Source organism: Gastrolobium bilobum, unplaced genomic scaffold (assembly GCF_033153095.1).
Source record: "Gastrolobium bilobum isolate Gb01-03AN ecotype WA unplaced genomic scaffold, APGP_CSIRO_Gbil_v1 utg897, whole genome shotgun sequence".
NCBI classification, from domain to species: Eukaryota; Viridiplantae; Streptophyta; class Magnoliopsida; order Fabales; family Fabaceae; genus Gastrolobium; species Gastrolobium bilobum.
The window spans coordinates 83,673-154,560 of record NW_026896199.1 but is presented as its reverse complement, the minus strand read 5'-3'; the positions used below and the strand labels follow the sequence as shown (position 1 = coordinate 154,560).

Below are 70,888 nucleotides of genomic sequence, written 5' to 3'. Positions count from 1 at the left end.
TCAAACCTTGTAACACAAATAATGTGAATATTACAAGAAAATATTCAAATTATGAAAAAATTATATGAATTTGAATTTTAAAAAATGTCACTTTCAAGATTGGTGAATGTTAACTTAATAAAGACAGAAAATTTGAATTATTTAACAAAAGAAAAACAATCTGACTTTGTTATTAACTATATAATAATTAATTTTTAATTATTAAATTATATATTAAAACGTGAAAAAATATTTAATACATTAATATATCCATTAAACAAAAATCAAAGGAAAATATATATAGCATATAAAAAAATAACTTTTAAATTAAAAAAAAAATATGAAATGTTCAATAAAAATCAGCTTTCATTTCTAACAAAAAGAATCACTTTATGTCTAACAAAATAATTTTACAAATAATAAATTTATATATTTAAATAATAAATAAAAATAATAAAATCAGTTTATGTCTAGCACATTCAATTCTTTTTAATTTGAAAGTTATTTACTAATTATTTTATTTGCAGTATTTTTATCTTTTTTACTTATTTAATAAATAAATTCATATATTAAATATTTTAATACATAATTTAATGAGACTAGTTATATTTGCCACCAGTTTATACTTAACACCTCTTACTACCATCTCAATTACCGTTAGATTAATATAAGAGGTGCGTTAGGAGGTGAGTGAGAGGTTTTAGGTCTTGGATCTAAATTTAATCAAGTTTTAATTTTCTTCATTAAATGAATTCAAGTTTTCTTTTTCTTCATTAAAGTTAGCTTCCAGCATTCTCATTCTTCATTGAATTGCATAATACTAAGTTTCTAAAATACTCTCAAGACTAAGTTAAGTTATTTGACCTAACGAATGTTTTTGGTTGGTTTGTCCAAAACAAAATGTGAAGGTTAGTAACCTCCAAACCTTCACATGAAGGAGCAGAGGGTAGCAATTATATTATATATATATATATATATATATATATATATATCAAGTGAGAGGAGTTGAATCTTGACCCATGAATGATTAAGATTAGAGCATACAAGCCATATGGCATTTATAAGAGAACTGTTAGAGAAATTATATATAAAATCCATTAAAGTGGCCTTCACCTAACAACTTGAGCTTTTAGGTGAGATGGTTGTTTATCATGGTATCAAAGCCTCAATGATCACGGGGTCACGAGTTTCATCATCACTGTAAGAACCCGCACTGTTAATTAAGGAAATTTAATTAGTTAATTATGAGAAAATAGGAAATAATTTCATAATTGAACCTAATAATTATTATGAGGCTCTAATAATTATAGTAAGTGAGTGAGAATGCTGAAAGGCGCTTTTCGGAAGAAAAGTGCATATACCGGTTCTGCTAGTCGGTATAAATGCGTACCGAAAAAGTATCCCGGAAAATTAAAGTAAGTGCATGATAATTACTAGAATAATATGTAGGACTTGTAAAACGAGTTTCAAGTTAAAATAATGAGAACTGGTGCCAGAAACTGATACTGGCTATGAAAAGCGCGTACCGGAAAGGTGCTCCGAAAAATAAAATAAGAATATGATAATTCTTGTAAAATTGAGTAGGTTAAGAATCCTAAATTTGGGATTAAAATGCTAAGCGTAGCTATTTATGTTAATACTGTGTGGTTAGTGTTAAGTGGACTATATATAGTCACTTGCACACAACCCTAGGCTGATACTCAGCCATTCTATGTGTGGGTTGTGTGTGTGGCTGCTGCCTCCTCTCCCTTTTCACTGTTCCATTGAGTTTTCTTCACAAAAATCCTTCAAGACACCATTTTTATGAGAGACTTTACACCTTGAACACTTGTAGCTTGTGAGTGTTGGCCTTGGGAGGGTGTGGAGTGTGTCATTCTGAGTTTGTGGCCTCTGTGGTGAGGTGAAGTTGCTGACTTTGGGGCTGTCTTCTTGGGTTTGGGGTTGTGTGACCTTGTTCTTGGCTTCTTGAGCTTCAAGAAGCCACCTTTTGGCATAAAGGGTCAAGCTTGAAGTGTATTTTCGTAGCCTTGTGAAGTCAGAACCTTTGTGCTGTGTAGAGGACCCTTTGTGTGCCTCATTTTCGGATTTTTGGAGCTTGAAAGGTATACCATGATCACCCTTGTGTGTTTTGATGTTTTAAGCTTGTTTAAGCGATTAAAAATCGTAACTTGAACCATTTGATAAAAGGAATGTGTTTCTAAGTTCATAACATGTTAATAAACATCTGTTTAAGGAGTTCTTGGACTCCAGATCGAGTTTGGATCATTGGAGGTCGATTTTACCTTTAAAACTCAGTTTTGTGCATTCTGTCGAAGAAGTATTCGAATACTTTTCGGGCAGTATTCGAATACTTTTCTGGGAAATGCAGTAATCGAATACTTCGCGAGACAGCAGCGACCTAGTTTAGTAAAATTGCGATATCTTGAGCTACAGAGCTCTAAATTGAGTGAGGTTTGGACCTATGTGAAGCTAACACATAGGGCTACAACCCTATAAATTTTCAGATCCATTGGATAAGTGGATTTCTCTCAGTGTATGTTTGAAGTCGAGACCCTATTGCTGGAAATTCAGCTTGTTGTAGGAACTTTGCAAAATTCATAACCGGAGTTATACAACTCCGATTGAGGCATAAGATATGTCGTTGGAAAGCTTGAGATGTCTAGTTTAACATAGTAAAATCTTAGAGTATTTGGTAAAGATTTGCAATGGTAGTTTCTATCTGGAAGTCGAATACTCATGGCAGGAGTATTGGAATACTTTTCTGGGGAGAAAAGTATTCGGATACCTTTGAAGAAGTATTCGAATACTAGAGAGTATTCGAATACAGTAAGGTTTAGTATTCGGATACTGGGGGAAAAGTATTCGGATACTTGGTAGTATTCGAATACTTTAATGAAAGTAATCGAATACTTTCTGGAGAGCTGGAGTATTCGAATACTACTCGTGAAGTATTCGAATACTTCCTGCAGAAACAGCATGTAATGAGTTAAAATGAGTAGGAAAGACTTAATCACTTAATGTAATCTGAGCTATGATTATTGATGAGTAATTATGGTATGGGCAGATTGTGATTGTGTTGTTTGTAGGCCTTGAGTTGTGTGGACTCTTGGTTTGGATAGCTAGCTTACAAGGTAAGCTTTTGTGTCCTCGGTTTAGCCATGTTGTGGTTCCACCATGTCCCAATGGGGGTATGGTTATATGCATGCTGTGTTACATGCTTTGGATATTTGAAATGCTGTTGAGCTTTATGTGTAATGGCTTTTAATATGCATGTGTTGTTCCATCTTGACGGAAAGCCTGAGTATGTAGCGTCATACAAGACGGTGATCCGGGGTGGATGCAAGTAGCGTCTTGCACTATTTGTGGGTATTAGACGTATATAAATCCTGCATTTCTCTGGCCAGTAGAATAGAATTGACACACATGACATGATTATCTGCTGCATTGCACTACTTTAGAACTGATGATGATAAACTGCTTTTGAACTTATATTGCACATGTAAGTGAGCTTGGGGTGGAAGATCCTTGAGGACCCCTTCCCTTACTGAGATTTCTTGTTAGAGATCTCACCCCACGTTTGGGGAATGCTTATTTCAGGTTCAGGTAGTATGCGGACTGATGCCTCTGACGGCAGGAGGCCAGAGCTTAGCTGATTATGATATTTATGTTGTATGGCTGACATGACTGGATTTGGATGCTGTTTATGTTTTCCGCTATTTATGATTATGTTGTTGTTGAGACTGATGTTGGGCTTGTTGCCTTATTTGAGTGAGCATGGGGATTGTCCATGACACTTTCTGTTAGTACTTTTAGATTGGAGTTGTATAACCTGCTAGTTGGTCCGGCCTACTTGTGGTAGTCCCGTGATTTCTAGAGACACACTTATATTATCTATGTTATGAGGTATTTCAGTTAGCTGTTTTATTGCAATTACATACAGGCGATGTTTTATTAATTGATTAATAAGTAAGTTGGTAATGATAATGACATCACAATTGGAAAGAAAAAGATATTCCGCATTTTTTTATTAAGCGCAGCTTAATACGATAGTATGATAACATTACCGGATATATACGGGGTGTTAGAATCACCATCCCCACTTTCTAGTAGAATTAAGTTAGCACAGGGTACAACAAAAAAAATAGGCTTGTGCAATATCCACGTTTCAAGCCCAAAGGTCTCTTGCGTGAGAGAGTGTGTTAAAGAAATTATATATAAAACTCATTAAAGTGGCATTCACCTAACAGATTGAGCTTTTAGGTGAGATGGTTGTTTATCATAATCAATAGCCATTAAGCAATTTATAAATCCTTGTGAAGTCAGTTAACCAGTCTGGTTAAGCCCAAAACTAAATACAAGCCAGTTATGATATTCTTTTTGCTTTTAACACTAATGTCGAAACACTCTCTTAGTGGTTTTCTTTTCTTTTTAGAAGGGCCAAAACCTACAAGGTTCTTGCGTGAATGCATGCATTAGTGATAATGTTGTGACATAAAACCATCCTTGGTTCTTGACCCAACAACTTAAATTTTTAGGAGAATTAGTCCCTGACAAACCTTTATGCTAACATTCTATTTGATAGCAGTTAGAATTGTTTGATTGCTCTGTAATCTAGCATGTCAGAGGAGTTGTTGAATGGTTAATTAAAATCCTGATTAGATTAGAATGGTGCTCTAGAAGAGTTTAAATACCAATGCGGTTTCTCCAACAGCTCAAATGTATTTGGTGCAAGCTTTAAGGCATAATAATAGGTTCAAACTTATGGTTTTATATTAGCATAAAAAAATGATTAATGTTTTTTTGTAGTATCCATATTGGTAACTTCCAGCTTTGGAAAATTTTACAGAAGTCAACAAGAATGAAACATTCACCCATAATGCACACCTGGCCAGAATTTCGAGAGTCAGGATCAATCCTAAGACATTGATCATAAGCATTAATTGCTAGAGCGATATCACCAGCATCCCTATAAAGAACTCCTGCACAAGAAGAATACAGAAGATTAAGTGTATAACAAAAGATGTGCCAAGAGTTTCACATGCTTGTACAGCTCAAAATATATCATATTTTGTAACTAAATACAAAGAGAAAGGAAAGAAAAATCCATAAAACCTTATGCAGAAGGGGAAACAACATAACGAAGTCTCCATGTGAAGAATGTAAACACAAATCAGTTACAACTTTTCAAAATTCCTTAAGCATGGAATATTTATGGCTCAATTCAATTTCACAAAAATTTTAGATATCCATGCTTCAGCAGTAGTAATTTTATTTTAACTTAAGTTTTGTAGTCAGCTTTTTGGTCAATCTTTTGGAATATATCTATTTACAAAACTATACAATAGACTTCTATCAAAAACGGCCTAATCAATGAGAAACCAGACAGGATTCACTAGAAACTATTTGTTCACCTTTTATGACCATCCTAATAAGTCTATAATGTTACTCAATCACAGTTTCATTAGCGAGATATCTGATGTTTAAGATGACTCTTTGCAATCAAGAAGATCATTTCACATATTAATCACACAATCCATATTCATCAAATTCACATAACCCAATCTACAACTATGCAGGTAACATGTCAAACGGGAAGCAGCACAACCTTGACTATGACAAGCACATTTAAGTCATGGCAAGACCACAATGACCAAACAAATAATTAATTAGGTAAAGGATAAACAGACCTAGATTATTGTATGCTTCTGCATATGTTGGATTTGCAATGATAGCTTTCTCAATCATATTTGCAGCAGCATCTATTTTACCCTGGAGAAAGAAGAGAATAAATTAGAAATTGAAGACATTTTATTAATTCCAAAATTCACGAAATGCACAATACTTAACCTGGACAGTGTATACAACCCCAAGGTTATTTAATGACTGCGAAAAGTTAGGTTTGATCGACAAAGCATGCTACAACACCAAAGAAAAAAGGTTGTGAAAAAAAATCTAAGCAATCCAGCAATGGTGAAATCAATTGACATGATTGTCATTACCTGGTAACATTCTACAGCTTTATCAAGGTTGTCATGATCTTTATATATAACGCCAAGATTGTTACAAGCTTCCACACAATGTGGATTGAAGTGGAAGGCAAGTTCATAGAACACAATAGCCTAAGTAGTATAAATAGGTTTCCCTAAAGGCAATTAGTAATACAACAACGATTTATTTTAATATAATACATGCAGATGCATAGTTTGAAATATAGACAGACATGTGTGCAAGACATACCATATCAAACTTAAGCATCTCACCATAAGCAACCCCGAGATTATACATAGCATCAGCATAATGCCAATTATAATACAATGCTTTCTTATAAAAAGCCACACCCCGATGTCACCCTCCAACTTAACCTATAAACCAAAACAGTGATCTCCGTAAGACTCAATGATCCAAAGTTGTCAAAGTATCTCATTACACATGGGAAACGGAAAGAAAGAAAGGTGCTCCAATAAAATACACTCACTTTAGATAAGAAAAAAATTAAAAACATTGTTATCAAAAAAAAAAAAAAAAATTAAAAACATTAGCTGGCAAGCTGTAACCATAGGTCTCAAGTCAGAAGAGTTTTCCTATTAATCGTTCCTAATTCACAAGGAACAAGGAAAACTATTTTGTATTTCCTACACACCCCATTAAAATTAAGCTAAAACACATTAAAAGTCAGTCCTTTAGCAAAAAACCATAGATTCCACCCCTATCAAGCAAACAGATTTACAGTACTTCAGATTTTCTTTAAAAAAAAAAAACTCCATGGTGTAATGTTTGCATTGCTTGGCAAGTCATTTCAATTTTATTACCAATGCATTATTATTCATGTTGATAATTGAAGTATTTTACCTTTTATAGAAAATGAAAGAGGACATCATATAAAAAAGAAAATATCAATAAAGTTGATATTTAGCAATTGGCTATATGTGAGATGTCGTGTGCATCACCTTTGTTCCCAAATCTGTCAAAGCTATAGCCATATTATTCTTTGCAATCTCAAAGTTAGGTGAAACAGCTAAACACCTGCCATAAAACATCAACTGATTATAAAATCTAACAGCACAAGTCAAGTCATTACGTTCAAGTTAGGGTTAGAATAATTTTAGGGAAAAATCACTTTTACTTCAAAAGAACTCCAAGTAAGATTTTGATTATAAGCTGTTTTAAACAAAATAAGCTAATCCCAACACACTCTGCAACAAAAAATTAAATTACAAGCAAAATTTAGCTCAGGAAAAGAAGTGCAAGCTTTAGATATATATAGAGTACCTCTCATAACAAGTAATAGCCGATTCCAAATCACCACGATTTTTATAAATCACACCCATGTTGCAATATGCTTCAGCATACATAGGCCTCTCAGATGCAGCCTTTTCATAGAAAATGAGGGCCATGTCATATTGCCTCATTTCACAATAGACCACACCAAGGTTATAATATGCTGGCTACAAGCACCGAAAAAATAAATAAATAAATATTCATATCATTCAGACAGAAAGCTAAATAAATTTAAAAGGATTTAATAATAAAGGCTAAATGTAGGGAATGAGAGAGAATTACCGCATAGTGCGGATCTATTTTGAGAGCTTCAAAATATTTTTGACCCGCCTCGTGAGTGTTTCCTGCAAGCTTTATGTTGGTACCAATATCCGTTAATACAATGGCTAGGCATTCAGCAGCTGTTTTATATGAATGATCCACCTGTAAAGCCTTTTGATATGACTGTTCCAAGTAAATTATTTGATTATCAGTGATGACTTCTGTTAGAAACATGTATCATTATGTCTAGGTTCAGTTTAAATGTCTAGATTCGGTATATCATCTAAACATAGCAATTACGAAAATTGTATGTTTTTATTTTAATATATTCATTATATAAAATAAAGTCTGTGGTGTAGATGAAACATGATTTTCAACATATGCCTCTCGTCTCTCTCTCTCTCTCTCTCTCTCTCTCTCTACAACTACAATGGAATTTTGTCAACTAACTTACTAAAACATTAGCATGGGAAATACATAAAACAATGAGGTAAACTGACAAAACTTTGATATGGGCAGGGACAAAAGTAACACCAATGATATCTAGATTTAGATATGAATACCTCATTATACCCTAACCAAACAAAGCTCTAAAATATTAACCAATTGAAGCCTTATGCCTCATCTATAAGGTAATGTTTAGGCTCAAAGTTAATGTACCAAAGCCATAAACCGGAACAGAGACATGAATAATTAGAGGAAAATATATCCCTAAATGTTCCAAAACTATTTATTTAACATATCCTGGCAGTCTTAGTATCTCAATTCTGCAATAAAAAACTTTATGGATTAAATGTATAATTCTAAAAGAAAAACCAGTAAGCAGATCTATTACCCAGTATCTAATTATGCTGCATATACATAAGAAAGGGCAAATCCCCAAACAAAATTCTTTGCTCAACAGTCAGGCATTAAGGGACTGAATGGAGGTGGGTAGGAACAGATTCTCTACACATGTTCGCGGCTATTTCATGTTCTTGATTTCAGAGTCAACAAAGTTAATCAACAAACTTTAATAATAATCACATATGCAAGGCATAATCAGACTTATCATAATCAGTAGAGTAAAGAGTTGTATTATGTGAGATGGAATGTAATGAACAGATAAATCAATTAACACCATTAGTTTAGTTAAATACGCGCTTCATACAAGAACAGGAAAATTTCATTAAGCGGCTACAGCACTTTGCATCATCAACAAATGGAATTAGAAAAACAAAAAATGCCATGCTATTTCATCATAAATTGTATTTAACTGGCATGGACATACCTCAGCCGCCTCCACCAAGCGACCTTCTTCTTTGTACAGAAGACCGCAATGCGTGATAGCACAAGCATTTTGAGGATCCAACCTGATAGCCTCAGCAAAAGTTTCAAAAGCAAGCCTACTCATTTTCTGCATCTGCAAGCACATCCCTTTTCCAATGAGAGCCTCCACATTTCCACTATCATTCTCCAGGACATGCTCATACAGAGCAAGCGATTCGACAAACTTGTTCCTCGAACGCAGGATGTTGGCATAAGCAAGATCATTTTTCCCTTCACATCTCTCATTCCCCGAATCAACATCCCCAACAGAACCACCACTACTAGTAGAACCCTGTGACACTTTCAAAAATCCATTCTCTCCCGCCAATTCCTTTTCTCTACCATTCCCATCATTATCTTCAATCAACGCCATCTGGACACAACTAAACTAACCATATTACACACAATGATAATTTTTCACTCTGATAAAACACAATGCCAATAACACAAATCCCCAACTTTCACAGTAACTACATTCAAATGACCACAAAAAACTGAAATAAAATTCAACCACCCAGAATAGGAAAACTGAAGCTGTGAGCCAAAAGTTATAAACTTTAAGTTCATCAAAACAAAACTAACAAAAAAAAAAACCCTAGCAAGTAACTACAACTAACATAGGGGATGTCAGGGAGAAGGAGAAGACTCAATGACCCAGAATATAAAAAATATAAAAAAATGAAATTTTAAGCAACAAATTAGGGATTGGAGATTTACAGAGTGCTTCTGGAAGCTTCTTCAAGTGGTGCATGGGAAGTGAGAGTGAATTAAAAGCCTTGATGACTCCACCATTTCGCTGTTGAAGAGAGAAAAGGAAATAACAGAGAAGGGAGGAGGAGGGTTCAAATCAAAATTTTGATTTGGGAGGGGCGTCCAGGTGGTGTTCGTGGCCACTCTACCCCTCCGACACAGTACTTCGATGTCTCCCAAAAACCAGTGTCACATCTGACAGTGGTTCATTCGTTGATTACAAAATTAGGCGCAAAGGGACAAGACAGGCTTTTGTTTCTTTAACCACCAGAGAGGCAGAGACTCCTCTTTTTATCCCTACCATTATTAAATATTAATAATAAATATAATATGAAAAAATGAATATCATTTATATGTAAAATTGCATAATTTTAAGTGAGAGAAAGAGATGGATAAAAAAGAAAAGAGAGTGGACAAAAAAATATAAAGGTGTGAGTCCCACCTCTTTGTGAGAGTGAAATGACATAAGTTGTATCATTTAAAAGGACAAATATATTTCTCATATAATATACCATTTTTTTTTTCATTTTAAAAAACGTTATATATTATAGAAGGTTAAGAAACCATATTAATGTTATGAAATTGATGTTGTTCAGGTTATACAATCTCGGTTCATGTAGAAAAAAAATAGAGAAAAATAAATAAATATAGATCTCACGTATTTTTACCTATAATATTATCTCTTATAATATAAGAGATATTAAATCCCAAGGGGATATTTGATAAGAGGATTATTTTTTAGATACTTGAAAAAGTGAGGGTGAATTTCTTAGAATCTCATATTTTGTAACATATTGGAGAAAAAATTTCTGAGAAAGTTATTTTTCTGAAATTTCGTTTTGTGTGTATATTCTAAATCATATTTCAAACCAAAATAATACCAAAAAATACCATTAAGAGGATGGTATTTAAGGATCCCAGAAAATAGAAAAATATTGATTAATTTTTTAGATAAAATTAACCAATCATAGTATCAGAAAAATTAACTCAATATTTTAGTAACATTCTCATAAAACTCATTTTCTCATTATATTTCCGAAATCGTGATTTTCGGATAAAAAAAAATTCCTCTACCACATATCCCTAATATTACATTGTGTCACTTAAAATAACACATTCACTTTAGAATAAATAAATTTACAAGAGTATTATGTTCTTGAATCTAACGGTTTCATTTGATACGAACTGAACCAATTCTAAAATTTGGTTCAAATCTAACGGGTTGACTCTGAATTTTTAATGATGGGGCAAGTATAAAATATTTATAACAAAGTTATAAGTCTTATTAAGACCAAATAAGAATGATTAAGTATTACAAGTGTTTTTTAGGGAAAAACTAACTATTAATATTAATAATCTATTATTATTATTATAAAAAATTATTATTATTATTATTATCAATAAAAAATTAAAATTTAAAGATATCCTCGTCCCCACACATAGATTGGATAAACCACGAACAAGTGGTTACAAGTGGTTTTGTTGTTACTTAAGGACTTATCAAAGTAGAGTGAAATTATTTTATTTATTTTTTATTTGTAATGAAGTGGATGTTTGCTTGAGGATGGAATTTTTTATTATTGAGTAAAGTCCAATGATTTTAATCTTTAATAAGTAAAGGGGAAGGATATGTTTACAAAATTTTTTTTTACAAATTACACTAAGTATAACCGGTCATATACTATTGATTGAAGTATGACCGGTCATACTCAGTGTAATTTATAAGAGTTTATAAAAAAAATTGTAAATATAACCTTCCAAATAAGTAAATGCCTAAAAATATCATAATTAAATATCATTATATGAAAGATTTTGCCTTAATGAATTCTAAAAGGACAATTAATTAATGAGGAAAGAAAAATATTGGTGAAAAGGTTGAATGCATTAAAAGTTCATTTATTTTCCAATAAAAGTTCGTTCATTTTGGCCTATTCATTTATAAGGAAATTGAATCTATAGATAAGATTTTACCTCAAACAATGCGTTCTTTATTTCAATTGAACTCCACATTTGACCCTTCCTTTATTTCATTTACAGATTTATGATCTCCACCCCACAAGCCAGCATATTCTTTAGTATTCACATTTATGTGTATCATTCAAAAAATAATACAATTATAAAGTATATAAATGACCTCTTTCTATTAAAAAAAAGGGTTTAGTGTTAGTCATTTTAAATGATATAAGTTATGTCATTTTAGGAGAGAGACATATACAAGAAAATGGAAATCATGGGAGAGAGAAAGTGTGTGATTTTTTTTAATTTAAAATTTAAATAAATTATTTTCTGTGTTTGTCTCTCTCTTAAAAGAACAGAGTGTAATGTCATTTAAAATGACAAACACTTTTCTCTAAAAAAACATAGAACTTGAATTGACTTTGTACTTTGCTTGAAGTATTGCTTAAAGGTTCAGAATAATTAATAATGATAATTTCATTTATGAGATTAATGTTTGTCATTTTAAAAAATATAAAGTTATATCATTTTAAATTAGAAAAAAAAATAGACAATGAAAATCATGGGAGAGAGAGTGAGAGATTTTTTTAAAATTTAAAATTTAAATAAAAAACACTACTTTTGATTAAAAGGATCATTCTTTAAAAGGATAAATATTTTTCACTTTATTTATATATTCATATTTTATTAACTGAATCATTCTTTATTACAAAAGAGATAAAACAAAATCACAAATGAAAAAGCGAACTCATTAAGAATAAAAAAAATTACTTTCACATCAAAAAGGTCAATCATCATTAATGCTCGTAAATATCACTTTAACTATCACCTGATTATTCCTATGCAAAAATATATTAATCAACACAAAAACATATCAAGAATAATAAGAACCAATGGGTAAAATCACAAGACTTTTATCAAAATCTACTCAAATCTTTCATTATCACCAAACATAATATTGGGCACATAATACTTTGTATTTTTTCTTTAGACAGCATAAGGGGGCATTTGGTTGGTGGATTTTGTGGAGAAAGATGGGTAAATTGGAAGTGGGATTGTTGGTCAACCATGTTTGGTTGGACACCTTTCAAAGTTGGCTATGTAAATCACTTCCCTAGTTCTCCCGTTTGCATGTCTATCTGAAATGAAAAACCCAGCCAAATAATCCCACTTCATGTGTGGTATTTTGACTTATCTAGCTATTTGCTGACATAGTGAAAGCGTGCGATGACCACGATACCCTCATCAAGCGAGCGAAAGTGAGATTGTTGTACCTCTTGTGAGTTGTGTTACTTGTCACTTTCCATTAACCATAGACTTGCAGAGACGCAGAGGGAAACATGTTGGGTACTCCGATGTGGAAAATAGTCTTCACCATGTTCCTTTTTCTGGTCTGAAACCCAAACGAAATCATCACTGTGGGAGGTAACTCGGTGGAAAAAAAAAATTTATGATTTTGTGTTTCTGGGTTTTTTCCAACACAAAGATTGTGTTTTTCCTTTTGCATGTTTCTGACCATGACCACAATCACATGCTTAAAGTGTTGACCCAAATCCAGATTGCTAGCCTTTGTTAATCATGGCAGCAAACCCTCACCATTGTCAATCCTTGCATCCTAAAATGACAGATAAAAAACAAAAAAATCAGAAGCCTCATATGGCTGGGTTATTGCAAAAAAGTCATCTCTTCGTTCCTTTATAATTTCAAGATGAGTATGGTAAGTATCAACCAAATTTAAGATAATACAGCAACAAAACGTGTCATGTTGTTTCCAAATATTTGTTGGGAAAGTGTAGCGGTAAAGCAATCATAGCTAGTTTCATGAGATTATGTTATCTGGTGTTATTGAATCATAGACTCTGTCCATAGCCTTCTTTGCCTGAATAAGAAACATAATTAGTTCATATATGCAAGCAAACCAGCATCATAAAATGAAAAGGCAAAATTTGAAGACAGGGTTATTTTCGTAACTTCCAACCTTCTTTCCCATCTATATTTTACTTACATCCAAACATAGACATTATAAATTCACTTAATTTTCCTGGTAAAATTTTTTCCAACCAAACAAATTTTTTTACATTTTCCTACCTAACTCACTTTCTAACCATTTCCCTATCAATTACATTTCCCTAGTATTCAAAAAATTTCTCCTCAACCAAACGCCCCCTAAGAGAAATCCCAAAATATCATCAAAATGACGGAAATCAAGATAAATAAAAGGAAGGAAGTCACCTAAAAATATACCTGAATTGGAAATTTGATCGATCACTCTAGAGAGCTCCAAATTATAAAGTGATCGTTGGATATGGAGTAAAACGGATAGATTATTCGGGGCGTTTTGTCATTATCGTGGGTCCATCACTTTCATTACATCGATGTGGATTGCCTACTAGATGTCAGAAACACTCCCTTAATCTTTCTTTTTGGTTTATCTCACAAAAATCTACGGCACTCATCTCCTTTTGTTTTTTACTGCTACTCGCACATTTATATTAACAAAATAGCGCAGCAATTGAAATAGACTTGAGTCATGCGCTACAGCCCCAATATTAACAACAATTAATGACACCAACTCAAGTTTTATACGTAAATGTCTAAATTGGTCCTATAAAAATTCACAAACCATTGAAATGGTTGTCAAAAGATTTGTGACATCAATTTTGTCTTCAAAAGATTAAATTATGTCATTTTTTGTTCACAATATGGTCTACGCGATGACATCTTTTTCAACAAATCTAAGTTGATTTAACCAAACCAACATATAAGAACACTAATTCCTTAAATATACTAAACCCCAAACCACCGAATTCCTAAATCCCAAATGCAATAAACACTCAACCGTCAGCAACCCCAAAATGACGTTGTTTTAGGGTTTAAGAAAAAAATAAAGGGTATTTTAAAAATTTTACTCTCCTTTTAAATCATGAATTTTACAAAAACATCTTGTATTTTTTTTTCTCAAACCCCAAAACTATTTCGTTTTGGGGTTTCAGTAGATAATTTTATCTCATATTGTAGCCTATATATATATATATATATAAAGCAAAATTATTATTTTTCGCTCTTTCCAAGAAACATCATTTGACCAGCATTTTAAGTTCCAACAATGAATATAGGTTAGGCACATGTCTTCATTAAAATAACTCTCTCCTCAAATGTTGTCCTTTTATTTTGATTATAGCTGGTTTGTTGTAGGCAAAAGCTCTTATTTCACGGCTAACAAAGGAAAAGAAGAATGTCAAGATTTAATGGGTAACTTCTCTTATAAAATAAGACAAGAATGTGTTTTGATTATTATCACTATTTCGATTATTAGTGAAAATTGCATATTTTAATGATGCACACTATTTTGATATAGAAATGTGTATATAGTTGGTTTTTATATGCAAGTATCAAGAAATTTTGGAGCAAGAAAAAAACTACAAGTGATGGTTAAGAAAAGTCAACAACTTAAGATGAAGTAGAGATTGAGCAACTAACAATGGACATAAAAATGTTCTGCAATTTCGCAATCAAATAATAATAATCACACAAATATGCATGTGCACGTGTCAACAAGTAATATAGGATGTGTGAGTTTAGATATCGTTCTCACAGAGATTATATAAAGTTACAGCTCTAAGTGAAGCAATGATAGTGAAATAATGAATAAGGACTAAACTAAGATCTAAATTAACTAAACTAATGGCTAATAAGACTATTGATTTAGTATGAGAACACACTAAAAAGATTAAGTTTCGAGTATCAAAAGATAAATTGGGATTAGTTTTCCCAATATTGTAACTTCACCATAACGCAATAACAATGTTATAGTTATCCTCCATTAGTAACCAGAACACAATTGTATGTGGAGGTTGTCACATTCTACACATGTATACCAAATAACTAATTCCAATATATATATATACATATATATATATATATATCTATATATATATATATATATATGGTTCAACTAATCATAAGGGTTTGTACCCTAAATCAGAGGAAGAGGAACGAAATAAGGAACAAGAAAACAATTCTGTTTTATTTTTCTGAATGAATGGTATCAGTTACAACAGCTGTACTTTTATTACCATGACAGCAAGTAATGAAATGTAGTAACTCATTGCCACGTCACGTGTGCAATTTACAATGATTATATCAGTAATACAATGACTATATCAGTAACTTATATCAGTCCATTAGCCTTCTATTCCTTTTCTAATACACTCACTATAACTACTCCTATACAATTGTATTATCTCTATCAATTATGTCCCTAATGAATATTAACAACAAAGTCCTTTGCCCAGCTTGGAGCTTCATTCCTTCTCTTCGTAACATTGCCCCCATCTTGCAAAGCAACCTTGTCCTCAAGGTTCAAGTGAGGGTAATACAGTTTAAGGTCAGCCTCATTCTCCCAAGTGGCATCCTCTGGTAGGGAATGAGACCACTGCATCAACCATTGAGTACCAAATGAATCCTTGCCTGCACTTTTTCGAGACATGAGAACAGCCACTGGCTCTTGAACAGGAAAATTACCATGATTTAAAACAGGTAAGGTAGGAACCAAATCATGATGATTACCCTTAAACGGTTTCAGAACTGATACATGAAAATATGAATGAATTTTACTCTCATTTGGCAGCTGCAATTGGTAAGCCACTGGACTCAAAATTCTGCTAACATGGAAGGGGCCAAAATACCTCTTTGCAATCGAAATCTGCCTGTAGGGCTGAAGCTTCATAAGGACTAAATCTCCCACAACAAAAGAGATGTCCTTCTTGTGTTTATCTGCTTGCACCCTCATTCTATTTTGGGCTCCTTGCAAATGATTCTTAAGCTGACTCAATAACTCATTGCGATGAGTTAAAGTTGAAAAACGATCCTTAACAGTGATAGCATTTAAAGCCCTGTAGTCTATGCACATCCTCCAAGAATTATCCTGTTTTTTGACTAACAAAACAGGTGAGGAAAATGGGCTATGACTTGTTTTAATTAAGCCAGATTGTAATAACTCAGCCACTTGCTTTTCAATCTCTGTTTTCTGGTTGCGACCATATCTGTATGGCTTCACATTCACGGGATTAGAGCCTGAAATTAAGTGGATGACATGATCACAATCTCTTCGAGGAGGTAGGCCCTGTGGTAACTGTAAAACTGCTTGATGGTTTACCAAAATATTCCACACTTCTAAAGGAATTTTTCCCTTCAGAGCTGCTAAATCAGGAAACAGTGTCTTTGACTCAACCAATGTTGCATCCTCCACAGCCAAGGACATAGATTTACCCATAGGTTGTAATATCACCTCCTTACTTACTTTGCCACACAGTAAGACCCTTTTTCCATTCCAATTAAACTCCATTGACATCTCACTGTAATCGTGAATTACCCTTCCCAAAGAACTTAACTACATTATGCCCAGAATGACTCCCAAACTCTTCAATTCAATTACCCACAAATCAATCATAAATTCACATCCTTGAATATTCAATACCATAGCAGGACATTTTCTTTCACAGGTAAGAAATTCCCATCTGCTCTGCTAAATCTTTTTGTACGAAATTATGAGAGCTACCCGAATCAATTAAAATTGAAACTAACCTTTCTCCCATTGAAACCGTGAATTGTAAAGCTCTGAGATTTTGATCTCACTCAAGAGAATGAAGAGTTGCATCATGACATTCTTGTGGCCCTTGCTCAGGTTTCCATACTATCTACTCGTCTAAATCTTCTTCGTCATTATCCAACTCACCTACCATCATCAGCAACTTAGCCTTGCATCCATGCTTGGATGTCCACTTCTCATCACACGTATAACAAAGTCCTGCCTCCCTACGTTTCTATAAGTACTCATTGGAGAATTTTTTGATTGGTACATTCGAAGGTAATGCTGGTAGAAATGGCTTCACTGGTTGCACTACTTCAGTTGGTGGATTATGTTCCACAACCGAAATTGGCTTGGGAAAAAACCTCCTGGTAGAGGGGGTAAGAGATGAACGTAACTCTGTAAAATGAGCTTCGTAGGTAATGGCTAATTGCATAGCCTGATGCAGTATTGTAGGCCTATGTAATTGTATAGCTCTTCTGAATTCAGGTTGTAATCCAGAAACAAAAAAACACATCAACACTTCATCTGAAAAATCAGTCACCTGGTTAATCAGTGCCTCAAAATTCCGAATGTACTAAGTGATGGCTCCTTCCTGAGTCAACTTGGATAAGACACCCCTTAAATTCGTGTAGGCTGTACCCCCAAAACGTTGTTTCACCGCATGTTTAAGTTCCTCCCAAGATTGGATTGTTCCTCCGCTAAATAGCCATTGGAACCACGGACCTGCCATGCCCTCCATTTTCATGCCTGCCAACTGAACCTTGAGGGATTCAGGTATCTGCTGTAAACCAAAATACAACTCCGCCCGAAAAATCCAACTGGTTGGATCCTTGCCGTCGATAGAGGGCAAATCCATTTTCACTGATTTCATCACTTTTCTGGAGTCGTTAGGATCATATCTGAGGTGGTTCAATCCTAAAGATTCATTGTTGACTCTCGGTGGAACATTCTCCCCACCTCGATTCTCCGCTCCCACCACCGCTGCATGGATCTGTTGGAGTTGAACGTTGATCCTCGTGAGCTGGGTTTGATGGTCACCGAAGCGTTGTTGAATCTCCTCCAAACTATGATCTACCCTTGCTTGAAAGGAACCCAATACTTCAGCTAACTCTTGGATTTGCATCTTCGATCTTCAGAAGTTACTGGATGAAAGCACCAATGATAAGGGTTTGTACCCTAAATCAGATGAAGAGGAACGAAATAAGGAATAAGAGAACAATTCTGTTTTATTTTTCTGAATGAATGGTATCAGTTACAACAGCTGTCCTTTTATTACCATGACAGCAAGTAATGAAATGTAGTAACTCATTGCCACGTTACGTGTGCAATTTACAATGAGTATATCAGTAATACAATGACTATATCAGTAACCTATATCAGTCCATTACCCTTCTATTCCTTTTCTAATACACTCACTGTAACTACTCCTATACAATTGTATTATCTCTATCAATTATGTCCCTAATGAATATTAACAACAAAGTCCTTTGCCCAGCTTAGAGCTCCACTCCTTCTCTTCGTAACAACTAATTACTGAATTCATTAAGTTCAAGTTTCCTTAGGTTATGTGGTGTTGATGATGTCTTTACCCATAACTTAACTAAATTATTTTAACTTAGTTAATCCACACTATTTAATAAGGGTCTGAGTTCACCTATATGTCTATAGCTCAAACCCTATAACACATGCAACTCCTTGTCAGTAAGTTAATAAGATTAAAAATTAAGTACTTTATTAAACTACTAAAGAAGAATAACATAGCATAGTTTAGGCAAACATATTTTACATCATAATACAGGTTCTCTATCACTCAACAATTTAGCTCATACTTGACATAAAAGAAACAACAAATGAAGAAAAAGACTCCATGGAACTAAGATAAAGTAAATTGAAGCTTTGTTGTAGCTCTGTCATCTCAGCAACTCCTTGAGCAACCACCATCAACCATCTCTAAGTCTTCTGGTATAACAACCCTCAATATCAAGTTAGGTTAAATACGGAAGTCAAGCAAGTCTTCAAAAGATTAAATCAAGTTTACAAGGAATCAAGTAGTGTACGTTCAAGGAAATGGTGACAAGTTATGTCAAATAATGATTAATTGATCAAGAATTCAAGATGATAAGATATACAAGGATAAAATTCATGCCAAGCAAGTCTATTAGGACCCTAATTGAAATATTGGAAAAGTTTAGGGGCCAAAGTTTAAATATGTATAAGTTTAGAGACTATTTTGCAAATAAGTAAAACTTGGTCTGAACTTTAATTAGATGATGTAAGTAAATTCTATAGAAAATTTTATGGATTTAAAGTGCTCTTAAATTAGTCTAATTATGGTTAGATCAATTATTAAAATTAGGTTAAAGTTGTAATAAAAACAACCAATAAAAAGCCATATATGTCAAAGTGATGACTACGTAACAAACTAAGCTTAATTGTTAAGTTACTTAGATATTTTCATGAAGCAAAGTCGGTCATCCCTCCTTATTTATGTTCCTTGGCCGACCTAGAAGAAGTGAGAAGGAGTAATTAACAAGTTAGTTAATGTAATTGGTTAGAAGAAAAGAAAAAGTCAACAAAAGTAGCTAGTTTTTTATTATACAAGTAACTTAGTCATTACAAGACAAACTTGTCATCTTTTTCTTCTTGCTTAAGACCACAAAATTCTGCACTCAAAAAAGCCCCTTAGTAAACTCCATAGGAGAATCTAGGTTAGTTTAGAACTTCATCTTCCGAGCCTTAAAACCCTAGACACCTTTCATGAAAAATGACCATTGAAGCTTAAGGAACAAAACCCTAAGCTTTATTTCTCCTAAGAAGCTCTCAATCTCTTGTTTTCTCTCCTTCAAGGCTGCATCCAGAGCACTGTTTATGGAGGAAAAGTTGAGTGTTTTCATAGTTTGAAGCTTGGAGAATGATCTCTAGATGGGTTGGAGTTCATTGGTGTCAGAAAATTCAAGTTTAAACAGTTAGTTTTCAAGTTATGATTTTAGAGTTTTCTCTTGAATATGGTTGAACATGGATATGTTATATCGCGTGAATATGATATATTTTATGTGTATCCATGGTATTTGATGTTCATGGAGTTGATTGAGTCGATTTGAATCATTAGAAGTTGTAAAAGATTCATAAACCTTGTTTAGGTATCAAATCTGCCTCTGTTTTATAAAATTCATATATGGAGTTATAGAACTCCAAATTAAGTGTGGTTTATGGAAAATTAAAGGTATGTGTGTGTACTATAACATATCAGAAATTCATATCAATCAGATTTGTAATGAAATTTTCGTGAATTAATTGGTGAAGACTGTCAAAGCTGGAAATCTATGTTAGGATTTCGGCCATGCTTTGATTAATTGTCTAGGAAGTTGTTTTCATGTCATGTTGATGAGAAGTCATGATTAGGGTTTGATAATTTTATGGTTGGATAATAATAGAACAAGTTAAATGTGTGAAACCTCATTTGGTTATGTATAGTTTCAAGTGGTTATAAATTGAATTTCATGTCAAGTAAAGGGGTCATAAAACCTTAGATGAATTCAATTTGATTAAGGTATTTTGATGATGCAAGAGAGCAAGAATACTTGGTGAATATACATATATAGGCTTCGGCCATATTGAAGAAAATGACTTAGGATGTTATTTAATTACAAGCAAATGCTTAGTGTCAAGTATTAAGTGTAATCAAGCATGTTCAAGTAGGTTTTAGATTTAAAAACCCAGTTGACTTAGTATTCAAGTCAGTGGCGGAGCCACGTTGGTGCCAGCAGGTACCTTGGCACTGGTTAATTTAGCCGCGTTTATTTAGCTACGCTTGAAACATAGCAAATCATGTTTCAAGTTTTTTGAAAATTAGCCACGTTTTGGTCGTAGCTGTATAACCGTGACACCAGCTGAATTTTTTGGCACTGGCTTAAATGCCTTGCTGGCTCTGCCACTGATTCAAGTGTAGGTCCTATTTTACAAGAACTTGTAGAAACAAGGTTTAAAGGTTAAAGACTTGTTTGAATGGCATGAATTGGTAAAGATTAAATGTTGGAATAATCATGTGAGCTAACATTAAGTTAGTTTTGAAATTGACATATAAATATGTTGATTTCTTCAATCACAAGTAACATGTATAGCGTGGTTAATGATGTTTTTATTCATGACTCTTCTAGTGTGCAATCAAGGTATTTGACATTAGAAGATCAAGTTACAAGTACAGGCTATTAGTATTTCAAGTTACTTTTCAAGGAAAGCTTTTGGTCATGTAAGCTTTCGATTTAGGAGTTTTTCCATCTTTGTGGAGTTTTGAAGTTCTTGGATTGTTCATCAAGTCATTGCTTATATATCACTTGGAGGAGTCCTAGGCCTTGCTTGTGGGTAAGTTTCAACACATTTCATTGGTTGATTCATTAGATTTGATTTTGAAAACCTAAAGTTATTGTGCATGGATTGATATAGTTAGAGAGCTTAAATTGAAAATGTGTATTAGATAAAAGTGGTTTAGAATAATGTTTTATAATGATTGAACTCATAATTATTGGTGAAAATATTGGTAACTTAGGAAAATTTGTGATGGAATTTCAAGACTTTATGAAATTGACATTTTGTAGTATTGTGTAATTGAGTTGTGGAGTATTTGTATGAGTTAATTAGAGGATTGTAGGATATGTGGAAGTGTTGAAATGAATTGAAAACCCTTGAGTATGCACCCAAGTAGATTTTGGCCATTGGAGGGAATATAAGGTTGGATGATGTAAAATTGATGCAATTGGTATTTTGAGGCTTGGAGTTAAGTTTAATTAGGATATGTGTGGATATGATGTAGTTGAATTGGAAAGAAAATGATTGGATGGATGTGTATGTTCAATTCGGCCAAAATAGGGTGATTTAAGGAAAATGGTGTTGTGATGGTATTGAATTAAGTTAAGGGTTTGAATTGGTGTTATGGTGAGCTTAGGAAGCCATTGGGACTTTGTAATAAAATTTAGAACATGACTTAGCATCTAAGGTCATTTGGCTGAACCTATGCTTGTGTGGGTAGGATCTTTGGTGCTTTGTAATTTTATTTGGTTGCACCTTGTATTGATGATCCTTGTGCGATCATTGTAGGTTTCCTCTCACGGACGTAAACTTGGAGCTTTGAGCTTGGTGGGTTGCCTTTGGTCCATGACCAAAAGGATTATAGTAAGTGGTTATGTAATGATGCATGAATATTTGAATAATCATGTGGTTGTATTGAAATGGAAATGACCTATGAGTAGGCATTTCTTGTTGGACCAAGCTCGATGGTATATTGAATTGGAGCTACCAAGAAAGGGAACTTTCAACAGGTAATCCCTTGGTACTGGGGTTTAGTCCCCGTGTGTGGTCCACCATGCTTCTTGGGGATAGTGGTTGGAGGTGGATGTTAATAATGTATTATAACACGCTCATGCATTTATGTGTGTATAGTGGTACATAGGATGTACTGTGTCTCTGGCCATTTGACTGTTGCCTTCGAGCGTTACAGACTTCCACTGGATAGGTCTCCGTGAGGGAGTTTCAGTTGACCTGGGGTCATAGGGTGTCATATGTTGAGGAGCACTCTAGGAATGTCTCAGGTGTATATGGATGGAGGGTGCCTTGGTTGATGTTCTGGAAACACTTCCTTGGATGAGAACCCGTGGGCTATATGCCGAGGCCAATAGGCCGGATGTTGCGTGGCTTTGGCATTGACCATTCCAGCTTCATCGTATTTTTACTCCCTACGCATCCCTACTTCACTAAATCTCTTACTTTATCCCTTTTTGGTTGTTATAATATGTAATTGATTTACATCTGAGTGAGCTATTGAGTGGAGTAATCTTTAAAACCTCTGAGTTACTGAGATATATTCGTATATCTCACCCCGTTTTAGGGACTTTATTTCAGGTAGTAGCATTGGGACATGAGCTATGGGCAAGAGGCCAATAGGATGAGCATATGGACATAGAGCTTGTTTTGCATTTTGAGGGCACTTGGCCTAGGCTAGACTTAGGGCATGAACATTATATATGGATTTAGGTTTATGCATATTGTCATATTTGTTCATGCCATCTTTTTGTCTAAGTCTAGTTGTATATTTGTTATGCTTTATGTTGAGGTTATTTTCATTATGTTGTAATTGAATGACTTATTGTATTATGTTGTAATTGGAGGCTTGTAATTGTAATATTGGACCTTGTGTAATATTGAAGCATGCTATATGATGAAAGGGCAATATGTCTATTTTAGGTTATGAATAAGTGTATGTTTAAAGAATGCATGCAATTGGATCAAAGTGATTGAAATGGTTTAAGTTTTAAAATGTTAGAAATGAAATGTAAAGTGACCAAATTGAAATAAATTATTGTGGATTGTAAGAGCAACAAGGCATTGCTGGTCCTTGAGTGCCACCCTTAAATATTAGGTACCATTGATGATAGTTAACACACTTTTGATAAAGTGGGATAGATTGAAAAAACAAAGGAGATGCCGTCGAATTTTTTAGAAAATGGAAGATTTTGGGTGAAATTTGGGAAAGCATATCTCCCTCCACAAAAGTCTAATAGGGACGTACCATACACCATTTTGAAGCTTGAGATGTCAACTATGTTTTATTAGAATTTGATAGCCATTGGAGTTGTATGATGACCTGTAGAGGTGTTTGAATATGGACTGTCCAGAATGGCCTGCACTTGGGGCTGTTAGGTTACTGAATTAGGGAATTTATTTCTCCCTTAATTCTTGGTCAAATTAGGCCCATGATATGTCAAATTGAATTTTGAGGTGTCTAGTTTACTGTATAAAAATTTGAGAGCAATTAATAGAATAGTTTGTCCAGAATCGTTGAAAGAGTAGAGGTTGTTTGGAGCCCTATTTGAGGTTGACTGGCAATTTTGCTTGTCCAACTTCAAACGGCGATAACTGGAGCAAACAAAAACTTTATGGAGCGTGCGATAGCTTGTTGGAAAGATAAATAAGTCTATAATAATATACTAAAAGATGGGAGGTTCATAGTATACAGATCTATCGTAAAATCCAGAATACTGAACCATGTTCAGATATGTAAAAACCGTAAAAGTTAGATTTATGCTTAGTGGGTTTATGGGAACTCCTTAGTGACTTGAGAGAAGTATTATATGATAGTTAGGCAATTGTTTTAATTATTCCGCATTTAGTTTTCAGTTATCATCACAGCTTTTACTCTTTACGTTTTATTATTGTTTTAAATGCTCGCGTAATGAAAAGGAAAAAATTTACTCGCATTTTTATCAATGAAATGCTGTGATTTAATATCATAATCATTGTTAATAATACCGGTACATAACGGGCTCTTACATTTTGTCTCAAGGTTCATGGTCATAGAACAATTAGTAGTTGGCACTATCCACATGAGGGATCAAGCCTCAGAAGTATCCAAGTTACAAGTTTACAAATTTGTTTTACAAGTTACAAGTTTACAATATTACAAGTTGTTTGTGTGATGAATTACAAGATTTTCATGTTGTTTGGTAATTATAAGTTTACATGTTGTTATGTACATTTTTTATCTGACTTTCATGCAGAAAATGAACTCATGGGTGTGCTCCATAAACTTAGAGTTTATTGGGATTCATTTCTCATCCCATCGTGGGGCTGTAATTTAAATTATAGGTACATCAGTAGCAGGAGAGCCTTCAAAGGGTAAGGGACCAGTGTTGTGAGGATATATGACTTAACATGAGTGGACATTTAGTTATTTGGATGGTTGTATAGGTATGTTTGGTTAGTGCATGAAGTATATGATCATGCATGTATACAGTTGACAATCATTTTGAAAGGCATTTAATAGCCGATGTATAGTTATGTATCTATGACAGGATTGTGTGTATGTGTGTATGTTGTCAAGTCAAGCAGTTAATATCTATAATGGCAAGAAGTCATAATAAGGACAAGTACATTGGTTGGACTTTTTTGTATTTCAAGACAGGATAAGATAGAAATCCCTAGATTAGTCCAATTTACAGCTGTTATGTTGTCCATAAGACACTATTCGGAATGGTACATGATATTATATTTGGATGGTATATTGACTATTCAAGACAGTTATTTGGAAATCAAGTAAAAGAGTTTGTACAAGTATTGGACTGTACAGATGACAATAACAAAAATTAAAGGGAAAAAGCTAAGTCATGTAGTTACTAAGATCTGTTCTGATAATTTGGTTTTAAGTCTTCCGCTTCAGAATTTAATTATTTTGCGTTTTTAGTACCATTTGTAAGTTAACAATATGGTTTTTAAATTAGGGTGTTACATATGGAGTGGTGCAAAGATCAACGGGATCCAATGATGTCTCTAATGGACCCTAGCTTCACCCCTTGACCTGTTGGATATCTCTCAACGAAGCCTCAAATTCTTCTAAGTGTTGTTAGCCTTGAACGCCTGCCTTAGATGTATGTAGGCTTCTCTTTATATAGAAAACTCTGACTTGGGTCCCAATTAACTCTTTAATTCAAATTTCCTAAAAAGTAGCTTCCAAAGAGGATTAGGATTTGTCTTTAAGATTAGATTTATCCTCTTTGTTGCTGATTGTAGGGATTGATAAGCTTTAGATCTTATCATTCAATTTTCACAGCTTTCCAATCCTTATCCAATGTTGTAACTATCTTATCTCTTCATTTGAATTTGAATTTCAAATGTTAGTTGTTTATCCTGTCCTAAATGCATCATTTCAATTAAGCTCGATTGCTACAGCTTCGCTATGGCTCTGATTTGCAATAAAAACTTCGAAGACAATGAATAGCTCTAGCACTTGAAATAACATAAAATATCAACACTTGGCATATTTCTCATTCAAAACGTAAAGAAACAAGGCTAATGCAAATATCATATGAATCTGAGGGAATTATGCATAATATATGGCACCAAATCATCAAATATAAACCTAAAAATAACTCTCCACGCGAGAGTTACCGTACTCCAAACTCAGAATGTTGCTCGTCCTTGAGCAATAAAAAGCTTTCCTCAAACTTAACTAACATCAATTTGGCAACACTCTGTATCAATGACTATTGTTGAGATGCTTCATACTACCGTAGCGCTGTTATAGTATAGTTGCATGTGATTGTTGTGTTGGGCAAGTGTCTTCTTTACCTAGGATGTGGAAGAACACCTAGAAGGGGGGGTGAATAGGTGTTCTACACTTTTTCAAATTTTTTTTAGTAGATCCTTAAATCTGTAAAGTCTAGAAAAAGTTGAACTAACAAGTTCAATCACCACACCAATACAACAAGATGGACAATTATCAATTTATTTTGCAAGTTCAATTCATATAACAGTCACACAGCTATAACAATTTTACTAATTTTAACTTAGGTACTATATGCCCAAAATGATTTCAATATGATAATATTAATAGAAAATGTACTTGACCTTTTATTTTACAGAGCAAACGCAGCAACAAGCTTTCTTACTCAAAATATAAAACAATTAATTTAGAAATACCAAAAAATAGTTTAAGTGCTACAACAATTATATCAGAACCATACAACACTTTCAAATCATAATCAATGTAACTATCAGTCTCTAAACAGAATATTCAAAAATTAATTCAGAGAGAGAAGAGACACACATTATATCCTGGTTCACACCCACTAAGCCTAAATAGGGTGCTACGTCCAGACTGAAGTATTCGCATATATTTTATTTATCACAAGTGTACCTGTTTTACAAACACGCGTCACACAAGCAATCAAACAAAATACCAAAAACCTTCCTAGTGCCTACACTGCTCCAAGCTCTAAGAAAACTCTCAATCCGAACCTACAGAGTTCACCAACTCCTCTCACATAAGACCTTCACTCTCCTTAATGGATTCTTGAGGCTCCAGGCCTTGAGACAACTCTCAAGCCAAGCACAAGGTCACCAACTCACTCGGTTGCACCCACACACCTAGGACATATTTTCACACGCGCACACTTCACTTTAAACAACCAATACAAAAAATTTCAGAACTGTTACAAGTGAAATTAACCAAAAATTCAGTTTCCTATCACACCAAATATATCATAGTAATAACAAACTAAGCTCCATAATTTTATGGCATATACAAAAAATTAAACCAACGACATATGTATCAAAATCTCTAAAATTAATGCACCAAGGAGCTTGGATATTACAAATTTAATTCTCTAATCAATGGCAATCAACAAATCTGATTTAAACAGAAAATATCACAATGTAAATGAAAAAATCAAATTTGAAATTTTAATAGAAAATCTCTATACCAATGAAAAACTCAAGAGATTTGATTTTCAGATTATATCACTCAAAATCCTTGAAGCATATGAACTAATAGATCGGATTATGTTTAATTCAAATCGACGACTAAGATGAAGGATTGTCCTAGAATTTTATATAAGGGCAGAAAAGACTTTTTTCTCAGTATTTAACTCTAAACAGAAAAGCTTGTAACTACCAAAACTTCCTAATGTAGAGCGAGAATTAAGAAACGTGCACCACATACATAAGGTGACGCATGACCAAAATCAACCACCAAAACAATTATCATAGCAGACGAAAGGACATTGCCCAAAAAATCCCCTCGCATGGAACATATGATCAGGCACGCCAGCCCACTGACGAGATGCTCAACATAATAAAAAATTCAAAATGATGTTCTTTTCCTTATCAAATTCTCTTTAGTTGTCATATTGACCTACATATTAACAAACACATAGTAGCTGAGCACAACAATGCTTTACAACACGTAACCTAATTTAGCAAATAGTTAATTATGAAGACGATCATTTCAACCACATATGAAGAATTAGCTTAGGTATGAGACCTTAAGTTTTAATTTCTTGTAAAACAGCTCAGACTAAACTGCATTCTTTGAAGTCAATATGGAAAGACAGAATGAAAACACACTTTCAAGCTGGAAACCTATCGACTATAGGCTGCAGTATCTTTACAAGATACACATCACATAACAGGCGGTCGAACGAAGCTTCCATAAATCTTGGCAATTTGACTTTACATACTAGCAAGTTAGAGGCTTCTGTTCTTGACCAATCACACTAGGTCAGTCCAACGGGTCGACCATTAAGGCCTATATAAGGAGGTCACTCCCTTGCATCCCTAAATTAACACTTTTAGACCCTTATTAGAGAGAATCTCACTCTTTTGCATAACATAGCTCACACTTCATGCTTCAGGATAGTGTGCTTGCCTTACACACAATGAAACCCACCGGGGCAAAATAATTATGACTCACTCTCTCATTATCATTGAGGAATCTTCCCCACTTATTTATACTCATCTTTAGCCATTGAAGAGGCACCTTCTGCACATTGATTTCAGAGCTGTTACTTTGTCAAAATACTACCTTAGATCTACCATGCCTCACACATTTCGCCTTTTCTCTCAGTCCATGACTAAAATATCACTTACGATGACTCTCTATAAAGCTTTGGTTCATACCAGTGCATATTAGATTACTACTATATTGAGATACTACACTACACCCCTTTGAGGGAAATAATTCTACTCATCTCTTATATAATTCAATACCTGCACGCATAAGGTGGGAGTCACGAGGCATAACGATTATGGTATCATATTTCACATACCTTTAGATCTGGCACCTACCTATGTATATCTCGTTCACACATAGAGAAGAGACCTCCATGCTTCCTCTTCATTATACTTTCACTCTCTGTACTACCATAAACACCTTACTCGTGGAGATTGTGCCCTTTGCGCGCATGCCCGCGCACGCACACACCCCCCCTTCCCATTGCTCCACCATTTTATCACGGTTGCTTGAGCATAAACACTACAAACAGATTTGTTGAGCTCTCTAGTCCAAATTTAGGCCTCTTGATTGGCCTATACAATAAACTACCTCCCCTATTTAGGCGAATAACCACTTCCTACCACTATTCTAGTTCCAAAACAAACAAAAGTTGCTAAGACAAAACATTTATGACAATATGATGCTTTGTAAATATTAAAATTTTGAAAATAAATATTTTTTTTCGGTGAGAAGCTTTAAGTGTGGTAGAATTTATCTTATTTCAAGGTGAAAAAATATGAAAAGTTTTGCTTGTAATATATTAAAAAAAGGATCATTAATTAATGTTTTCGTCGGAGATAAAGTTATCTCTAATATGTGGGGTCGATTATTATTTTTTCTTTCTCTTCTTTTAACATGAACTTATCCATTTTAGTGTATATGCAAGAAATAATTTCATCATTGATTTACACGAAAAATATTAAACTCATATTTAAAATATTAAACTATTATCATTATTTTCTTATTTAATATGCCAAAAACCTACAATAAAATAAAAATATTTATAATCAAATTACTATTTCATGGGAAAAATAATGGAATGACAATAACATATATGATAAAAAAATGTTTGAAACTAAAAAATTGTTGGAACAAGTGCACAATATTGCGTGCTAAACAAGGTTGTTGTCACTAGGGGTGAAACTGGGCCGGGCCGGCCTACAGGGGCCTACGGCTCGGCCTACATCAGGCTAGATCTGACCTAGTATATTTTGTATAATAGGCCGGACTCGGGTCTTAAAAAAGCCTGTTTAATAAAAAGGTCGGGCCTATAAGCCTACAGGCCAACCTATATTGTAATATTTATTTTAAATAAAATAAAACAGAGTAAGTATGCCTTGAAGAAAAAAAAAAGATATAAATTTTATAAACGGGCCAAACCAGGCTAACAGTTAGACTCATACTACGCTTGGGGCAGACCAAATTGAAATTTTTTGACGTAGGCTTGGACTTTTCGGGGCAAAGCTTGGCCCAACCCAGTCCACTTTCTCTCCTAGTTGTCACTTGAAATTGATTTTAGAGTAAATACCATTTTTGGTCCCTAACAAAAAATACGGTCCCTACTTTAGTCCCTTACAAAAATAAATTAGTCAGTTAGTCCCTAATAAATTCAAAGTGGACCCATTTAGTTGAAATCGTGGTCCCTTATAAATTCAAAAAAGACCCATATTAGTCCCTTAAAAGGACTAAAATGGGTCCATTTTGAATTTGTTAGGGACTAACTGACTAATTTATTTTTGTAAGGGACTAAAGTGGGGACCATGTTTTTTGTTAGGGACCCAAAATGATATTTACTCTTGATTTTATGTCATCTTTGCAAGTAGAAGTAAAACCCATAAAAGTGTGTTTGGATTAACTTTTAAAAAAAGTTACTTTTATGCCCTGCTTATTTTAAAAGTGCTTTTTATAAAAGTTAAAACTATTTAGATTTTTAAAAAAAATATTTTTTTTTTAAAAAAATTGGCTCTTGACTTTTGCTTTTTTTAGAAGTTAAAATTTTTAACTTCTGAAAAAAGTAGACTTTTGACTTTTTTATGACTTCTGCTCTTTTAAAAAGCAATCATCCAAATGCACTTTACAATAAAAGTGCTTTTTTTTTGAGAAAAAAAATAATTTTTAACTGAAAAAACCTCATCCAAACAGGTCCTATATAGTATTGAGATTTTGAATTCTGCATGCAGGCTGCGACACGTCATGCTTACTCACGTCAGAGCTAGAAGCTTATTGGTCAAAAGTCCCAGCTAGGCATTTAACCAAGTATCCCTGCTAGTGATGTTAGTTTGTGTCAACTAGGGCACCCAAACTCAACAACCATTCCGACCCAACTTTAGGCTCGCTAAAGAACCGGTTTTTTTTTTTATCATTCAATCTGGTTCACTTTAGTGCTCTTTTAAAAATAAAGCTTCGTAGTTAAAAATAAATAAATATAATTTATAAAATAGATTAATGTTTCTCTTTTTTTTTGGAAATACAGATTAATGTTTCTCTTGTTATACAAAATAATTTTTATCTCCTACACACATAAAAATGTATGAAACCCATATTCTATTTTTCTCACATGACTCACAATAATATTTAAGGGTTATATTTATCTCATTCAACATGAGATAAACCAATTTCTTACACACACAATAAAGGTGGGTCCCACATCTATTTTTTCTCTTTTCAATTATTTGTGGGTCCCTCCTATAATTTTGTGCCACTAACATGAGATAAACTATCTCCATCGACATAAGAAAAATATTTCCCAATATTTAAAGGGGGTAATGTTTTTGTCGAAAATAATGTGGGGTCAATTTTTCTTTCTTTCTCGTTTTTATATGGCCGCGTACCCTCAAATATGTATATAGGAGATAACTTTACCATCGATTTACATGAGAAATATTAAACCCATATTTGAAATATATAACTATTAGCATTATTTTCTTATGTAATATGCCAAAATCCTACAATAATATAAAAAATATTTATAATCAAATTACTATTTAATGGGAAAAACAATAGAATGATAATAACATATAGGTAAAAGTGTTTGTCATTTTAAATGACACAAAGTTATGTCATTTTAAGAGAGAGATAGACATATTTTTTTTTTATTTAAAATTTAAATTAAAAAATCCACTCACTTTCTCTCCTATGATTTTCATTCATTGTGTCTATCTCTCTCTTAAAATGATATAACTTATGTCATTTAAAATGACAAACACCAAACCCTAACATATATGATAAAAATGTAGGAAATTAAAAATTGTTGGAACAAGTGCACAATATCGCACATAGTTCACAAACCTGGCTCGGCCCGGCCAGGTTGACCCGAAAACTGATAAATCGATCCGGGTGAAGCAATGAATCAACCAGATAATGGAACTGGTACGAATTGGGAAAACTCGTTCCATTTTGATGAAAATCGGTAACCCAACTGGTTCAACCAGTAACTCGGCCGGTTCATACAAACAAAAAATAAAATAAAATAAAATACTTATAAATTTAAGAAGACCATTTTAGGTATTTTTTTAATTTAAAAAGCTTATAAAATAAGATAAAATGATAATTAACAGGATAAATTAATAAATCGTCAAGATTTTATTTGATTTGCACTTGTGGCAGATATTAAATATTTGAAGACAAGTAAAATATTATGTGTTTTTTTATTTATTGGATAATATTGTATAATTTATTATTTTTCATATTAGAATATTTGAAATTAATATTAATTTTTTCAAATATTTGAATATATTTATAATTTTTTAATATAAATTATAAAATTACATATATTTATCGAGTCGTCATGTAATTCAATTAGGTATCCAATATTTCAAGCAGATCGAATTTAATAACCTAAGTAATTACGTATTGCGTGCGAAAAAAGGTTGTGTCAGTTGAATTGATTTTATGTCTTACGTGAAAGTAGAAGTAAAACCCATAAATACTATTGAGATTTTGAATGCAGGCTGTGACACGTCGTGCTAACACACGTGAGAGCCAGAAGTTTATTGGTCAAAAGTCCCAGGCTCCCAGCTATATTCTGAATAAATTTTTGGTGCATTTAATTAATAAAAATATTACATGTTACTTAATTTTTTTTCTGTCAAATTTTTTCTCTCTATACACTAACTCTATATACAGCTTTAGTACTAAAGATTAAATCGATTAAAATTATGTGAATAGGGTTTTTTTTAAAACCTATTTATGACCGGTTTAAAACGTTTACGAAAACCGGTCGGGTCAAAGTTGTAAAGCGTAGCCAATTTCCCAAATGGGAATCATTTACAGTGCCACGCGCCACCCTCGCTGATTCTCCGAGACGAGACACGTTCGATACGGTGCCACACTCGCGCTTCTATCTTCTTCATCTGCACTCCAACTGCACATTCACAAAATCGACCATGAACCCCTCGGTAATTACAAATCTGCCACCGCTCCAATTCAGAAATAGCAATTAGCAAGCACGATCTTTGCTCTTTTTCTTCTTCTCAAGTTTTATTGTTTTGCGTTGAATATTGATGGTACCTTGTAGGGTATGGAACAGCAGAGAACTCTCTCCGGTTCGTCTCAGAGCCCTAGATCTCCGTCGTCGTCGCAGCCGTTCCTCTCTGTCTCCGTCACCGATCCTGTGAAGCTCGGCAATGGCGTCCAAGCCTATATCTCCTACCGCGTCATCACCAAAGTATTGTTATTATTCACCTCCTTCTCTTTTTTTCTTTCACTTCACTCTTTTTTTTTTTTTTTTTTACTTTTTTTTGTTGGAAGTTGATGGAGGTCGTTGAAGTTTCTCTTGAACTCAAATTGGAGCTTGTTTTTGATTTCGCGAAAAGAGTAGAAACGATGAAATGCTGAGATCATGAAATCTCGAATTTTTTGTATGATTGATTGTGCTGAGGAGTGAGAGGTTCAGTTTGGGGATTTTTCGATGATCGATCGTGATGTGATTAGATTTTCAGGAGTAATCGACTTTAAAAAAAATAAAAAAAATTTGGCAATCTCTTGCACTCTGAATGCAGTGAAATAGTGACCTGTCTTAGGTAGACCGAGAAAAATAATCCTTGATTTGTATATGAACTGCTGAGATTGTTTCACCATCCGTTCTCTTAGGTAGACCGAGAAAAATCACAGAGCTGAACTGTCTTGGATGATGTTGTTTTTATTTTTATTTTTATTTTTATTTCCTTCTGAAATGCTGTTTACCTTTAGATTCTGTTGTCAATTTAGTAAAAGGTGATGCACATTTATTCATTAGTTGTGATTAAGAATTGAGATGGAACATGCATGCTTGTTGATGATGCCTGTTCGATCATAGTTACTGCTTGTTCCGCTGAGTGAAGGGAATACAGACAGACTTGGAGAAAAAAAAATTGCTTATGGTTTTGCAGAGGCAGAGGGTTTAGTTCTTTGAGGATGATTGACAATTTTCGATTAGCTGAAATCATAATCTTGATACTCTACATGCCTGCCTGACTATGATCCATATTTTTGGTTTAGTCTGCTAATACGGAAATATTATCTATCACTTTAAATGCTCTTTGTGAAATTCATTGGGTAGGTATTTATAAACTTACCATGAAAAAGTAAATAACTATTTCCTCCATTATTTTCAATGCAAAGATATTCTCTTTTTAGTTTCTTCCACCACCACTGGAATTCATGGAGGAGATGTGTAACTATAAACATCTGTCTTGTCATCATCTGACTATCTGAAACAATTTGGCAGACAAATTTTCCTGAATACCAGGGACCTGAGAAGATTGTCATCCGACGTTACAGTGACTTTGTTTGGTTACGTGATCGCCTTTTTGAGAAGTACAAAGGCATTTTCATTCCCCCTCTTCCAGAGAAAAGTGCTGTAGGTAACATCTAAGCAGGACTCTTTCTTGCATGTTTAATAATAGTTTAAAGGAAGCTACTGCCATTGAAATTCTTATGCCAATGCTACCTTGTCAATTTTTTGATGCTTGATCTTCCTGCTTATGTTAATTTTCAGAAGTTATGTTGTATTTTCATTTATTCTAATGAAAATATCTTGACTGAGGGGAACTGCTCTATTTTGTCATACTGCTTTACACATGGTCAAAAAAGTTTATCAGAGGTTTCTTCTTCTTTTTTATTTTTATTTTTAAGAATTAACTTTGGAAGTACCCTGTCGTCTGCTTTGCCTCTAGTCTATTTTCCTCGGTCTTTCAGATTTCTTGGTTGAGCTTAGTAGCCTGAATTAATATCCTAATTCTACTGTTTGGTAGTAAGTCTTTCTCTTTAGAGTTTAACATGCTACTTATTTGTATATGGTATGACCTGGAATGTCTATGGAATGACCAACAGTGCATTTAGTTAGTGGTTCAATTAACAGTGGGTCCATCATCACTGATAGATAATGACTAGTCTAAGATGATTGAGGTCCTAAAGAAGCCTCGCATTATGCTTATAAAATATTCATTGTAGATTTGATACATTGCTGTTGAATGTTGATCATTTATGTAACATCATCCCGAATTCCAGTCATAGAGAACTATTGCATTGTGATTGTAATTTATTCAATGGAGACTTGAAATTTTGCACCACCAAAATTCCTTTTGGGCTTCACTTTTTGGTTTGTTATTGCAGAGAAATTCCGATTCAGTACTGAATTTATTGAGATGAGGCGGCAAGGATTGGATATATTTGTAAATAGGATAGCATCACATCATGAACTTCAACAAAGTGAGGACCTGAGGATGTTTTTGCAGGCAGAAGAAGAGGTGATGCCTTATCTTCAGTAGACTATTTATTCCTCTTTGCAGCTGTATCTCTTTTAGATGTGATTGGCTTTATTGCTCTTCCCTTTTTGTTTTTCCTCTTCTATCGTTGTGCCATGTAACTGCGCTGTTTCTTATGAGTCCAAATCTTCTGTTCAATCTAACCATTGTAACTAAAATAACTGTCTAGCTTGATGGTGAGTCTCCTTAACTGACCGTCAATTCGTCAAATGCTTGATTCCAAATTTTGTAGCTCATTTTAGTGATTGATATATAGAAAATTGAAGTATGCATTATGGTCTCTGATTCCATGACTACCTTAAAACTACTGTACATGCTGGAGAGTGTGGGATATGGAATGTGCAAGACTCATAATATTTTTTTTTTCCTGTTCTCTCCCATGTTTGATGTAGGTGTACTATTGTATTTGTAAGTGCTCTAGTTCTGCTCTTTTTCTCACATTTGACTTTTAAGGGGGAGAAGAAAAACCTAATTTAAGCTTGATTTCATTAAACATACTATGCAGACTATGGAAAGACTAAGGTCCCAAGAGACAGGCATATTCAAGAAGAAGCCATCTGATTTAATGCAGATTTTTAAGGTAAGACATGTTCTAATGGTATCATGGAATATGGATGGTTTTCTTTGACTAGGTTGAAATCTGTTAGATGGAGTTATTTAAAATTTGATTCCCACTAATTTCCTGTCTGAAATAACCTAACAATTGGTGCGTTTTTTGGTCCTCTTAGTAGCTATGAAGACATGGGCTTTGCATGAAATATGTCGGAAATAATGAAAATAAATGTAGTGTAATTTAAATTCTTACAAGTTACTCAGTAAAACTTAAAGAATTCGTTTTATTGATTTCAAGAAAAAAGATGATGAGGGAGAGATAATGGTAGTGTGGAATTAGATTTTGTAATTCTAAAACTATTTAAAAGAAAACTGTTCAATAATAGTAATAGTAATAAAAAGCACAGTTGAGACTGTGACATAGTGGGAATTACTTATATTATTTGAGTCTAGAAAATCAGTTAATATTCGAATATCTTTGTTTTAAAAATAATTTTTTTTGGAATGGAAAAGGATGCTATTGAAATAAAGTCCCCTAAAATGATAAATGAAACTTCCTACTGAGTTTCTTCTTTTAGTATAATTCAGTCAAAGGAAGCTAGCTGACATGAAACCATTTCTAATATGCTTTTAAATTTTCCACAAATCAACACGTCATAGATGATAATGTCAACTGTTGAGATATATAAAACTATTAATGTAACCTCACCCAATAGCTTAAGCTTTTGAGTTGAATTGGTTCTTTACATGATATCAGAGCCTCGTGTCCCGGGTTCGATCCTCGCCGCCCCCCACTTTCTTTCAAGTGAAATTTCTTTGTTCGCACAGGTTGGACCTGTGCATTGTTCACCCTTCAAGCCCAGTGGACTCTCGTGTGAGGGGACGTGTTGAGATACATAAAACTATTAATGTAACTTCACCCAATAGCTTAAGCTTTTGGGTTGAATTGGTTCTTTACATCAACCATAGCATGGAGCAATGGACCGGGAGATTAGTAGGTTTTAGCTTTGTCTTGGATGCACCACTGACATAGTCTGTACTTGATAGTTACATTTTGTTACATTATTGTGAAATTTTGCCACTTCAGTATTTCACTCTCGGATTGTCATTTCCTTGGATATGAATACATTCAATGTAAACAGTCTCTCAGATTGCAATTTTCCTCTATTTCATACATTTGTTTTTGCTAACCTATCCGGCTGAGTGTGCTGTCCAACCAGGTGTCTTATTAGATTCATAATTGCTTGTGAATTTTGATAGGATGTGCAATCTAAAGTGAGTGATGTTGTCCTTGGGAAAGAGAAGCCCGTGGAAGAATCAGGTCCTGAATATGAAAAGCTGAAACATTACATCTTTGAGCTTGAAAACCACTTGGCTGAAGCTCAAAAGCATGCATATCGTCTTGTGAAGAGGCACAGAGGTGATGATTGAATTTAAGATTTCAGTTTGGTTGTCTTCTGTACCTATTGTATTTTCTTTTTTACCCTTATGCGTTTCCTTTTTTCCTTTTATCCACTATTCTGGCAAGATCAATTCATAATTCAAATCTTACTTTATAATGTTCATGCAGAGTTGGGACAATCACTGTCAGATTTTGGAAAAGCAGTAAAACTTCTAGGTGCTTCTGAAGGAAATGCTCTTGGGAAAGCATTCTCTGAACTTGGGATGAAGTCGGAGATTTTATCAGCCAAGCTGCAAAAAGAGGCAAGTCTCCAAGTGCTGGTGTCACCATTATTTTACTGTCTCTTCATACATGTTTCCTTGCATGATGGTATATACATGATATTGAAGGGTGAAAAGAACTATCCTAATATGACTTTGTCAAGCAGGCCCATCAACTCTTGATGAATTTTGAAGAACCTTTGAAAGATTATGTTCGTGCTGTACAGTCTATTAAGGTAGGCTTGGTTTTGTTTTCTTTCATTATTTAAAACTAAATCATCTAACCTGATTAAGATATTGTTTGTGTTTTTTCCTTGAAATAGATATCCCAATTAATTGACCTCAGTAAAATTGTTTTCAAATATTAGAACCCCTCCCCAAGAATGGAGTAAAATGGATTGTTATACCTTATTTTTCTATCTAATGCTCGTTTTACATTCTGAAACAGGCGACAATAGCAGAGAGGGCCAATGCCTTCAGGAGACAATGCGAACTGGCTGAAACAACGAAGCTGAAGGAGATTAATCTGTATACTCCCCAGTTCTCAGTTTTTATTATTTGCCTAATTTAGTTTGTATGGCAGACTGATTCCCTTTTTACGTAACATAACATTATTTGGCTGAATTAGCATTCATAATCTGTTGCATAAGGCCCTGTACTCCGGACCAAATCTCTTGTCTGTGTATGTGAATGCAAATAAGCCTTGTTTGTGTCTCATATTCTGGAAAATGAATAAATTTGAGTTTTTTCTTTTTAGTCTGGCTGATGGGCTAGAAGATTGCTTGGTGTCTTATATTCTGATATATATTATTGTTTGGAATGCAGTGACAAACTCATGCTGATTCGATCTGATAAAGTTGCAGAAGCTGAGCATGAATATAACGAGGCAAGTTTGCTTATTATTGGCATCCATTGGGTGATAGATTATATCTACAGTTTGTTTGGCTGGACTAACATGATTTTGCCATGCAGTTGAAGGCAGAGAGTGAACAAGCAACAAAGACATTTGAGACGATTGTGAAGTTAATGAATGAAGAAATAGGGCGTTTTCAGGAACAGAAAACATTAGACATGGGGATTGCTTTCCATGAATTTGCCAAAGGTCAGGCACGCCTAGCAAACGGTATTGCAGATGCGTGGCGAAGTTTGCTTCCTAAACTGGAAGCATGTTCCTCCTCGTAGAGAATTTATCAATGAGTACTACATAGCATAGATGAAGTACTCCTTCACGGGTGGTTACAGGGACTAGGGTATGGCAGAGGCAGGCACGCAGCTCTTGTTTTGTTAAAGGGCTTTCAGGAGAGTTATCTGCTGTTTCGAATTGTGTTGTAAAAGATGTGATTTTCTTACCACTTGATTTTGTACAAATTTTAAACAAAGCAAAAAGCAACGTCTTTGAAATGCAATTTTTAGAACATCACTAGGACCCAATTCTAGTCACCGGACTCCGCCCGTGTTATTTTCCACTTTGTTGCTGCTGCTGCTCGCACTATTCTCCCCTGTATACGAAAATATAGTTACAACTAATTTACAAGCACAAAAGAGAATGTTGTTTTTAACTTTGCACAAGGTTTTGATTCACCAAGTTGAATCAATCTAATGAATCTTGTGCAAGAGTGAGACTTACTGTGGTTGAAATAGGTCTCTGAGTAGTATTATTCTGTTGTTAGGCGTGGTGTCGAATTCACAAGGGCTATTCTTTTCTGAATAAGACCGTCAAGTTGTTTTCACGCCTCGTGATTAATATTGGCTCGAGTGGGCTCGTCTTGTTAGCAAGGTAATTCTAGTTAATTTTAAACATATATATTCTTATTATTGTAAATAAACCCAATTTGACTACTCACATTTTAATGGATTCTCATTTTAGCTTTGTCATTGGTTGCCAAAACTACTATACCTTATTTTCTGGCACATAATTACTAGCATTTTTTTTTTTGGTAAACTTACTAGCATTTTTTTATTCAGTACGGACGAACCCTTTTTACAAATTATTAAATAACATTTTAAGCCATTTTACAATTTTTTTAAAAAGAATGGAGATTGTACATATATTATAGGCATAACTGTTGTTCCTTATTATTAAGGCCTTTTGAGTCTTTGACCATACCCATGCTATACACATCAAACTTTATGCTAATAAATTGTTCTGTGGATATTCTATTTATTTTTTTCATACCAATTTTATTTACTCATTTTCAATATTATTAGATTAAAATCTCAATTGATTTTATTCTTTCTCTTTCTTATATTATGATATAAGATATTAGAGAAAAATAAATAAAATATGCATCAAAGAAAAAGCAGGGACAATACCCTATTCTTTACCTTACAAACGTAAAAAGTTTTGAAGTTGGCTTTAAATGGGTCAAATAGTTTATTATAAATCCAAGTACATAAAATTCCTAGTGCAATGCGAATAGTAGCTACGTGGGACTCTCCCTAACACCAAAAAAACAATCGCATGAAGCATAATATCCACTACCAATAGATAAAAGAATATTGAATATATTATTACCAGCTACTCACTCCACTTAACAGAGAATTGTGTTGAGGAATGGCAATGGCATGCGGCATTGTAAGACAGTGCGTGTACGTGAGTGGAGTGAATTTCCATGTTCCCTTGTCTTCCCCTTCCTCTTCCCTCATTCCTATTCACCACAACAGTACTCTCCACTCTTCCGTGCTTCGCAACCGCATTCATCTCACGGCGGTGCCCGTGCCGATACCCAAAGCCTCGGCGAGGAACGACGGCCCCGTATCTCCGAACACCGACGACGACGGAGTCTCTCTGGGCACCATGAAACTTCCTTTGGACACTGACCTTCAGAGATTTGATTCCTTGCTGTTTCAGGTTATAACGTTAACTTCGTAATTTTGATTTTGATACTTTCTGTTTGTAATGTAAGGTAATAATAATCAATTTACATTTCATGAATTGTTGTTCAATAACGCAAATATGATATATCTCCGAACGTGTCACGTTATTTAATTGTTGTTAATATTATTATTATTTTGGTTATTTAATTTGTTGTAATCATTGTGTACTGTTTCATTTACATGATTTTTACTCGCTTGGACTTTGGTTGTGTTTTGACAGTGGGCAAACAGTCTTTGCCAGGGAGCCACTCTGCCGCTTCCCGCGCCTCTCAAGGTATGTTCTTCCCTAATGCATTTCATTTTATGGTGGTCTTAAGCAATTATGCATTCTTCCATAATGGATCCCCTCTCATGTTAAATTTTATCATGATTCTCAGTATGAAAACTTTGTGGCTATATCTATCTCTATCTTGATTGTCCATCACAAATATGATAGAGTCCCACTTATTTAATCTTTGTCAAGAGAAAGATAGACATAAAATTTTAAAATTTTCACATGATTAGGTCAGATGGAAAACTCATATGAGAGGATCCATTCTTGTCTGGTATACTTGTTGATCAGTCCAATAAGATTGGGTTGGATCACACACGGTTGAGTATGTTCCAATATCTATCTGGTCTTCTCTGGAATGGATGTTGTTGGGGATACCTTCGCGAGATGCTTCAGCGAGATCTTTTGCAGGATGGAAAGTCTGGTGTTGGGTTGTCTTAATTGGTTGGGACAAATTGGGAGGTACCTGCAAAACACTCTGACGCTCAAGTTAGTATGTGAGCAATGAGTTTAAGTCAAGATGAATTAGATGATCATACTTGGGCTTCAAGCCTCCGTTATATAGTAGTTGATTGTCTTGCTTATGCGGCCTTAGTACAATGGCATTTAACATCATTGGTGGGCAGAAATGGCTCATGCAAGCTATGTGCGGGATGTCTAGTTGTGGGCTACACCTTATAGGCAGGGGCGGACCGAGGGGGGTGCTAGGGTAGGCGGCCGCCCCCCTCAAAATTTGAAGAATTTTTTTAACATAAGTATAATGCAAGAAACTTACATTTTTTCTCTCCATTAATATGAAGTATTTTGTAAATATAATATTTTCCTTAAATTATAGTTTAAATCTCGACTTGAAACTAACAGTTTTAACTTTTATCATGCTTAGATGTTAGCATAAATCTCCTCATCCATGATTAAAAATAAGAAGTGTGAGAGTCTTATTAAAGAATGAACCTTATTCTTTCGATCCCTCTCCTTTTCTGATGATTCGTGACAGAGAGGGAAGTGAGGGGCAGAAGGGTTTTGGTGATTGTGCTTCTTGGCAATCTCTCTTCTGATTTATCTTTAGCTTTTCTTGTTGGGCTAACAGTGAGTAAATAGAAAAAGAGGTTAAGAAATGAGAGGGGTCTGCTTTGAATTATCTATTTAGATTATAGTAATTAGTATATATTTTTTGTGAAATCTAAACCTTTGCTCTCTTCTCTTTTTCTTTGTTTTCTTTGCATAAAAATGTTCATTTTAGGGATTGAAAAGGTGTAGTTTTTTTCAAATTGATAGTAGATTTTACTGTGACATCTTTCACCTTTCTCTCTTTGTCTCCTTCTTTCTCTCTATAACAAGTTAAAAGAGGTATTTATGAGTTATGTTCTGGATTGGTGTTTCGGCCTCCCACATATTGTGGTTGAAGAGAAGAACAAATATTTAATTTTTCATATTTTGACCTCTTATATATTATGTTTGAAGAGAGAAATAAATGTTTAATTTTTAGCCCCCCACAAGAAAAATTCCTGGGTCCGCCACTGCTTATAGGTGTAGCTGGAATCAGATATTTGCCCTTTAGCTATTGGCTATCAGGGTGACTATGGAGTTCTGAGCTGCTAATGTCGTGTGGCTGAACTGCTGATGCTGTAACTATATGCCTACAGGATGGATATGTTTACTTTGCCTTTAAGTCTTGGCTTTTGTGCCTTTGATCTCGCATGAGATAGGCCCAGATCACCTATATATGGCCATTCTCACATGAAAGCAACATTGGTAGAAGGGTCCAGAATTCGCATACACTTCTCAATCCTTTGGTGCATTGTTGTTTAATTGCCTGCTTGAGTTTGTATTAATGGGGTGTGCCCAGAGTGAAAGGTGGCAACAGAGTGAGATTAAGATCAATTTGATTGTTTACTTCTTGTCAAAGATTGTGCTATATAAGAGCATAGGTTTTTGGGAGCAAATCTTGCTTTCAGTCTGCATAATTTTCCCATTATTCGCAGCTGGACTGTCAGTCTGTCACTCATGTAGTTTCAAGTCATATTTGCTAGAAATGTCTAGGAGAAAAAAATATAATGATTAGTTCATTCTCACAATTAGTTTTGGCTGTTCACTCTCTAACTCTTCTATTGCTATTTGATTTGGTAGTCACAATTAGAAGTGATTGGATCATTGTCATAACTGTTTGTTTAAAACAAACATAGTGAGAATTCAACTTATAGTTGCTTGTAGGTTATTTATAACTCAGGTCACCACTATAATAAGATGATGCTTGTTCAATGCTTCTTAAAAGTATGTAACAATCTTCATTTCAATTAAGCAGGTGGACAAAATAGCTGGTGGAGCTAGATTGGGTTTTATCACCATTGGAGATGGGAAAACAGAAGTTCTTGTTTATATTGACTGCTTGGTTTTTCAACCAACTGACAATTCTGCTCCAATTTTCCGTGCTATTAGAAATGGGCCCTTAAAAGATAAGGTACCACCGGGTGAGCCCAGAATCATGAGGAGCCTTATGCAAGCTCTTCAGAAATCAGTTGAAATCGCCAGATTGTAATTGCTATAATATTTTTATTTTTTTTTCCTAATGAACTTGTCGGGTTTTCAGCTGAAAATTAACTTGAAAAAAGTTTGAGTTTGATATATATATATATATATATATTTTTTTTTTTCCAATTCATTTATCCGATATTATGTTTACTTACTGTATTATCATATAAGCTGACATGGAGCTGACGTGGATCTTTTTATTATAACTAATATCAGTTAGTTAATATGTTAGTTATTAGTTAACTGATAATTTAGTTATCTTCTTTTCTTTCTTGTTTGTAATTAACTAATATATATATATATATATATATATATCTCAGTTCTTTGATGTATTTCATTAGCTTTTGATCAATAATGAAAGTTTCAGTAATTTCTGTTAATATGGTATCAGAGCTCTGACAAAGAGCTCTGGTATTCATCTGAACTTCTTGTTTCTTGTTCGTTTATGTTCTTTCTTTCTTCCCTCAATTGATTTTTTTCTTTTCCATTTACAAAATGGCAAATGTTCTTCCAGATCATTTGACAAACCTAGGAAATCCATATTTCCTTCATTCAGGTGAAAATCATGGATTGATTCTTGTTTCAACTCTTTTTGATGGAAAGAATTATTACTCATGGTCTCGTGCTATGAAGATGGCACTTCATTCAAAGAATAAATTGTGTTTTGTTGATGGTACAATACCAATTCCTAATCCCATAGATGCAATGTATGATACATGGCAGAGATGTAATATGATGGTTCTGTCGTGGATTCATCGTTCAATAAATACAAATATTCTGCAATCAGTCTTATGGACAGAAAATGCAATAGATGCATGGAATGATCTTCATCAAAGATTTTCACAAGCAGATGCATTCAGAATTTCAGATCTTCGGGAGGAAATCTATCGCATTCATCAAGGTGAACGTTCTGTATCTGATTTTTACACTCAAATCAAAGCTCTCTGGGATGAATTTGAAACTTTACAGCCACTTCCTGTTGGACAAGTGACCTCAAACTCAAGAGGGGAGTGAATTGAGTTTTAAAAATATTTTCACAAAATGCCTCACTTCCTTTCTTGAAAGCGATTTTCTTGACTTAATATAATTTGGCACAAGCAAAGCTTAGAGAATAGAAATTAATACAAGCAAATAGTATGTAATGTGGAGATATAAATAAGTTCAAGTAATTAAATAATGCTAATGTAAAGAGATAAGGAGTTAGAGAGATTGCAAACACTATATATCCTGGTTCGGTCACCACCACCGTGACCTACGTCCAGATTGAAATCGCCCGTTCAACTTTCCACTAATTATCAAGCTTCAAGGGTGCTTGACGAACCACTACAACCTTCAAGAATATAGATTCTTGAAACCTTTACACTTCCACTCACTTACTTAGGTTATGAGCAACCTTTTTCACTAGGGTCTCACTACCCTCAACACAAATGAACAGAATGAGAGTATTTAGAAAAGGATTTGTACTCTTGAAGTACAAATTATACAAGTTGAAGCTTATAGGTATTGATCAATGACACAAGAATAAAGCTCAAGGATGATTTATGATCAAGATGATGGAAAGTAAGCAAATGATGTGAAATAAAGCAAGAATTGTGATTTTTAAAGGTGTCCCATCAAGGGGAACAGTGATCACTATTTATAGAGAGTCCCCATGACTCTTTGCACACTCATTTTCGCAAAACTAGCCGTTTAGGAATTGGGTGAGCGGCTCCTGAAGCAGTGTGGGATTTTGCAGAGCCGAGCGGGTATCTGGTATTGGAAGAGGGCACCAGAACCACCTGAGATCCCACTCCACCACGATGCTGAGATGGAGGATGCACCTGCAGGTAAATGTATTTTGGGTTTAGGGTAGCAGTAGGGTTAATGTTTTTGCATATTGAAATTTTAATGTCTAACTTTTATGATGTTGATGCAGGCCTTGATGATGATGACGAAGATGATGTTGCTGCTGTTGATCCCACTCCTGCACGTCCCACTCGCATCCGGCGACCACCAGCTCCTCCATCTCTTGAGGGTGGATGGACAGCTCCTGAGGGAGGATGGACACTTGATCATGTGATGTCCTCCATGTATACCCTGACATGTGGCCTTGACTCCTTGACCACTGAGTTTAGGGGCTATAGACAGAGCACAAGCAAGTGACGAACAACGACCGAAAGTAGGGTGACATGCTTGGAGGCTGGAAGCCAAGGGGGTCATCACACTGGTGAGGAGGCTAATGTTGCTGGTGAGGATGACGATGATGAGGACGAGGACGATGATGGGGAGGATACGCAATCGGATTCCAGGCAGTAGGGTTTAGGGTGACATGGCGGGGGTAGATTTGCCTTGATGTATTTTGTGTTTGTTAGGCAACCACCTTGGATTATTGTGTATGTATGCAGCCCATTTTTTGTGATATTGGGTTTTATCTCATGATGTAATCATGTCTTTTTTGAAATATATGAAGAACCCAGTTATGAAATTTGGTGTTTTTTTAACTTGTATTGTATTGTCCAAGTTTTGAATGAAATTTGAAGTAAATTCTATGTCAATTTTTAACTTGCATACCTCGAAATTTCATTGGCGCACATCAACCTATCCGATTACAGTATGTGCCCAACATGGATATAGATACTTAATATAAACATGCAACAAATTTAAAAGTGGGTCAAAATCTTTGACAATATATTATGACTAGCTTATTTTGTAAGTTGACGTAACACAAACAAATCGAAATATGCCATCTATGATATATGTTGATATGATATGATATAAATAACCTCTAAGAAGATTAATAACCTCTAAGAAGATTAATGTAAATTTCATATTTGTAGATTGACACCTAACACAAAATAAATTATTTATGTTAACTTTTATCAACACAAACACTATATAAATTTAAAAATAAATAGATTCGAATACAAATATCTTCGTTTCATATGCATGTTATGTCTTGAAAATTGTCGCCTCCAATTTCAATGGAGAATTTTGATGTATTTGTCATTATTATTATTACATCACATTTACGCTAATTTCTTCATATAATAATAATTAATCCGCCAACATGAGTAATGAGTAATGACAAAATGTTGAGGTTCGAATAATCGAAGGAAATATCCTTAACACATTCAGTGCACGTGGTGTCATGATGACTATTTCATTGTTACCTACTTACCTTATTACTTTAAGGTTGGGTTTCCATCCCTTTTACATTTTCCATTTTCCATTTTCCACCATTCATAAACCCTTCTTCTCAACCCAAATTTACCACTTTCATTCTTCCACTCTATGAACTCTAAACCAAAACAATGACCACTTTCTCTCTCTGCTCTCATGTCCCTTCCTTCACGGTTCCTCCTTTTCCTTCTTCACCCTCTAAGAACTCAATTTTCTGCACCCCCTTCAAAGGAATCACCAAGCAATTCGCTTTTTCCAAAAGCACCCTCTTGCAATTGCAGTCACGGATAATTGTCTTCTCTTCTTCAAAGGATGCGGGCCCCAGTGACAACATACCAAGGTTGTGAATCCTAGGACTTTGTTTTTCCTTTGGTTTTTGTTTGCTTATTCTTTTGGCTATTGGGTGTTTCTAAATTGATTGGACTGTGAAATTTTGCTATTGGTTTGAGCAAAAAGTTCACTTTTTTTTTTTCTCTGTTTTTCTTTTTTTTTTAGCAGCAACTTTTGCATCATTGAGGGGCCAGAGACGGTTCAGGATTTTGTTCAGATGCAGCTGCAGGAAATTCAAGACAATATAAGGAGCAGGCGCAGTAAAATCTTTCTTCTCATGGAAGAGGTAAGCTTATAGTGGCACTCAAGCACACCTTAGTGGCCATAGTCTATGGAAGAGTGTTAGTTTTTATTCATAAATCATAGAAACATACTTTTAATACTGAGAATTGATTCAATTGAATATGACAGGTAAGGAGATTACGTGTGCAGCAGCGCCTAAGAAGTGCACAAAAAGTTTTCACTGAAGAGAGAGATGAGGAAGCAAATGAGATGCCTGAAATTCCATCATCAATTCCTTTTCTTCCTCATGTGGTGAGTCTCAAAACCTTGTTTTGATTAGGCTATGGTTATTGACTGAAACATCCTCCCATGGTTTGGTGAAATATGAAGAGAAATGTTAGAGAAATATATAGAAAACCTTTAATATTAATATAATCTTCTCATAACAATTTAAGATTTTGGGTTGAGATGTGGTGTCGGGCTCATTTGTTGTGGTTGGATTGAACTGTTTGCTTTGCGTGGTATCAGAGCCTTTATGACTAATTGGCTACGAGTTTGATTCTCATCGCCTTCATAAATAATTAAATACCGTGAAGTTTTTTAGCATAGATAGGTGGACCTATGCATTCTCCACCTTTCAAGCTTAATAAACTCACGTGTAAGGGATTGTGTTACAGAAATATAATATAAAACTATTAATATAACCTTCATGTAACAGCTTAAACTTTTGAATTGAATTGGTTCTTTGCAAGAATCATATCATATTGGAGAGAAATTCTTTTAAGTAACAAATCACACCAATATCTGTACGTCCTTAATAAGCTGATTGACATGATTCTGTCTAAACATTTTAATAATATGATACACTACGGTTTTTCACACTCGTAAGAGATTTTTGTAGAACCACTTGTGTCAAAACATAACTTTTTGAAGTGGTCTCGTACTTAGTAACTTCCTTTTGTTTCTCTATCAAATGCTTGATGTGATTGATATAAAATTGGAGCATTTGTCATTTTCCATATTCACTAACCATATGTTTTTCTTATTGAAGTAGACGCCCAAGACTTTGAAGAAGCTCTATCTAACCAGCGTGTCATTCATATCTGCAATAATTGTATTTGGTGGGCTTATTGCGCCGACGGTAATTTTATTACATAATGTGTTTTATTGTATAGCAGATAATCATATTTTACAGTTTAATCACTTAAATGTCTTCCAATGGATCCATTTATTCTTTTTATATGTTATAGGGATTTGATATCCTTTATTACCCTTTAGAAGGGATCAATATGTTCAATTTAAACTGTCTCAGATTGTGGCGTTGCGCCATTTATCTTTGAGTTTTATTCTTCCTTTACCATGTTCACTCATACTTCTATGGATTTTGTATCCTGTCATTGTTTGGTACTGGTTTTAATACTACTGTTTTTCTATGCTGAAGTTAATTTGAAAGTGTTGACTTCAATCTTTTGCATCATATTAAATTGAAAAAATACTTCTATTTTTTGCGTGAGAACCATTTCTCTGCTCCATAACTATGTTCCTTTTTATCTTTAATGGGAAGGAAATTTTGAGAATGGATAGAAGAAGGTGATTGAAGGGCATACATGTAGACCTAGACAGAGGAAGTCATTCCCATTAAAGAAATTCAATGAGAAATCTTAGTAAATATAGAAAATTTAGGTCAATTCTGGTTAGCAGTCTCCTATTCAATAAATAATTTCATCAAACCTTGTGGAACATCCTTTTGCAGTGACAATTTGAATTTTGGGTGGAAGTTTAGTTTTAGGGTTATGTTTAGGTATGTTTATAACTTGAATTTAAGATACTTCCTGCCTAAGTGAAAATGATTAAAGATAAGTGGCTCTCAACTTCCCTTTATGCTTTAGTTAGTATATAAGAGTATAGATCTTCGTAAGATGAGAGGGTGCATTTATTCATGTAGTACAAGAAGACCTAGATTTCTGAAATTGTAACTTTTGATGAATGATCAGTAAAAGAAGCAATCTTAAGAGTGAAGGCATAAAAAAACATTGAAGTACCTGATTCAAAAATTTACTGTTAAGTGATTTGATAAAATAATTTTAGTCACTTTGATTTTTTTATCTTGCCTTATAGCTTTCTAGCATTATGGATTTGGCTGCAAAAGCTTATATTTGTTGATGTCAACCATGATCTACATTCATTTCAAATATATATTGAAGCCTTATGTTAATTGCAGCTGGAGCTAAAACTAGGTATAGGTGGTACCTCATACGAAGATTTCATAAGAAGTATGCATTTGCCTTTGCAACTAAGGTATATTGTTCTTTGGTTTTTGTGCTTTATTAATTCGCATATTTCCCTTGGGCAGAAACTGTTGTGTTGATGAATAGCAGATTTGGTTGATCAATACCTGATTACACTTTGTTTGCTTCATGAATGCAGTCAGGTCGACCCAATTGTGGCATCCTTTTCAGGTGGGGCAGTTGGCGTAATTTCAGTACTGATGTTAATTGAGGCTAATAATGTTGAGCAACAAGAGAAAAAAAGGTGCAAGTATTGCCATGGAACTGGTATGTAACTACTTTTTGAAGACCTTCATTCTCTTATATCTCAGTCATTCACATTTTAGACGCATCGCATCTTTCTTTTCTTTCTATTGTTTCTGGATTTATACTGTTTAGAAGAGTGAAAGTTTTGGTGGTTGTGATGAAAGTTTAGTTGCACTCTTCCTTTTTAAGATATGGTAAGAAATTATTCTTATTGCACTTTATATCCTTTACAATATGTTTTTAATTCTATGGACAGGATACTTGGCCTGTGCTCGATGTTCTGCGAGTGGTGTATGCATAAACATTGATCCTATTTCGGTATCTAGTGCTTCTGTCAGACCTCTGCAAGTCCCTACAACCAGAAGGTGTCCAAATTGCTCTGGTGCAGGAAAGGTACATGTTTTGGACCAGTTAAATGGTCTCAACTTTCTCTCCCTACTACATGACATGCATTAAGTATTTTCACTCCACCACGCTTTCATCCACTTCCACTACATATGACTACCCACTAAGCATACTATCACACCATGAGTCACCTGCAAAACCACCCACTATGTGCACAACCTCCATACACTTCATCTATATATAGCCCCATAGTGCATGAGGGGAACATCTCTTCAGTATTCACAAGACCTACCGTTATCATTACGGCTTTTGCACTCGCATATCTTTTGCCCAGAGCACATCCATCCCCTCCTTTTCACTTGGCAGGTGACTTACACACACACCCTAACTATTGCTCATCGGATTGTTGGTTGGAGATACTGTCAGACATCTTTACCGCACATCCATAGATAGAAACACCAGCTTCTATCAATTGAACATCACTGGTGCAATCCAACTGAACAGTACACAATCTGATTACACATATAATTCAATTGCTTGTTATGGCCTTATAGATACTTGGAACTTTTATTTCAAATGGTGAGTGTCTTACTACGTGGTTGTGCAATAGATTAGGTTGCTAACATATTCACCAATTGTTGGTGTAACGTAAAATGCTGACCTATTACTAATCCTCCCTCCCTTCCAGGAAAAAAGAAAAGAAAAATAATATGCATTTGGATACATAATAAATATTGTTGCATGCTGATTAATTTTGATTGTAAGTAGTACTCTCTAACTAACTATTTTACTTGTCTTCCAGGTTATGTGTCCAACATGCCTTTGCACAGGGATGATGATGGCAAGTGAACATGACCTGCGAATCGATCCATTTGACTAACATTATGCATGATCTGGGGACTTATAATTTTGTTGTTCTAAATGTATTTAAAAAATAAGAACTCCATCTCCAAATTTAGCAATGATTTATTTATTTTTTAAACACACTGAATGTAATAATACAACTTAAACATACTGTCTTTAGGCTTTGACATACCTTCTCCGGGGGTGGATAATGTCAAAGTGATTAGCAAATGTTATTTCCATTTCACATATCTTCAATTTATAAGAATCAATGTTATACTTTTTGAGTATGGTACAGCTGAAACTCATTAAGATCAATAATGCTTCATGTCATTAGTAGTCCTTTGAGAATAGTCTAAAATAAAAAGGCACTTGTTTAGTTATTATTTTTAAAATGTGAAATTGGTTGCGCAATAGAGAAGTTTATAATTCAAGCTTTTTGTATTACAATTGGATAGTGTTCGTTAGAAATCGGATGTCTAATAAATCTCAACCTTTCAGAGGGATGGACAAAGGTATGAGAGTGCTATCTAAGGAGTTGAACTTGTCTCTTATTTTTACTGAGGGAAATATTAGCCTTGTGATAGGAGACAACAAGTCTGTTCTACATACTCAAAAAGGTGTGAGGTCTACTTTAATTATTTTTTTTCTCTTTCCTTATATAGTAGGATCCACATAAATTTGTGAGTGTAACATGAGATATCTTATCTTCTATTGCATAAAAAAATATAATCACTTTTACTAAATAAATGAAAACTAAGACATCATGGGCTCACCCAACATTTTTTTATTTTTGAAAACTGATCCTAATTACCTCTTTGAGGTGAATCAGAACCCCCGGTATCCCCACGAGTTCGACTCTTTGAGCCGCCTATGGGACTAATTCAGAATTCTAGTGCGAGTCCAAGGATTACGATACATATGCCCCTCCCCATATGGTGTTGGTGGGATTCGAACGGACACCTAACATTTTTTTGAATCTAACACTAACACACAATAAAAAATAAATAAACTACTCCCCCACTACATATGATTTATTTTTATTTTTTTATAGTAACATACGACTTTTGGGGACCTTAGAATTTCTCTTCTTAGTTTAAGAATAAAAAGAAAACGCTACATAGAATATCTGATAGTTTGGCCGAGTGGTCTAAGGCGCCAGATTTAGGCTCTGGTCCGAAAGGGCGTGGGTTCAAATCCCACAGCTGTCATATTGCTTTTAATTTTTCTTTTTTCATCTCACATTTTCTTTTTCTTTTTTTCTTTTTTTTGTTGTAAAAAATAATAATTAAATATACATTCTCATTAGGCCCAAGCCCAACACTTGATTGGACCGAGATCTGGGCCACGAAACCCTAGAAAATGTCGAGTATAAAAACCATTCTTTTGCTCCTTCTTCCTCCGTAAGAAGCAGCGATGCAGATTTTCGTGAAAACCCTAACTGGTAAGACCATAACCCTCGAGGTCGAGAGCAGTGACACCATCGACAATGTCAAGGCCAAGATTCAAGACAAGGAAGGTTTTCACTTCTTTCATTTTCACTTCACATTCCATTTCCATATTGAATTCGGTTCCTCAGTTACCCAATTTCTCATCGTTGAATTGAATTAACGAAATTGACCAGGCATTCCACCCGATCAGCAGCGTCTGATCTTCGCTGGAAAGCAACTCGAAGATGGCAGAACCTTAGCTGATTACAACATTCAAAAGGGTAACAATATTTCACTTTTTTTTTTGGTTTTTTTTATAAAAAAATATAATTTTTTTTGAATCTATTTACTTAATATATGTATTATAATATAATAACGTTTAATTGTGGTTCCTTCAGAGTCGACGCTTCATCTCGTGCTGAGACTTCGTGGGGGTATCATAGAGCCTTCCTTGATGGCTTTGGCTCGCAAATACAATCAGGACAAGACCATTTGCCGCAAGTATGTTTCTCTCCAACCTTCAATTTTTATGCTTTCATTGTTCTTCTTGTTGATTTCATGATTCCCTTTTTGGGTTATTTTTAATTTCATCTATTTTCATGGTATTTGAGGATGGAATATTGTTTGTGAAGCCTCCTATTAAGTTTTCCTCGTATTTTCATTTGATGGGTTTTGTTTGTGTTTGCTTTTGTTCCAAGATGGGACACTTGCTTATTATAATTTGTTATGTGAGAGTGCAAGAGTGGTCGTGACTTGGGCTTGATCTCATTATTGATTTCTATTTCTAACTTTGTCAACTGGTTTTGTTTACTTTCAGTTGATTTTCATGGGTGGAGTACTGTAATTTTGATGTTCTTTTTGCTAGTATGCAGAGTAGGCCTTAGAAACTAATTCTGTTGAAAGTTTGGTAACCTGGGAGAGTTTTTGGTTCTAAATTTTTTGTATCAAATGATTGTGTTATGTGTGTGTATTAGAATTTTGCTCCATGTCCTGTTTTTGCTTGAATTTTATATTTTTTTGAAGTTTTTGTCTTTGAAGAAGCGTCATCATAATTCTAAATTTATAACGTTCATGTTTTATTGCTTATATTATGTTCTTGCTAAAAAGTTTCACAAATCAAGGATAATTTATTTTACCTTTCTTTCAGTAATGGCTTGCAAATTTTTGTTTGCCATATCCCATCATGTTTTCCCCCCCACTAATTTTCATACTTTGGCTTTGTTAGATGCTACGCTCGTCTGCATCCAAGGGCTGTAAATTGCCGGAAAAAGAAGTGCGGCCATAGCAATCAGGTCAGGGTGATTTCCATTTTATAAATTTTTCGTTTCATCTTTCATTTACTAATGTGCTTTAGTGGTTAAAAGCTACGCAGCACTGAAACGTTGTTTACCTCTTGCAGTTGAGGCCAAAGAAGAAGATCAAGTAAATTATGGCTGATATTTTTCATCTCTTGTTGTGGGGACTCAGGGCCAGTTCATTTACATCGTCACAATTGATCAATATCTCTAGTATGGTGTTAACCAATGTTTAAATGGATTTGAATTTATTTCTGTAGCATTCAACTATAAATACTTTTATGAAGACATTATGATCTCTTTTATGTTTCAGTCTTTAGTTTTTGGGCATGCTTCTCTTTATATTGCAATTTACGGCTGCGTTTTTTATATTGATTCAAATTTATTAAGCGTTCAAGTTACCCGAAATGGATGTACGTACAGATTATATTAATGTATGGTGAACACAATTATTATCCAAGAGTGGTATAGCAGAAATGCAACTAGTCATTGTAATATATGATGCTCTACATTTGGCGTTGTTATCTTTGGAGTACTATATAATCACTTTAAGCGTTGGAATAAGATTTGTAAGCTATATAGAACCCTCGTTAGATAGGTAAGTTGGGTAGTTATCGTTGACTTTAGTCGTTAGGCTCCAACAATATTTTTTAGAATCAGTTGGGTTATATGGCATGCGGTTTGCTGCTGTACATGGAACTGGGCTGAATCAGTAATTAAGGTGATACTCCTTTACTTGGTTCATCAGGCACTGGGTTAGGATCAAAAGGCCTCATACCATGTCTTTCAAGTGTCACTACTATGCTGTCTGCCAACAGTAACGAATTTTGGACACGACACGCGATCAATGTATCCGACATGTTTTTTTTTAGGTCTTAATTTATTTTTTTACGTTAATTAACTAAACGTAAAAAAATAAATTATAAATCAATTTTTTTTTATTATAAAATTTGATATGAAAAATTATTTTTGTTTATATTTATGTTATGAGATTTGAATATTTGATTAGTTATATTACTTATTATGAGTTGTTATATATATTAAAAATATTATTTAATATCAAAATGTGTCCTAACCTGTCGAAATATGATATTTTTTTAGAATTGACGTGTTGGCGTGTCGTGTCCCAACGTATCAGTGTCAATGCAACATAAGCCAACAGCTATGCTTTTCGGCATGATTATATTTATGAAAGCATAATTGTTAAGCTAAAAATGGAGTAGAACCTTTTATTTTTAGCTTGGCTCATTGCAAGTACATTTAACAAGTATCCAGGGATACGGTAGGTATCCGATATGTATCATAATCATATACTGATACGATAAACATTTAAAAGTCAACAGAATAGCGTCACCTTAAAAGAAAATTAAAGGCACAAAAGATAATATAGCTGTTCATCGCACCGGCATCTAACAAGTTATAATTGTAATAGGATTAAGGCTAAAAGTTTACACTCCAGTTTTTGTAGAAAATATGATAAGAAATATCATTCTCTACTCAATTATTTATATTGATTTCCGGCTGGTTAGTTTATATGAGCAGATCCCATGCTCCATGCCTTCAGGTTCTCCACGGTGATATGCTCAGTACCATTATTGAACACAAACAAGTGAGCTTTTTTCTTCACAGCTATCGTTGGATAAACCCTAGATAAGATGTTTGTTTTCCCTCCAGCTCCAAAACTCTCCACAACGGAGTGATCAATCTGCCATTAGAATCAAACATTTAAGTAACTATATAGTATGGTAGTTTTTTTGGTTCCTGAATGTAATAATATAAAACCAAATGGGGGAGTGAGGTTTGTACCAAACTCCTAAGTGATAGTTTCTTATTGGCTAAACCCACATCTACAAAGCCTGCAAATGATGGCTTGTACAACTCACTCTTCAGTGAGGAACTGTTAAGGAACGCAAAAAGTTAGAAAACATGCATTTAATTTCGAGAAAGCAATTGGAAAAAAGAAAGTCTTCACCCCCATTTTAATTAGACAAGTTACCTTCTTGCATCAGAGCACATGAGAACCACATGCTTGTTTGGAGCTTCGAAAATTCTGAAGAACACAGGAGTAAACTCCTCTAGTTTTTCTGAAGCCAATGTTAGAAGGCCGAATGGTCCAACCCCACCTTGAATCTTTGAACCCTTTTGTGCACAGAGATCTTGTGCATTCACCCACTTAGGATCAAATGTCTCTGCTTTGTCCAAGCTTGAGAATGAGAAGGTAACTTCCACATCAGCCTGCAATTTATATTATTATGTCATCACTCGTTAGCAAGCAAATTAGGGATTATAAACACAGCCTAATTAAATAGGTTAAGGTATCAATTAACTTTAAAGATGACCTGAGCAGCAGTAATCCCTTGAACTTCAACATAATCTCCCTTTTTAAGCTTTTGGTTGCTTATTTGAACTTCTTTCTCTCTAAGACTGTTTAATTCTTCGATAGGCCATAGTACCAACTGTTTCCCCCTAGAATCAAGCCATACAGTTCTTGGAATTGCCTAGAAAATTAAATATAAACATAGCATAAGTAAATTAAAAGAGGACGAGTTTGAAGTAGTGATAAAATTTCTTTTTTTGTGAGCTAGAGAGCACGTGTTTGAATTTGGAAAATAACTTATTTGCAAATAAACAAGAATAAAGCTGCATACAATGATTGTTCTCTCCTCATCCTCATTAGTGGTAAAAATAATAGGAATAGTTTTATAACATATGTAAACTAACAAAAAATTGAAGTATGTGTCATGAAAAGTAAGTAACAAGAGTAACTGGAATAAAAAACAAATTAAACTATAATACAAACATAAATTTAATTCAACGTACCTGAATTCCAGCCCATCCTTTCTTAACATCATCCTCTTTGGAATCTGATTCATTTGCCCAGCCATACAAGATCCTTCGATTCTTGCTTGGGTCAAAGAAAGACTTGGAAGCATAAAAGTTGCCATAATCATATCTAAGGCCACCCCAACCATCCTCTGAAGTGTTATCTGGGATATATGTATCCTTATTCCATAAATACCTTCCAACCGTATAGTATTCATATCTAGTCATGTCAAGGCTATTCTTGAGAACATGCTTAATGCTATTCCCAACCAAGGATGTGTCTAACCTGTTTTTTCCTTTCAAAGAAACCGGGTAAAAATCTGGGCATTCCCACATACCTGTGGTTGCGGCTGAATGGATCGGGTGCTTGGCCTGAACCCATTTCATAAAATCCTTGCTCCTATACAAATATGCCATCCCTCTATTTTTCCTTCTGCCACCAATCAACATCCTCCAATGCCCATCCTTGCCCCGCCACGCGGTGGTTGGGTCGCGGAACACACTACCGTTCATGTTGTGTTCCGCGATCACAATAGGGTTGAATCCATTGGGTTTTATCCACTTTTTGAGAAACGGGTCAGATGTATTTTCAGGTATGGCATAGCATTGGACCTCATTGCTATGCTTGTCAACAACTCCAGTATAGAGGATCACAGGTCCTTTACTCGGGAGGATGGTGGCTGACCCAGACCAACACCCATATTTGTCAAAGGGTTTAGATGGATAAAGAGCAGGTTCAAGTTCTTTCCAATTTATGAGGTTGTTTGATATTGAGTGGCCCCACACAATGTTACCCCAAACTGCACCTTTAGGATTATATTGATAAAATAGATGGTACACTCCCTTATAGTACATCGGGCCTTTGTGATTGACATTGAAGGGATTTGCATGCATGGTACAATAGAAAAGGACATAAATTAATGGTCAATGAAAGATGAAAAGAAAATGCAAAAATAAAAATAAAAAAATAAAATAAAGTCAACAATTGGGAAAAACTCACCGTTTGGATCTGCATGTGATTGATTGATCGATGCATGCGTACATCACACCATAGAGGCATTAGAAAGCACAGAAAGTTAGCACCCCATCAAGAAGTAAAATGGTTGGTTATAAATGTCAACAGCAATAAGCAAAATGTGTAAAAAAAAAGTTGCTTATTCCTAATTAAACAGTAACTTAAGGATATATTAACGAGGAGATAGATTCTTCAATATGCGTGGCTTATTGTTAATTTTAATAAGTTGTCACGTATTAGATTACTAATATGGGAAATGTTATAATTACTGCTTTTTTTTTCTTACTACTTGTTATTATCAAATCTTAACCGTTGATTTCTGTCAATCTAACAGTTATAATTTATTAGGTCATATTTGTTAATTAATTATTAATTCTAATAAATTATAATCGTTAGATTGACGAAAATCAACGGTTAAAATTTGGTAGTAACAAGTAGTAAGAAAAAAAGGTAGTAACTATAACTTCTCCCTATTAATATATCATTAATTACTCAATTTAATCATATTTATTGTTAAACATACCTTATTGATTGCTTATCGCATCAATTTCTTTTTGTGTATACTATTGGAAAATTTCTTGTATGAACTTGTTTACACAAATTGTGGGAATTAAACAGATTAGTAATATCAGATTATTATTTTATATTAAACCTACCCCTCAATTGATTTAGTCTACACAACAAAATTTATATAACCAGGTGTTTTACCTTTTATGTTAATTTTTCTAAAAGGCTAAATAAATAGAACCTGAGAAAATCAGTTCTTAATTAAGAAAAAAATAATAATCGTAAAAGAACTTGATTAGACTTCTATAACTAAATATGGACAAATTTTTTTATCCCGAGGCTAATTCCTTGTATAGAGCATGAAGATTTTTGCTTCTGGCTTCAAATTGCCTTGTCTAGGAATCGAATTAGAGACTTTTCAATCCCATTATTTCGATCCTTGATCACAGCCCGCTTACAAACTGTGTTATCCGTCGGGTTTTCACTAATTCTTTATAAACCGATGATCCTTTGGGCTAAGTTTTTTTTTATTACCTATGTATTCGGTTAATCATAAATCGATGGCAAAAAATTATTGAAAACTTAATTATAAAGTATATACGCATTATTTTCTTAAAATGAAGTAAGATCGTAGTTGGCTTTATGCTGTTTATATAATTAATTCAATCATAATACCATGGGAATATAAAAAATAAAAATAAAATCATGGGTTAACATACTCAAATTTTTTTTTGATTTAAATCAGCCTCATAAGAACTAATAATTTGAAGGTCTATTAAATTATCCAATTCTTCAGTTGCTCGTAAACCACAAATAAAACACTTAATAGTTAGATTTCTTCACCCAAAAAAAAAAAAAATTAAAACTAAATTTTATTTATCACACAAACTAATATTTATCTTTTATAAATAATAAAATTATTAATACGCGAAACAAAAAAAGTAGAAACATGATCACAACTATAATATACAAAACTTTTTGAATAAGCTAATAATTTATGTTAAAGGATGATAAACCGAGATAACTCCGCCTATGTGTGCTTGCATGCATAGTGTGTCCCAAACCAGGATAAAGGAGGAGGGTTGACGTCAGGTGTAGTGAACCAACCATAAAAAATAGCTATATTTTTATGTGATGAACCCATTTGATTTTTCGTTGGGGCGTACCCTTCATAACGACGCGTTGCATCGGGCTCCGGGTGTAGCGAAAAATGGGCTAGGGCCCTTGCTACAAGGCAAGGCGCTGCATCGGGTCCCGGGTGTAGTGAAAAATATGCTAGGGTCCTTGCCCCAAGGCAAGGCGCCAGGTCTCCACTCGGATTTGGTGAGAAGTATGTTAGGGTCCCAACACGCAGATGGGCGAGCGTGGTGGGCAAGTACAGCCCAGGGGTTAAGGATGCGATTGGGAAACTGGAACATAGGAACCTTAACGGGTAAATTGAGGGAGTTAGCAGATGTTTTTACTAGAAGGAAAGTGAATATTGTTTGTTTGCAGGAAACTAAGTGGGCTAGAGAAAAGGCCAAGGAAGTGGATGGAACTGGTTTCAAGTTATGGTACACAGGTATTAACAAGAGTCGGAATGGTGTTGGAATTATGATCGATAAAAGTTTCAAAGATAAAGTTGTGGACGTCAAAAAGAAAGGCGACAGAATCATTCTGGTTAAGCTTATAGTGGGTGATTTAGTCCTGAATATCTTCAGTGTGTATGCACCCCAAGTTGGATTGCAATCAATTGATAAAAGCCAATTTTGGGAAGACTAGGAAGAGGTTTTGAGGGGAATACCACGAGAGAAGATTTTTTTAGGAGGAGATCTAAATGGTCATGTTGGTAAAAGCAATGGAGGTTTTGATAGAATTCATGGAGGTTTTGGCTATGGACGAGAAATGAGAATGGAGAAGATATCTTGAATGTTGCACTAGCCTACGATTTGATGCTAGCCAACACCTTTTTTCGAAAAAGGGAGTCACATCTAATCACGTATCATAGTGGCCAAAATCATAGTCAGATTGATTTCTTTATGGCTAGAAGAGAGGATAGAACTTCTTGTGTCCACTGTAAGGTCTACCCTGGAGAGTGTGTCGCTACGCAAGGTTACTACCTTTTTGATTGCAAAAGTTTAGATTGGCGAGAAAAATGCAAAGAAAGCAGTGCGAGAAGCTAGAGGCAAGGTTTTCGCTGATTTGTATAAAAATCTTGGGAGCAAGGATGGTGAAAAAGGTATATATAAACTTGCAAAAATAAGGGATAAGAAAAGTAAAGACCTCACCCAAGTTAGATGCATCAAGGATGAAAATCAAAAACTTTTGGTGAGAGATAAAGATGTACATGAAAGATGGATGAACTACTTCAACAAGCTGTTTAATGGGGATGGCGATATAAGCGAGGTTAACTTGGAGGACGCTTATGATGATTTGAATAGAATATTTGTGCGCAGAATTAATACACATGAAGTTAAAGAGGATTTAAAGAGGATGAAGACTAATAAAGCCTTGGGACCTGATGGTGTCCCTATTGAAGTGTGGAAAGGCCTAGGGGGTGTGGCAATAAAATGGTTGACCAATCTTTTCAATAAGATTTTTTATTCAAATAAGATGCCCAATGCATGGAGGAAAAGTATGATTGTGCCTATTTACAAAAACAAGGGAGATATACAGAATTGTTCTAACTATAGAGGCATTAAGCTAATGAGCCATACTATGAAGTTGTGGGAGAGGGTTATTGAACATCGCTTGAGGAGAGATACCAAGGTTTCTGTAAATCAATTTGGATTCATGCCAGGAAGATGTACCATGGAAGGAATTTTCTTGATGCGACAATTAATGGAAATATAACGAGAAAAGAAGAAGGACTTACATATGGTGTTCATAGATCTTGAGAAAGCATACGATAGGGTTCCAAGGAAAGTTTTATGGTGGGTTTTGGAGAAGAAAAATGTACCATCAAAGTATATAAAGGCAATCAAGGATATGTATGATGGAGCTACTACCTGTGTGAAAGCTTGTAATGGAACATCAAGTTATTTTCCTATCACGGTAGGTGTACACCAAGGGTCGGCTCTAAGTCCTTATCTCTTTGCCTTAGTTATGGATGAACTAACAAAAGATATTCAAGAGGAAGTGTCATGGTGTATGCTTTTTACAGACGATATCGTGCTTATCGATGAGAGCAAAGACGATGTTAATAGAAAACTTGAATTGTGGAGAAGCATGTTGGAATCTAAAGGATTCACATTAAGTCGGAGCAAGACTGAGTATCTGAAGTGTGAGTTTTCTCTAGTAAGAGATGTAGACCAAGATCTCCTGCATCTAAGTGGTCAAGAGGTACCCAAGAAAGATGTTTTTAAATACCTGGGCTCCATTTTGCAAAAAGGTGAAGAGATTGATGAGGATGTAAAGTGCATCTGGACTTTTGTGTGACCGCAAAATCTCCCTTAAGTTAAAAGGAAAATTCTATAGAACAACAGTAAGACCTGCAATACTATATGGAGCTGAATATTGGCCAGCACATAGGCAACATGAGCATAAAATGGGAGTAGCAGAGATGAGGATGTTAAGGTGGATGTGTGGTTATACGAGGATGGATAAGATAAGAAATGAAGATATTCGACGAAAGGTAGGAGTACTACCGGTGGCTGAGAAGATGAGTAAACATAGATTGAGGTGGTTTGGGCACGTAATAAGAAGGCCTCTGGATGCTCCCGTAAGAACAGAAGTTTGTTACCAAGAGCTCAACACAAAAAAAGGTCGAGGTAGACCGAAACTTACTTGGGGGAAGGTAGTAAAACAAGATTTAATGGAGTGAGATATAGATTGGCGGACGGTATGCCTTAGAACGGAATGGAGAAAAGCTATAAGCATGATGGAAGGTTAGACCCGTTGTTATTCCTATGTTCCAGATAGTCCATTTTTAGTCCTTTTTTTCCTTCATTTTCCCCTCTTCTTCTTTTCCTTTATATATATATATATATATATATATATATATATATATATACTATTTTATTTATTTTTACTTTTCTTTTTCTTTTTCTTTTTTTCAATCTTTTTATATTTTTTATTTGAGTTCATCTACCATCGACCCCAATTAATTTGGGATAAAAATATTGTTGATGTTAATGATGATGATAAACCGAGATCTTACCACAACTAATTACGTTTATCTCTAAGAAAAGGCACTGCATGTGCTCTGAACATGCCAAAATCAGCACGTTTGTTGCTATTTCCATGATGTTTCAGAAAAATGATAGGATGACATGCAAACCAGTTCTTGGTTGTAACAAACGGTAACACTGAGGTAAGATTAAAAATGACCCATATATGTTTGTGAAGCAAGTTATGAGACATTTGTGCCAATTCATATATAAAGTAGATGCTGTTATTTTCCATATTAATGCATATTATTCCTATATCTCCATGGGTGTGTGGGGTCCATAACCTCCAAACGTGGAAAGGAGGGAACTAAAGACAAAAAGGTGCTAGCAATTTGATAGGAATAGAGTGGGATCTAAGTAAGTTTTATGGGAAGTCATATTTTTATGTTGTATGAAATTGATTTCTCATATTATTCTCACTTAAAAAAATATGTCTCTTTTTTTTTTTTTTCTTTTTAAAATTGGAAAGACCCATTTTATTTATTTCTTAATATGAGAGAACTTCTCTCATATTACATGAGAAAAGTAATTTCCAAATTTTATATATGTTGTTCATAATTAGTTTGATTTTATATTTTAGCAAAAAGTTGTACAAGATAGAAAAAAGGAGGTATGTGGAATATGATCAAAAGATAACATATATAGGAAAAGCAGAGTCACCTTTTTCTTCCTTTTACAATGACATCCTTGTAATTAAAATGGCAACCCCAGTTAGCTTTTTTTATTTTTGGGCATATATATTCAAGCAAATGATTAGGCGTAAAAACTCCAATATTTATATCAGTGTCACTATCTTCAATTCTCGATGAAGAGGGAACACTATTCCATTAAAAACAGAATAGATAGTCCCCAAGATAATCAAATCTACACAAGACTAACACACAAGGTGCTTGGTTTGTCACAGGTTGACACCCAATAGAAGAGTTCCGCTTGTATGATTTTGTGGAATCAATTAGAAGGCCATGCAAAAGGCATGTATAAGCTTAGGATCATATCATGTATATTTGTCATGCAAGACTAAGAGTCCGTTTATTTCGTCTTTTAAAAAAAGTAATTTTTATCTATTCTTTATTCTAAAAGTGCTTTTTATAAAAGTTAAAGTTATTTATAGAAAATTATTGAGTCGTATTTATTAATTAATTATTAATTTCAAATAAATTATAACCGTTAGATTGACGGAAATCAACGGTGATTAGGTTGGTTGTAAAGATGATAAACTTTTTTTGTTGTAAGTATATCTTGCCCCTTTATATTTTTATAAAAATATTTAATTTTTGAAAAAAATATTTGGCTTTTGACTTTTACTTTTTTTAGAAGTTAAAATTTTTAGCTTCTAAAAAAGTAAATTTTTGACATTTTTTGTGACTTCTATTTTTTCTAAAAGCAGACATCCAAACGAACTTAAAGTTAAAAATACTTTTTTTTCTTGAAAAAAAGGTAATTTTTTGAAAGAAAAATTTTTATGTACTAAGTCAAACGGGCCCTAAGTGTTCTCTTTATACCTAATTGAACTAACATTGTCGGGTAGGCATTATTTATTTGACTTTAATTTTTATGTACTATGTATATCACATTATAGTGGGTTGAGGCATTCAATTTGGGTAACATAGGCCATCATAGACATGATTTGATAACTTTTGTGCTGTTAAATTTATTTAATGAAATGGTAACATAGCATTAAAAAACAGTTTGACATCTTTCTAGCTAGTTTGACAAATATAAGGATTAAATTTTATTTATTTAAGCTACCACTCCATGTGCCAAAATTGATTCAAAACATTACTCGAAGGTCTCGTATACATGAAAAAAAAATAATAATAATAATTTCACCAGCCTCTAGAATTACCAAAAATGATGGCCTGTGTTCTTTTTAGTTTTATGTTTTTTTATATTTAGAAATTTTATCATCGCTTTAAATTTAGGAAAAAATGTTTCTGCAGTTACTGCAGATAAATTATCTGCATTTATTTTCAAAACGACATCGTTTTGGTATTGAAATCTTAAAAAAGTATAAATATAAAGACCATTATAACCCTGAAATAAATTAAAATTACATAAACACCATGATTTTCGCCCCAAAACGACGTCGTATTGGGCTTACTGCAGATAACTTATCTGCAGTAACTGCAGAAAAAGCGAACCCTTAAATTTAATATTAATTTCGACTCATTTTTTCATGGGTTCGTTTTTTCTACCGTTAATGCAGATAAGTTATCTGCATGAGGTATTTTTTTAATTTTAATTTTTTTTAGAGTTATAATGGTCTTTTTGATTATAATTTTTTAATATTTCAATACCAAAACGACGTCATCTCGAGAATAAATGCAGATAACTTATCTGCAGTAATTGCAGAAATATTTTTCTATTTTTTCATTCACTCTAATTATTATATTAGGCACAAATATTATACTGTTGATGAAGTTATTATATATTTCAAGATATGATAGTTGATAACAAACGAGAGGAAAAAAAAATTCATACCGAAAAGAACAAACAGGGATGGCAAAACTTCATAAATAAAAAAAATAAAAAGAACGTACCATTGATCCAGTTCCTGCGTGGTTGAAAATGGTATCTAGTTCTATGAAGTTTGCTCACAGAACGCACTGAAACTGATTGAAGATGTGGGTATATGCCATGAAACGCTTCAACACAATTGTTACATATCACACAAATGGAGCAAAGTGCTATAAAAAATGTGACACAATTTGGGAGACCCATTAGAATAAACCAAGAAGCAATATATGAAGAGGGAATGAAAGAGTGTGAAGGAAGAGAGGTCCTATTGCCCTTATTTATAGAGTGAAAATGGCCTGGAAGGGAAGAGAAGGTGACAAGGGTAGATAAAATTAGGCTAAAAATAGGCTATATAAAAGGATTTTGGATACCCAAATTTTGTGCTTGAAGTTATTAAAATAAAAATTGAATTGGTTTGGATTAAATTGAATTAATTTTATTTGCTTTAGGAATCAATTCTAATGTTTAGATTTTATAAAAAAAGAAAAATACAAGTGCTAAATTGATCCGAAAATCAAATCTGCATTCTAATCTTGTTATCTTTTCAAATTTCTCTATTAATTATATTTGTAAAAATTAATATATATATATATATATATATATATATATATATATATATATATATATTGTTATTTTTTTAATGTCGTCTTTATTTGAAAAAAAATTAACAAGTTAATTATATATATTTATTAATTAATGGTTTCTCAATGCAATTTTACTGTATAAATAGATAATTACAGTAAATTATCTTAAATTGTTAAATTAAATTAAACAAATCTACAATATTTTTCAAAGTAGCAGATAAGCTTGAGTTTAGTTATGGAAGCACATATAAAGAAAGTATTTATGGGAAGGCAGAACCTCATTACCAGTGAAAACAACCTCATATTTTAAAAGTATGGGAAAATATCATAAAACAAAAATAAATAAATAAATTTGGGAGAGGTTAGAATTATTACCTCTTTTTCTTACTACTAAATCTTAACCGTTGATTTTCGTCAATTTAACTGTTGTAATTTATTGGGTCATACTTATTAATTAATTATTAATTTTCAATAAATTATAACTGTTAGATTACCGAAAATCAACGATTAAGAGTTGGTAGTAAAAAAAAGTTACTAACTATAACCTCCCCAATAAATTTATAGTTTACCTCTTAAATCTGATTTTGGGTGCCGTGATATATAGTCACTTACTTAATAATAGAGTAGATATTTTTCCTTATAATTTGAGTTTGAGCATTAAATTTACCACAATTTGATCTACGGTGGAGGACCAAACAGGTTTCCAGAAAAAGTGGGCTCTGACTGTTATTTTCATTTGTTTTTGTTTTTGTTTTGTTTCCTTTTTCGGCCTTTTGTCTAACGAATTTGTATTCCCTTTTCTATCTTTCCGTAGAATAGTTTGTGGTTTTGTACCATTTTTTTCTTGTATACAGTGGTTTTGTACGATTAATATTTAAGAGACGAAACAGCCCTTCACCAAAGTAAGCTATGGTGTAAAACAAGTTTATTAAAAGCAAAATAATATGAATTGTTTTTACACGAAAAATGGGGATTTTTAAACCACATGATATGAATATTTGTTAATGTTTATGTTATTTCATTAATATCAATAGGTAATAAAAAACGTGACTAAACAATCTCTACCAGTTCAAATCTTGAATATATAACTGTGTTAAAAATTTGATAAGAAAAACTTTGTCGCTCTTATGATCTTACTTGACTTAAATGAATTAATCCATGAACTAGAGACAAATCTCAAAAATAAAAATAAAAAAATAACTAAGAATAATATGGAGTAAGATCCTCAACACCTCAACCGTAAAAAATAATTTACTTTTTAACAAAATGAAAACTATAGACAAAGTTCAACAGACGTAAATCATATGATGATAACTGCACTTTCCTGAAGTTATTTTAAGAGGATGTTGATGTTATGGATATAATAAAGTAATTAACATGTCACTTTCTCTAAAAAAAGAAATGTTCCTTTCTACCTTTATTTCCAATCTCTTTCTTTATAGATCTTATAACTTTTATTTAAATTGCTTCAGAACTTACGTGATCTTTGGAACTTAAGTTATTTAAATTGTTTGAGATTCATTTTTGTTAGTATATAATGTGAATCTCACTTAAACATCTAAAAAAAAGTGAAAGAATATGAAAAGCACAAAGTAATATTAGATTATTAGTTAAGCACCAAAAGATAGTTACTATATTAAGCCAAATAATGTCTCATAAACTTTAAAAGCAAGATACTCCATCTTATGTTTGGGCATCCATCACAAAGTGCATGTCAATTCACAATGGTAAAAAGTTCAAGACATGACAAACTCAAACATAGTTGTTGGAATCAATGTGAGATGGTAATGAATGTGCTCTATGACAGTGCATCCACTATAGTATGAATTGCGCACAATATTTACCATTAACTAACATGCATGCTGTGAAACTTCCAGTTCTCAACACTGAAAATAAAGAACCAATCTCTTCCTACCAGAACTTCTTTCGGAATTAGCCACATGCACACGCATGCCACATTCCACAGACATCACCTTTTTCAAGTTTCATTATAATTGTGTTAAGTGTCATCAAACTTGTGTCCTCAAGATAGAATTCAAACTTCATGCGCAATTGATGTTTGATACGAATGATTAAAATGGAAGAGTATATCTATCTATTCATACATATTTTTAGGCACATATCATCACCTCATCGTTTCATTATACTTGCTTAAACTTTTATATATCCACATTCTAATTCTACCACATATATAGAGATGTGAATGGAAGTGTTTTTACCAAACATTTTTCCAAAATGAAATTGTGTTACAATTTGATTGGTACTTGCCAAATTTCTTACAGAGACTTAATTTTCATACAAGAAATTTTTTTATTAGTGACCAAATTTTATAAAATTTCGTTACAAATTCTTACGTTACAAGTATATTTCGTCACAAGTTCCTGCGTCACAAGTTTATTTGTGACGAAATTTAATTATTTGTGTCAAAAATTGTCATTTGTGACAAAATTTATGACAAAATTTTTCGTCACAAATAAACTTTTTTCTTGTTATATATTTGCATCTGAGTCCACTTTATTCCCATTTTTCTTACTACATTTTTCTTTTACCGAACTTAGTTTCACAACCATTTTTGGATGACTAAAGATTTGGTACAGGGGAAACTATCGTATTCCACAATCAATGCTGGGCACAAATTTTAAGAAGACTTCTAATAATATATATAACTTTCACTGCAAGTAAATTTCGAATCCAAGACTTTTTTGTGATCGTTGATAGTTAAAGAGATGCATGCCAAGTAGGGACAAATAACAAAAGAATCAAAACATTTATTAATTTTCACCATATAACACATATAGGAATAGTAAAATGTCCGATTGGGATATACACAACAGAAATAGCTATACGGGTAACTTTCCTAAGGTTTGATGCAAAGATATATATAGCAGTTTTGAGATTTTGAATTTAGAAAATAACAATTAAATTGTCATTCATAATGAATACATAATTGTTATCGGGTATATATACCTTAGGAAAGTTACCCATATAACAATGTCCGGTAATCTCATTTCAAATTGCTCAAGCAAGCAATGACATGATGATGTTGGCTGCATTATGTGACCTGCTACATTCGTGAAATGAGTTCCACCTTTATTCCAAATTTTTTGACAGTTTCCTAATTTTGTAATATTAATTTTTGCATTCAATATCAATGCCTAGAAAGACATTTGGTATTTACTTCCCCCACTCACCTAACAACATTACACACATGTGCTTCCTCTAGAATACTATTCACATCCGTTTTATGTTTTGGCACAAGAAAGTTTGAGAGAGGGATGTTAGCGTCATTCTAATTAAGGTCATGATATATTATGCTTATTTGCTGTTGTATTAATAAAATTGTTTCCCTTGAAGTAATTATCGCTTTCCGTTGTTATAGACTAAGCATGTTAAATTAGGAATCGATTATCTCATGTGTTATTTAATATAATCATGTTACGTGAGAGAACTCAATTATTCATAGACAAAGCCTATTCCAATGTCCCCCCCCCTAATCTCTTATCACCGTTGATTTATTTATAAATGTTTAAAATTCTCTCACATAATATGATTTTGTTAAATTACACAAGAAGATCCATTCCCATTAAACTAGCTCTGTCGTTCCTAAAGATTAATCTTATACTCACAATATGAAATCCCATCAATTATAACCGTAGTCTTCACATTTGTAGGCCCTCTTGCATGGTTGGCAATTATTCAGCTTTGAAAAGTGAATACCATGATTCTAAATGTTTACAAATGAACCACATTAGTATGAATTCAGATGATTACACTAACTATATATAGGGTAAGGATCATTTTACAATAATGTAGATTACACTTTCAATCTTGATCGTTGATCCTATTTATATATAATAGTTTTGATTTATTATATAATTAAGCTATTAGATGCAAGTAAATTAATAATCAAGATTTGATGTAAGACTTCTTATTATTAAACTTGTAACACCCCAACTAGTGAGAATATTTACACTAGAACAAGGAAACACATAGCTAAATTGTAGTATACGTCTTTACATACTTGAACACATTCTTACACACTAAACATTCATGGTACAATAATCTTTGTACAAAAGAACCAAAATGTCTTAACTAAAGACATATCAAAATATACAAAATACGTCAAACACATTGTTCAAGCACACTCTGACCGACATTCCTTGGACTGTTATCCTTGATCAGAGATCCTGAAATGAAATCTCCAATAAGGGTGAGATGCAAATTCCAGTAAATTATAGAACTACCAAATTTACTCTACTATAATTCAAGTATATGTCTTGCTTGACAGTATCTCATAGAACAACTCTGTAAAAGATTTCCTGAAGAGAAAATATTCACATAGTCCTCTAAAACTATTGTATGGGATCTTAAACCCCGGATATAATGTTGTATGTACCCGCATATAGCAACTGTGTGTGTCTATCCCTTATGGACCTATAGGTGTATTGAGCTCAAACACAGTGAGGCGTACCTCACTACTGTAACTTTATGGCACCTATATAGGCATTATGCCCACAACTGTACTATATGTAGACGTACTAAGATTCTCAAGGGTAAAATGCTATAATGGAACAATTAAATGAATAAATAAAACAGTTATGCCTTAATCATGTGGTTAGATAGCATTTCATATTAAATTCTAGGTTACAGGTACCCTCACTGCACTGCTCGCTGAAGCGAGCTGCGACAGCTAGGAAAACCAGAGGAAGAGTGACTGTCAGGGGCTTCTCGCTAGGTTGCTCGCTATAGCGAGTTGCACCAGCAAGCAATTCCAGAGAGAGTTTTCTCACGGATTTGCTCGTTGAGCTCCTCGCTACAGCGAGCGGAGTCTGAAATACTAGGGTTCTTACGAAGGTTGAAACCCATGGTACTAGTCTCAATGCATCAAATTACTCTTTCTAAAGTCCATAGATCATGCATGCAATGCCAGGTTATACAATCTTGAATGACAAAGAACAAAATACATGGTTCAATGCTTACTATCTACTCTACTCATCCTCACCCGTTATTTCCATGTTCACCTTTTCACACAATTGATCTATGCAGAACCAGAGTTATACAATTTCCTTTTTAGACATAATCATCGAATTCCATAACAGAGTACATAGAGTAGTTCTCTTACTTAGCTTCTTTGGGGCTTCAATCTTGTTTGGTCCTTGGCTTAAGCAATAGAGGATCACCCTCTTCACAAGTTGTTGGTCCTAACTTTACCCCTAGAGTTATTGCTCTCCTTTCCAATTACTGAGTTGTTGGTTTATGTCCTTCCCCAAGGTTCCTTCATCAATGATTTCCACAGCTGCAAGTCACGTTCTCAACTACTCTAAGTTCATCTATTCCTCACTTCCATCATCATGCAAGGGAATGGCTTTCAAGATGAGGGCTGCAGCGTTGCTGGTTTCGGCCAAGTGATGAGAAGGTGGGAAGGGTTACATGCAATGGCTGTTGAGGAAGGAGTACGTGGGTTTATAGAGAAGGAAGAAAAATGTGGGAAGCTAGATACAGAGGGTAGGTTTTATGCTTTTAAAAAAGGGAAATATAAGAATCATGTTGCAGGAATGGCACTGTTCATTCCTGCAACAAGGATCCGCTTCCGTATTTTAAGGATACGGCGTCGTATCCTGATTTTAGTCTGATTTTTTTTTTAAGCAGGGGACCCACACTTGATTTGTGTGTGCAGGAAAGTGCTCTAGTCATGTCACATGACAAAAAGCGAACCCTTTAAAAAAAGGGAAAAGTGTTTATCTTTTTAAATGACATAACTTATATCTTTTCATTTTCACAAAGAAGTGGGACCCACACCTTTATTTTTTTTGTCAACTCTCTCTCCTTTTTTATCTATCTCTTACTCTCTTAAAATGATACAACTTTACATCCTTTAAAATAACACACATTTTTCCCTTAAAAAAAATGGGTCTTATAAAACTGGTGTAAGAATATCCTACCTATATATATATATATATATATATATATATATATATATATATATATATTATTCGCATTCTAGAAATCCCATGATTGAAAATAAGAAAAGAGATGGAAAACTGCCATCAAATG

At 33.9% G+C, this 70,888-nt stretch overlaps 7 protein-coding genes, 1 non-coding gene and 1 pseudogene across 10 annotated transcripts; 7 read left to right on the top strand and 2 right to left on the bottom strand.

Annotated features, from left to right (window-relative positions):
- LOC133298201 (probable UDP-N-acetylglucosamine--peptide N-acetylglucosaminyltransferase SPINDLY) overlaps positions 1 to 9,772 on the bottom strand; it is a 19,738-nt pseudogene extending 9,966 nt beyond the window's left edge.
- A 22,908-nt stretch (positions 9,773 to 32,680) lies between these two features.
- On the top strand, positions 32,681 to 38,965 carry LOC133298208 (sorting nexin 1). Of its 2 annotated transcripts, none has more exons than XM_061497464.1 (11): positions 32,681 to 32,842; positions 32,974 to 33,111; positions 34,153 to 34,288; positions 35,040 to 35,173; positions 35,697 to 35,771; positions 37,004 to 37,163; positions 37,314 to 37,447; positions 37,573 to 37,641; positions 37,854 to 37,933; positions 38,231 to 38,291; positions 38,378 to 38,965. In XM_061497464.1, the coding sequence occupies exons 1-11, from the start codon at positions 32,831 to 32,833 to the stop codon at positions 38,585 to 38,587; spliced, it is 1,209 nt and encodes a 402-aa protein (XP_061353448.1). In that variant the 5' UTR covers positions 32,681 to 32,830; the 3' UTR covers positions 38,588 to 38,965. The 2 variants fall into 2 exon arrangements, with proteins under 2 accessions (XP_061353448.1, XP_061353447.1); XM_061497463.1 differs by having other exon boundaries at positions 32,962 to 33,111; positions 38,378 to 38,964.
- Positions 38,966 to 39,913: 948 nt separating this feature from the next.
- On the top strand, positions 39,914 to 43,216 carry LOC133298214 (uncharacterized). The gene is made up of 3 exons (XM_061497471.1): positions 39,914 to 40,256; positions 40,503 to 40,556; positions 42,856 to 43,216. Exons 1-3 carry the CDS (start codon positions 39,960 to 39,962, stop codon positions 43,087 to 43,089), a joined length of 585 nt encoding a protein of 194 aa, XP_061353455.1. The 5' UTR covers positions 39,914 to 39,959; the 3' UTR covers positions 43,090 to 43,216.
- A 201-nt stretch (positions 43,217 to 43,417) lies between these two features.
- Positions 43,418 to 45,533, top strand: LOC133298202 (uncharacterized). The gene is made up of 3 exons (XM_061497456.1): positions 43,418 to 43,983; positions 44,818 to 44,908; positions 44,998 to 45,533. The coding sequence occupies exons 1-3, from the start codon at positions 43,894 to 43,896 to the stop codon at positions 45,222 to 45,224; spliced, it is 408 nt and encodes a 135-aa protein (XP_061353440.1). The 5' UTR covers positions 43,418 to 43,893; the 3' UTR covers positions 45,225 to 45,533.
- A 759-nt stretch (positions 45,534 to 46,292) lies between these two features.
- LOC133298210 (protein ORANGE-LIKE, chloroplastic) lies at positions 46,293 to 50,765 on the top strand. Of its 2 annotated transcripts, none has more exons than XM_061497466.1 (8): positions 46,293 to 46,581; positions 46,740 to 46,857; positions 46,983 to 47,105; positions 47,848 to 47,934; positions 49,015 to 49,091; positions 49,221 to 49,348; positions 49,584 to 49,720; positions 50,475 to 50,765. In XM_061497466.1, exons 1-8 carry the CDS (start codon positions 46,373 to 46,375, stop codon positions 50,550 to 50,552), a joined length of 957 nt encoding a protein of 318 aa, XP_061353450.1. In that variant the 5' UTR covers positions 46,293 to 46,372; the 3' UTR covers positions 50,553 to 50,765. The 2 variants fall into 2 exon arrangements, with proteins under 2 accessions (XP_061353450.1, XP_061353449.1); XM_061497465.1 differs by having other exon boundaries at positions 46,737 to 46,857.
- Positions 50,766 to 51,646: 881 nt separating this feature from the next.
- TRNAL-UAG (transfer RNA leucine (anticodon UAG)) lies at positions 51,647 to 51,726 on the top strand. Its single transcript has one exon. It is a non-coding gene; the product is annotated as a tRNA-Leu (tRNA).
- Positions 51,727 to 51,896: 170 nt separating this feature from the next.
- LOC133298203 (ubiquitin-ribosomal protein eL40 fusion protein) lies at positions 51,897 to 53,549 on the top strand. The gene is made up of 5 exons (XM_061497458.1): positions 51,897 to 52,034; positions 52,140 to 52,226; positions 52,344 to 52,446; positions 53,171 to 53,237; positions 53,345 to 53,549. Exons 1-5 carry the CDS (start codon positions 51,932 to 51,934, stop codon positions 53,369 to 53,371), a joined length of 387 nt encoding a protein of 128 aa, XP_061353442.1. The 5' UTR covers positions 51,897 to 51,931; the 3' UTR covers positions 53,372 to 53,549.
- Positions 53,550 to 54,765: 1,216 nt separating this feature from the next.
- LOC133298211 (beta-fructofuranosidase, insoluble isoenzyme 1-like) lies at positions 54,766 to 56,923 on the bottom strand. The gene is made up of 5 exons (XM_061497468.1): positions 56,061 to 56,923; positions 55,580 to 55,738; positions 55,237 to 55,475; positions 55,047 to 55,137; positions 54,766 to 54,945 (listed from the first exon to the last, which is right to left on the bottom strand). Exons 1-5 carry the CDS (start codon positions 56,916 to 56,918, stop codon positions 54,766 to 54,768), a joined length of 1,527 nt encoding a protein of 508 aa, XP_061353452.1. The 5' UTR covers positions 56,919 to 56,923.
- A 2,057-nt stretch (positions 56,924 to 58,980) lies between these two features.
- Positions 58,981 to 59,346, top strand: LOC133298207 (uncharacterized). The gene has a single exon (XM_061497462.1). It carries the CDS (start codon positions 58,981 to 58,983, stop codon positions 59,344 to 59,346), a length of 366 nt encoding a protein of 121 aa, XP_061353446.1.
- Positions 59,347 to 70,888: the final 11,542 nt, after the last annotated feature.

What these genes read in the sequence shown, in the direction of transcription:
- LOC133298208 (XM_061497463.1), top strand. An exon ending in TCCAGAGAAAAGTGCTGTAG is followed by an intron (nt 34,289 to 35,039) that starts GTAACATCTAAG and finishes TTGTTATTGCAG; the next exon opens with AGAAATTCCGATTCAGTACT. An exon ending in TCTTGTGAAGAGGCACAGAG is followed by an intron (nt 37,164 to 37,313) that starts GTGATGATTGAA and finishes ATGTTCATGCAG; the next exon opens with AGTTGGGACAATCACTGTCA.
- LOC133298214 (XM_061497471.1), top strand. Translation starts at nt 39,960, where the DNA reads ATGGCAATGGCATGCGGCATTGTAAGACAGTGCGTGTACGTGAGTGGA. An exon ending in TTGATTCCTTGCTGTTTCAG is followed by an intron (nt 40,257 to 40,502) that starts GTTATAACGTTA and finishes GTGTTTTGACAG; the next exon opens with TGGGCAAACAGTCTTTGCCA. An exon ending in CGCTTCCCGCGCCTCTCAAG is followed by an intron (nt 40,557 to 42,855) that starts GTATGTTCTTCC and finishes TCAATTAAGCAG; the next exon opens with GTGGACAAAATAGCTGGTGG.
- LOC133298202 (XM_061497456.1), top strand. Translation starts at nt 43,894, where the DNA reads ATGCATGGAATGATCTTCATCAAAGATTTTCACAAGCAGATGCATTCA. An exon ending in AATCTATCGCATTCATCAAG is followed by an intron (nt 43,984 to 44,817) that starts GTGAACGTTCTG and finishes GGGATTTTGCAG; the next exon opens with AGCCGAGCGGGTATCTGGTA. An exon ending in GATGGAGGATGCACCTGCAG is followed by an intron (nt 44,909 to 44,997) that starts GTAAATGTATTT and finishes ATGTTGATGCAG; the next exon opens with GCCTTGATGATGATGACGAA.
- LOC133298210 (XM_061497465.1), top strand. Translation starts at nt 46,373, where the DNA reads ATGACCACTTTCTCTCTCTGCTCTCATGTCCCTTCCTTCACGGTTCCT. An exon ending in TTCCTTTTCTTCCTCATGTG is followed by an intron (nt 47,106 to 47,847) that starts GTGAGTCTCAAA and finishes TTATTGAAGTAG; the next exon opens with ACGCCCAAGACTTTGAAGAA. An exon ending in CAAGTATTGCCATGGAACTG is followed by an intron (nt 49,349 to 49,583) that starts GTATGTAACTAC and finishes TTCTATGGACAG; the next exon opens with GATACTTGGCCTGTGCTCGA.
- LOC133298203 (XM_061497458.1), top strand. Translation starts at nt 51,932, where the DNA reads ATGCAGATTTTCGTGAAAACCCTAACTGGTAAGACCATAACCCTCGAG. An exon ending in TGATTACAACATTCAAAAGG is followed by an intron (nt 52,227 to 52,343) that starts GTAACAATATTT and finishes TGGTTCCTTCAG; the next exon opens with AGTCGACGCTTCATCTCGTG. An exon ending in AGTGCGGCCATAGCAATCAG is followed by an intron (nt 53,238 to 53,344) that starts GTCAGGGTGATT and finishes TACCTCTTGCAG; the next exon opens with TTGAGGCCAAAGAAGAAGAT.
- LOC133298211 (XM_061497468.1), bottom strand. Translation starts at nt 56,918, where the DNA reads ATGTACTATAAGGGAGTGTACCATCTATTTTATCAATATAATCCTAAA. An exon ending in AAGGGATTACTGCTGCTCAG is followed by an intron (nt 55,476 to 55,579) that starts GTCATCTTTAAA and finishes TATAAATTGCAG; the next exon opens with GCTGATGTGGAAGTTACCTT. An exon ending in ATGTGCTCTGATGCAAGAAG is followed by an intron (nt 55,138 to 55,236) that starts GTAACTTGTCTA and finishes GTTCCTTAACAG; the next exon opens with TTCCTCACTGAAGAGTGAGT.
- LOC133298207 (XM_061497462.1), top strand. Translation starts at nt 58,981, where the DNA reads ATGCGATTGGGAAACTGGAACATAGGAACCTTAACGGGTAAATTGAGG.